This window comes from Rhamphochromis longiceps, linkage group LG22 (genome assembly GCF_057381845.1).
Source record: "Rhamphochromis longiceps isolate RC_006_pf linkage group LG22, R_longiceps_female_GT1.1, whole genome shotgun sequence".
Lineage (NCBI taxonomy): Eukaryota > Metazoa > Chordata > Actinopteri > Cichliformes > Cichlidae > Rhamphochromis > Rhamphochromis longiceps.
The window spans coordinates 36,364,257-36,425,204 of NC_140577.1; the positions used below are offsets into that span (position 1 = coordinate 36,364,257).

General features: G+C 42.2%; 1 protein-coding gene across 1 annotated transcript; it reads right to left on the reverse strand.

The window, feature by feature from the left end:
• Nucleotides 1–37,782: 37,782 nt before the first annotated feature.
• Nucleotides 37,783–60,731, reverse strand: LOC146644449 (uncharacterized). The gene is made up of 2 exons (XM_085395354.1): nt 60,562–60,731; nt 37,783–40,790 (listed from the first exon to the last, which is right to left on the reverse strand). Exons 1-2 carry the CDS (start codon nt 60,623–60,625, stop codon nt 39,163–39,165), a joined length of 1,692 nt encoding a protein of 563 aa, XP_085251480.1. The 5' UTR covers nt 60,626–60,731; the 3' UTR covers nt 37,783–39,162.
• Between the last annotated feature and the right edge of the window lie 217 nt (nt 60,732–60,948).

Sequence of the window (60,948 nt, forward strand, 5' to 3'; positions counted from 1 at the left end):
TTGCTGCATTAACTTAACTCCGTCTACGATGTTGGGTTTTGTTTAGTCACTTAAGCGCCTTGAGGCGACTTTTGTTGTGATTTGGCGCTATATAAATAAAATTGAATTGAATTGAATTGAATTATCGTTTTATTTTGAAATCTTTTTCATGTACTTTGCATTTCCTGACTTTGTTCTGTTGGTGTCTTACACTCGTCCTCCTCAGTCAAAGAATCTCAAACTCACAGTCAGAGAATTTCTTTTTAGAGTAAGTAAATATTTCTGTAATACACACTGTACTCTACACTACAGTAAAAGCCAAAGAAAGAGGTTGTTGCCCTGATTTGGATTTACTTTATTGTGTGTTTTTTAACTTTTCTAAATATGAAACCTGTTCAGAATATAAACCAGTGATTGCCTCTTGTCCCTTTGTTTTAACAGTCATTCAGATTTTGGACACGAAGACTGAAGAGCTCTTTGCAGTTTAATGAGAAAAGTGGAAGAAGTACTTCACATGCTATGAAGAGGAGATTTGTAAGATTTAAAATGCAAAACATAATTTATGAGATTTTCTATGAAATCCTAACCACATAATTTATCAAAATTAGGAAATCCATAAAGTTCAAAAACAATGTTCCCTGTAATGTTTCACGTGTCTGAGCGAACACACTAACTCCCTGAGCGTCCCTTGGACCACTGTGAGCAACAGCAGACGTGTGCACTGTGGTCACGCCAGCATCGCATCCATCCAAGTTACATGTTTATTAAAGTAATCAAATTACAGCATTTATGTTAGACTACTTTTAATTAACTGCTTTAGCCCACTTACAATGAAAATGTAAAAAAATCTTGTTCCTGTCCTGTGCAGCATGTTAACACTATTGGAAGGAAAAATAACTTCAACTCCAATTTTGAAAACACAACTTTCTTTCTTTTTTTTTTATTAAATAAAGCTCTGACTTGTATTATGAGTCTGTGGTCTGGGAGAGAGTCTGTAACTCTGTCTGCAAAATACAGTAAATAATGACCAATGTTGGGCAGTTAATTATATAGTTACTACTTCAAAAAAGTAACTGAGTTATGCAAACAACTGTCAGGAAGCACTGTGTGGCAGGTAGGAGTAGGACCCAAAATGCAGGCGCTCAGACTCAAGCGATCAACTCAAAATCACAGCTTTACTGGCTGGCAGGGAAAAAGCATACAAACGCAAACTAAACTAGAAAATCACAAACTAAAACACACAGGGAGACCCACACAGCAAGAGGGACGACACGACACTGACTCAGAGAAACACAGGGTTTAAATACACTGGGAAGTAACGAGGGGAATGAGACACAGGAGGGCACAGCTGGGAGAAATCAGGACTGACGAGACAAGGAAGCAAAGCAGGACACATTCACATTAGACATGGACCTTCAAAGTAAAACAGGAAGTATAACACAGAGACGCAAACTTGACACGGTGGAGACAGCAACTAAGAAACACAGAGACATAAACCATAAGGCAGAGGACTCTAAGAACCAAAATACACAGAGGGAAATACTCAGCTTGGAACACAAGAAACTAGACTCGAGGGAGAAACAAAAGACCAACCATGAGAACATAATTCACAATACAGAGTGACAGAAAACACAAGAAACTCAAAACATGCGAAGACACAGACCAAGAAACACGGACTTTACACAGAACAGAGGGGACACAGAGAAACATGAGGGGCAAGGGATCCAAACTAGAAAGCATAGAATAAATCACACGAGTACTCGATAAAACACATATCACACAGAACTAAAAATGCTGGGTCAGGAGACCCAGGATCCTGACAACAACAACGTTTTTTGCAGATGTTTATGTCACAATCTGGTAGTAGGAACTCAAGCGCAGAGAAGTTGGACGTAAACAGTTTATTTACAGCACCAGTGCACGATATATACAGTGAAGGGAAATCCAAACTCCAGGGAATCACAGGGAAGCTCTCTCACACTCACTCACGTCTTCTTGCCCAAACATTGTTTTAAACAAACATTTCAAACTATTCACAGAACAATCAGCTGTTCTGCATCAAATCTGATGCCACACAAATTATTTGTGCCGCTCCAAAAAATAATCTCTGTCCACTATGAGATGAAGGAGAACAACAGCCTGATACCTGCAGGCCTGACAGCAGCAGATGTGTCACTGCTGTAACACCTGTAACACTCAGCAGGCGCCTCATTGTTCTGACACACAACACTACTGACTACACTACACACTGACTACACACTAACTACACACTGACTACACACTAACTACACACTGACTACACACTGACTACACACTGACTACACACTAACTACACACTAACTACACACTGACTACACACTAACTACACACTAACTACACACTAACTACGCACTGACTACACACTAACTACACACTGACTACACACTGACTACACACTGACTACACACTGACTACACACTGACTACACACTAACTACACACTAACTACACACTGACTACACACTGACTACACACTGACTACACACTAACTACACACTAACTACACACTAACTATACACTAACTACACACTAACTACACACTAAATACACACTAACTACACACTAACTACACACTAACTACACACTAACTAAACACTAACTACACACTGACTACACACTAACTACACACTGACTACACACTGACTACACACTGACTACACACTAACTACACACTAACTACACACTGACTACACACTGACTACACACTGACTACACACTAACTACACACTAACTACACACTACCTACACACTAACTACACACTGACTACACACTAACTACACACTGACTACACACTAACTACACACTAACTACACACTAAATACACACTAACTATACACTGACTACACACTGACTACACACTACCTACACACTAACTACACACTGACTACACACTAACTACACACTGACTACACACTAACTACACACTAACTACACACTAACTAAACACTAACTACACACTGACTACACACTAACTACACACTGACTACACACTGACTACACACTGACTACACACTAACTACACACTAACTACACACTGACTACACACTGACTACACACTGACTACACACTAACTACACACTAACTACACACTAACTACACACTAACTACACACTAACTACACACTAACTACACACTGACTACACACTAACTACACACTAACTACACACTAAATACACACTAACTATACACTGACTACACACTGACTACACACTACCTACACACTAACTACACACTGACTACACACTAACTACACACTGACTACACACTAACTACACACTAACTACACACTAACTACACACTGACTACACACTAACTATACACTGACTACACACTACCTACACACTAACTACACACTGACTACACACTAACTACACACTGACTACACACTAACTACACACTAACTACACACTGACTACACACTAACTACACACTGACTACACACTACCTACACACTAACTACACACTGACTACACACTAACTACACACTGACTACACACTAACTACACACTGACTACACACTAACTACACACTAACTACACACTGACTACACACTACCTACACACTAACTACACACTGACTACACACTACCTACACACTAACTACACACTGACTACACACTAACTACACACTAACTACACACTAACTACACACTAACTACACACTGACTACACACTAACTACACACTGACTACACACTGACTACACACTAACTACACACTGACTACACACTGACTACACACTAACTACACACTGACTACACACTGACTACACACTGACTATACACTAACTACACACTAACTACACACTGACTACACACTAACTACACACTAACTACACACTGACTACACACTGACTACACACTAACTACACACTAACTACACACTAACTATACACTAACTACACACTAACTACACACTGACTACACACTGACTACACACTAACTACACACTAACTACACACTAACTATACACTAACTACACACTAACTACACACTGACTACACACTGACTACACACTAACTACACACTAACTACACACTAACTACACACTAACTATACACTAACTATACACTAACTACACACTAACTACACACTAACTACACACTAACTACACACTGACTACACACTAACTACACACTAACTACACACTAACTACACACTAACTATACACTAACTACACACTAACTATACACTAACTACACACTAACTACACACTAACTACACACTGACTACACACTAACTACACACTGACTACACACTGACTACACACTAACTACACACTAACTACACACTAACTACACACTAACTACACACTGACTACACACTAACTACACACTAACTACACACTGACTACACACTAACTACACACTGACTACACACTAACTACACACTGACTACACACTGACTACACACTGACTACACACTAACTATACACTAACTACACACTAACTACACACTGACTACACACTGACTACACACTAACTACACACTGACTACACACTGACTACACACTAACTACACACTGACTACACACTAACTATACACTAACTACACACTGACTACACACTAACTACACACTAACTACACACTGACTACACACTGACTACACACTAACTACACACTAACTACACACTGACTACACACTAACTACACACTGACTACACACTGACTACACACTAACTACACACTAACTACACACTGACTACACACTAACTACACACTAACTACACACTGACTACACACTAACTACACACTAACTACACACTGACTACACACTAACTACACACTGACTACACACTAACTACACACTGACTACACACTGACTACACACTAACTACACACTAACTACACACTGACTACACACTAACTACACACTGACTACACACTGACTACACACTGACTACACACTAACTACACACTGACTACACACTGACTACACACTGACTACACACTAACTACACACTGACTACACACTAACTACACACTGACTACACACTGACTACACACTGACTACACACTAACTACACACTGACTACACACTAACTACACACTAACTACACACTGACTACACACTAACTACACACTAACTACACACTAACTACACACTAACTACACACTAACTACACACTAACTACACAAGATTTGTGCTAAACGTCTCAAATCTCTCACATCTCAAACACGCCGTCACTCCTAAAACTTCCCCCGTCCTAAACAACTAAAGGCCATGTTGCCATATCATTCTTTGATTGGTCCACATGGTACATTTTTCCACCAATAGGAAAGGCTGGGAGTTTTGTTTTTGCTCACAGGCTTTCGAGCGTTTTCCTTATAAAACGCAGTTTTTACCGTTTCTTCCTGCAGTAAATATAAACAACGACAGTATTCAGGAAGAAAACCAAACATTGCAGATATTTTATCATAACTCTGGTTTTACGTGGCCGATCAACACAATTTAAAAACTGGTATAAAGTCCACACTTTGTCCGTCAGTTGTTCTGTCTGTCCTGCTCACGTCTCCAATGGTTGTACACGTTGTCATTAACGTGGCTTCACTCCACATCAGCCGCTTTGCTAAAACACCGGCACATAAGGACGCTGTCATAGCCTGTCAGCGACGTTGATTAGCTGCGTATATACGAATGTGAATCACATCATTGGCTGGACTTTGGGATAAGGTGGCATCGTTCTGATCCCATACGGGAGCAGCCAGTCACTGACTCACACTGCAAACAGAATTGTTAAAGTATTAATTTTAATTTTAATTCAAGTTAGATTTTTTTGTGCACAACACATATTTTCTGTACATAATTGTGCACACGCGCAGCTTAGAGGGAACATTGTTCAAAAAGTATTTTCTGAAAGAAATGGTCTTGGGCTGTAGCTTTGTGTGTTTTTTGTTAAACTCTCTGTGACGGGTAAAAGTCCAGGTTTTAAAAAGATGCTTCAGTTTCTAAAACCGGCTTTCCACAAACCCAAGGATATCCGAGGATCCTGAGACCAAACTGGAACATAGTGGACATCATTCTGCTAGGCTTCCAGTACCATTGCTGACACTGTGATAGTATCTTTGGTAAGGTTTAATACCTTACCTCAAGCATGGCAGTGATGGAGAGCATTCTAACCGGTGGTTATTTGATCCCTAAAAGCTATATTTCTAATTATTTAAAAAAAACGTTTTTGCACTTAAATCTAACTAAGCTATCCCCCCAATATAGTTTAAAGTCTGTATATTTTATATATTTTATTATTATTATTATTATTATTATTATTATTTTATTTTATTTTTTTACTATTTAATTTGTAAAAATGTGTATACACACACACACACACACACACACACACACACGTAGGAAAATATTTAGTATACACATCCAGAAATGCATACACTATTATATATTGTACATATATTTATTAGTTTCAGGTTGGCCATTCTTGTATTTTGCTCGTTTGTGTTGTTGTGTTTGCACATCTCTGTTGCTTGTGGGGCTCGCACACAAGAATTTCACTCGCATGTGCTGTGCCAGTGTGCCTGCACATGTGATGTGACAATAAAAAGTGATTTGATTTGATTTGATTTGATTTGATTTAAAGTGTTTAAAAATAACTTTATGATACAGCTAACAAAATCCTAGAGGAAGTCATTATTACAGAGAAGAAAACAACACTTTCTACCATGTCATTCGACAGGAGTTTCACTTGTTTGGGGTTTAAATTTTCAGAATGGTATGAACACAACACATTAATATAGTAAGTAAGAAAGTGCACATAAAAGTAAACTGTTGTGGGTTTGACTGGGCACCAGTAATTATGGATTTATTTACTGGTTCAAATGTATGAGGTTAAATCTTCCTGTTATTAAAGGACGTTGAACAGGACCTGCTGTAGAATCAGGCCAGAGATCAGTAGTTGTTGTTATGGCAGCACAGTGGTGGTCAGGACCGTTGCCTCGCAGCAGAAAGTCTCCACTGGGGCCTTCCTGTGTGGAGTTTGCATGCGTGGGTCCTCTCCAGCTTCCTCCCACAGTCCACAGACATGCAGTTAGAATTGCCTATAAGTGTGAATGGTGGTCTGTATTTATGCCTTATCCCTCTCATGCTGTGGCAGCTGTAGAAGCTCTTGGCCCCCCGTGACCCTGAGTTGGATCCTTCTCGTCTCCTGTGCACCGTCCAGTGCTTCTAATATTTGACTCCATGTATCTAAACCCATTCACCTTCACTATCTCTGCTCGGTGCATGTTCACCTCTCCCTTATTCTATTTTGTTTCTACTGACTTTCATTGTTCTTGCCTCCAGGGTAAATCTTGACCTTTCCAGGTTTATTCCAGCTGCTTCACCTCCTCTCACTATGGATCACCTTGTTGTCTATAGACCTGAAAAATGACATATTTTAATTTACATAGAATACATTTGTTACATTTTATTTTCCTGTTCCTCGCTAATATTTAGTCACAGTGATTTAGTTCTCGAACACATATTTGCCGTTGTAGACTGGTCTCACTGTATTGTAAGCTGTTTTTAATTGTTTCTCTGATATTCTGGCTGATTAAGGTTTGCTATTCTGCTTTTGGCTAAGAGTCCTACATGATAACATTTTTTTCTGGCAAGTTTTAATATCCTTTCTTTCTTTTCAGTCTCTCATTTAAAGAGTTAGCCTGAGGTATCATATGTGCATTAACATCTCCAACCATTCCCCTGAGCCACTCCAAAGAGCAGGGATTAATATCAATTATGGACGGGTGGGAAGGTTCTCCACCATGTGCCAGTTCATTAATAGGGACATGTGTAACTCATTACCTCAACACTTTGGCCTCCCAGCACAGTTTAAGTATGTAAAGTGTAAGAAAGGGATGATTGATGATAAAGAGAATCAGAGTAAAAGGGGATTGTTGGGTTTCTTTCGAGTTCGATAAAGCTCCAAACATGCACTCAGAAAGTAGGTTTATATTCTCAGAAGTGTCAGCTCGCCTTTGAAAAGTGATGAGAGGTTCTATAGTGACAAACCTTCTATCACATCTTTAAAAAACAAAAACAAAAAAACACATGCCTTTACTTCCATTGCTTTCTCATGAGAACACACACACACACACACTGTGTCAACAGCGGCAGTCGGCCTGGTTCTATCACAGAGCCGTGTTGCTGACAGTCTTAAAGGCCTCAGTGCCGACCGCTCTGACAGGGCTCCTCTCTTTTCCTCTCTCCCTTGCATTCCCAATCCTGCATCTGGCGTTTTTGTGCATCGCAGATCACAGTCCTCCCAGACTCTCAAGCTGCTTCACAGGCTCAGCTGCAGAAAATGCATGCATCTGATGAAAAGATGCCATAACAGGGGTTAGAATATATGGGTTAGTCAATACAGGCCCCGATCTCATTAAAATATGGATGAACCTGCCAGTCGCTGCTGACTGGGGTTGAATATAAAATACAGACTGAGATATTATGTTATTGACAGTGGCATTTTCATAGGCTTTACCTACCTGAATACTTTTACTCGTGTCCACCTCAGTGTATTTTGAGCCATCCCTATAAGAATTTCCATTAAGTGCATGATGGCCTTTTTATGCTCTGGCATTTAAAAAAAACAAACCCACCAGTTGTGAATTCAAAGTTTTCAGGATCCAAGTTTGCAGGAACAGCTTTGAAGTGCAGCTGTATGGAGCAGGTACAGTATTAAAAGGGTTTGTTTTACTGCATTTTAAAGATGATGAAAATGCTGGAACAATGCATGTAAATGACAAAAGTTCCCAGCCAAACACTGTAAAGCAATGATCAGTGTTTTTTTACTTCACCGTCACTTTCAGGTTTTATTAATTGTATTTGAGAATTAGCAACAATAACTAATGAATCAACAATGAAGAAAATGAGTTTAACGTCTATAGTTGTGTTATTAGTTGAGCAGTTCAAGCAGTCATTGGTAACTGATGTGCTAACAAACAGCATAAAGGTTTCCCAAATCCAAAGATGGTGAGAAAACAAGTGTAGAATAAGACAAACGTTTATTCATCCTTATGTTAAATAGAAAACTTAACTTGTTCCAGTTTCTGGGTGTCAGTCAGTAACAGTTCCAAACCACATATTTGGATTAGTGTTTTACAGTTAGAGCATTTTTGCTCGGTGCCAGTGTGGCGTCTGTGGAGAAGCTACTGAAGATAATCAGCAAAAAAAAAAAAAATCCAAATAATTTATTAGTCCAAGGGACTCTAATGATGCAAAAAACTGACAAATCAAGGGGAAGTTAAAGAAGTTTTTACAGGGAAACCTTGCCCAGTCCTAATTGTCCTCTATTTTCCCATAATTAGCTCCCTGCATCCCTCTCCCTTTCCCTCCCTGGAAACTCGCAGTGCCTCGGACAGATGACCTCGCTCACAGCCAGCACTCTGCAGTGAGCCAGACTCCAAGTCACTCCCACTGCTCTCCACTGATTATAGAGGGTGGAGAAGAAAGCTGTGGAGGTGCTGAGGCTCTGACACAGCAAGACAGACACTGCAGTGGTGCTCTGTAGAGCCCAGACAATATACTTTTATAACAGGGATGGATCGGCACGCCACATAGTAGCCAATAAATCTCCACCGCAATGGAAAGCAAGACAGCGCAGGGCCATTGTGTTGCTGTTGGTCTTTGTGTTACGTTTCCACGATTCTGCGTCTGCATACATGTATCTGTGTGTCTGAGTGTGGATCTCACCTCAAAGGAGCGGCCCTCATAACACAGCTATTATTGTTGCTATCCCCTCTGCATTCCCTCCCTCCCTGCACTTCACAAAGGCTCACTGGTAGAGCAGGAGAATGAAGAGGGAGGCGAGAGGGAGTGCACTGTTGAGTCGAGCCGGCAGGGGAGGGGGTGAGGAGGAGTAAGAGGGGAGGATGAGATGTGAGCCTGGGCAGACTCCTCGGAGCCGGACATGGAGCTCCGATTATAGTGGCGGGGGACCGCAGTAAGACGTCGCCCAGCAACACCAGCAGCTCTGCCTGTAAATCATGTCACCGGGTCTCCTCGGCGGCGCCCCCGAGCCTCTTATCCAGCCTGTCAGCATCCCAGCTGGGGACAGAAACCAAGGGACAGTCTAGGCCTGAAGGTCTGACTAAAGAGAGCTGGAGCCGAGATTATGTGGGGCAGAGCCACCTAAAGAAATGCTTCACCTGCCCCCAAGGTCATGTCGTTCTTAACTCTTTGTCTTTGCTAAATTTGGTGTTTTCTGTGGTGGAAGGATTTTAAATCCTTTGTGCATTTTAAAACATTACAAAGGTAAAATCATTTTGTCTCCTACAATTAAAGGCCTTCTACTATATAACACAGTATATGTTTCTTGACACAGTGGAGGAACTGACAAGTGAAGTATTTAAAAAAGCTCTTCCTTAAAATAGTTAAACAGAACAATTTTATCAAAACGAGTTATTTTATTTGTTTTATCAAATGAAAGTTTGTGATGAATGTATCCTCAGCAGCAGAGGGACTCTTGGCCTTTCTTTACTGGGGTGGTCCTCATGTGAGACAGTTTCATCGTAGTCTTGATGGTTTTGGGACTGACTGACCTTCAGTTCTTAAAGTAATGATGGACTGTTGTTTCTCTTTATTTAGCTGACTGGTTCTTGCCATAATATGAATTCTACCCACATAGCAAATTGGTATGGTCCGGATCTGGCCCACACAATGTGCTTACACATGGCCCACATACCGCAAAGAATGACGACCCTTTGGTGGCCCAGACCTGGTTTGCCAGAGGTGGCCCATACATGGGCCAGCACAAGCCTGTTGCAGACACAATGGTGGCCCTGTGCTGGCCCAGAACAGTTTCAGCTCTGGCCCCAGATGTTGCCAAATTCTTCACTGAAAAAATCCAAAAAATTAGACAAGCAATTGGTACATCAACAGCAGATCCAGGATATGTACTGTGTCCACCAAAAAACTGTTTAAACACCATGAAACAGTTTCAACCTATTAACAGCAAAGACCTGGAGGACATCTTAGGTCAACTGAACTCCTCCTCCTGCTGTTTAGATGTCCTGCCAACAAGTTTTTTCAAAAAGGTCTCAAAGACTTTAGAGTCAGACCTGTTACAGATCGTCAACTTTTCTTTATTATCAGGTGTGTTTCCAGAATCACTAAAAGCTGCTGTAATCAAACCTATACTGAAAAAGGACAATCTTGACAAGACACAAATGAACAACTACAGGCCGATCTCAAATCTCCCGTTTTTAAGTAAGATCATTGAAAAAGCAGTTTCTCAACAGCTCAGTTACTTCTTAAAACAGAATAATTGCTACGATGCCTTCCAGTCAGGTTTTAGACAGAACCACAGCACTGAAACCGCTCTGACCAAAGTGTTTAATGACATATGTCTGAATACAGACAGTGGAAAAATGTCGGTCCTAGTTTTACTGGATCTCAGTGCAGCATTTGATACAGTTGACCACAACATATTACTCAAACGACTGGAGAACTGGACAGGTCTTTCAGGAACTGTACTAAACTGGTTCAAAACATACGTAGAAAACAGGAAATACTTTGTATCAATAGGTAACTTCACATCTGAGCAGACAAGTATCACATGTGGAGTTCCCCAAGGTTCCATCTTGGGACCCCTTCTGTTTAACATCTACATCCTTATATCTGGAACAAACTCCCAGAAAGCCTCAGATCAGCTGAAACACTCAGTTTATTTAAATCCAGGTTGAAGACTCACCTGTTCTCAGCTGCATTTGAATAAAGCACCAAATCCACACTTTAAGCTTAAATTTCAAAACTTACATTTAACTACTGATTTTATCTACTGTTCTGATTTTATCTGTTTTGATTTTATATACTGTTGTTTGTTTGTTTGTTTGTTAATTAGTTAGTTAGTTTATTTGCTTGTTTTAATCAATTTTAAATCATGCTTTTTATTTGTTCTTGTTTCTAATGTCTCTGTAAAGCACTTTGAATCACCTTGTTGTTGAATTGTGCTATACAAATAAACTTGCCTTGCCTTGCCTTGCCTTGCCTAATGTGTCCCTTAATCAAGCCATGTAATAACAACATGTGCTGGAACACAATAGTACAAAAGTAACATGACAAATCTCTGTTCACACAGTGAATGGACTGATTCTTATATAGTGTTTTTCTGCTCTCCCGGATTACTAAAAGTGCTCTATACAGCACACCACATTCACACACTTTCTCTAAACTGAGTGCTTCCTAACTACATTGACACTCTTGACATGCAGACTGGAGGAGCCAGGGATCGAACCACTAACCTTCCGATCAGTAGGTGACCTGCTCTACCTCCTGAGCTTCAGCCACCTGGTGGTAAACATGAATAAACTGTCACTAGGTTTTGGATAACGTGTACACTCACAAACCTGTAAAACCTGCATTTGAAACGTTGGCCACCATAGCAGTATAGTACTGCAACATGGCATTTGGGTCTTCTAACTAAAATAGGAAAATAGGAACATAAATAGTGCCATCATTGCCAGACCTGGCCCACATCTGGTTGACAGACACCCTGCCATGACACCGGTCAGTCAGAAGTGCCAGCTTGATGCCGGATCTGGGCCAGACCTGTTTTCTATGAACCTGGGCCACATACCAAACCATTATCGGGCCAGATGTGGCATGCCATCACATAAACAGTGCCATCTACATCTGGCCCATAACTGGATGACATACAGCTTACCATGCCAGAAGTCAGCCATCAGTGCCGGCTTGACACCAGATCCGTACATAATTCCATGTATTTGATGTCTTCTGTTTGTGTCCATAATGTGGAAAATAGTAAAAATAAAGAAAAAACATTAAAAAAGGTGTGTGCAAACCTTTGACTGGTAGCATATTTTTATTATATATGTATATATATGTGTGTGTGTGTGTTTGATGATATATTCAAACAAATGTCACTTACAGTAAAGAGTTACTGATCCACCTCACAGAATGTACTGTAGATATTAGGATGTATGGCTGCTTGCAAAGAGACTGAAGTTGATCCAGACTGAAGTAGTGGAGGTACCAGAGGGCATAACAGCAGATATACAGGCCAGCTACGATTACCTGGGTATCCCACAGGCCAACCACGATAAAGATGCATGAAGGTCAGCCACAGCCAAATACTTCCAGAGAGTAAGACAGAGGCTAGAACACCCAATGAATTGTAAGAATAACATCCGAACCTTCATACCATATATATGCCGTACCAGTTACCAGATAACCAGCCAAAATAATAAGCTGGCTGCAGGAGAAGACTGAGTCCACTTATGTCAAAACTCCTCACAATGCTTCGAGGTCTCCATCCAAAGTCCAACAGCTGGAGGGTTTATGAGCAATGGAAAGAAGGAAGGTGAGGTTTAGAGCTGCAATCCAGGATGAAACATGAAGCATCAGTGAATACATGAGGAAGATGGAAGTGAGCTTCTCCAAGAATGCCTCAGGCACCTGACGACAGATGGTGATGTGGAACAGGAAGAAAAATCATCATGGATGACCAACACCCTGAATGGGATGTACCACTGACAGAGAAGCAACTGACAAACAATTCCTACCATCGACTAGAAAATGCTGGCTTACAGGATGTTGAGTGAAGGTGTTGAATACACGAGCAGCTGACCTGAAAGAGAGGATCGTAGCTAAGCTGACAACCTCTGTGGCCAACTTCTAGATACTGGACCAAACGGCCATATTTGTAGGGTACAGGCAGAGGGCGTCACTTTGAATGTAAAACCACTCCTCTGGCATGCTGCCTAGCAACACAATTGTTTACACACATTTGCAACGGTAGTTAGCTGTAATTGATGAATAAATACATAGAGACTGTAGTTGGATAAAAGATGAATAGTTTCTGCTGGGATGGGATTTTTAGCCGGAGCTGGGAATGTGTGAACACATGCCTGGAGGCGGGTTGCTGGCTGTTTGAGCAGTGAACTAATGTGAGTAAATAAAGAGTGAAATCCAGAGAACAAATGGGTTTAAGGCCTGCACAGGACGGCTGGGGAGGTGGAGGGTGTAGACTGAAGTGGAGAAGTGTGGCTGAGCATCCTGCAGGTTTGATTTGGACAGACGTGGACGATAAACTCTGACTCTTGTAGCTGTAAGGTCAGTGCTAATATTCAGACACAGTAATTGTTTTTATCTCTTCAGGATTTTAACCCAACTAATACCAAACAGTATCCAAAATAAATGTTTCACTTTTCATAACATTCATCTTCTGTAATAATTATATTGTTTATTTATTTATTTTCCTGTAGCCTTGTTTATTACTTTATATGCATTTGAAGTTTACAGTCTGTGCTGAAATCATCAAAATCTTTAATAAAACCAAAATTAATCTTAAACAATTGTTTTTGTCAGATAATGCTCTAAATAACTGGTGTATTTGCCTGGTGGTCTTACTCATTGTTAAGTTCTGTTAAGGCTCGTCTGGGGACTCAAACACAAGTTTGTGGTTTAACGACTGTATTGCAGGCACAGAAGATAAACAGGTCAGACGGAAAGTTCACCTTCACACTCTTAGAGCTGTAACTGTTTGGTTTTATTTGATCTTCACAGTGAGATGGATACATTAGGGTTACAGTTTCTATACACTCACAGTCACAAAACACTCGCACTATATAGTATAGCATGTAGCTGTCTTATAATTCTCTACATTGTTTGTATCATTATCTACAAAAGCAATGATCATTATTATTTGAGCCACTTTTGGAACTTGTATTCAAGTCCAGCGCCCCTCATTAACATGCTTCTTGTTAAAGTTTTTCTCCCTAATATAATCTGATGGACCTCTGTGGCCTGAGTGAGTGGCACCCTGCCCATCTCTGTCCAGGCTCCGAGCATGCTAACATGTCATTTGGATGCCCCTACTTGCCCTTTTGGTGCCCCGTAGCGTCTGGCAACCCTGCAAAGCCTGTAGCCGCCGCCTCATTAGCATGCACAGTGGCTGCTCCATCTCGCCATCGAGCAAGGTCACCGGAGACTGAAGGTGGTCTGAGTGTGCTGGAGCGAGTTGGTGGGGTGGGGGAATGCTCTATTAGCATTCACTGGCTCCCCGCTCTTTGCTAAATTTTTCAGTAACCTCCAGCTGCTTGATGTTGTAGCGAATCACCAGAGAAGCTCACAGCCTATCTGCCTTACCAGCCCCCCCAGCTCACCCACTCCTATCCTCCGTCTTCTTCCCCTCCAGAGTGCTGTCTCATCCCGGCCTCTTCACTTATTCATGTGTTTATTTATTATTTCATCGGCTGCGGCTAGGAGGCATCTAGTTGTAAGAACAGTCATTAATTCATTAAAGCCTCTCGCCTCTTCTCTCCGATCCATCTTTACCTTTATCCCTCCATCGCTGTCTGAGTGGACCCACGAGTGCACGTTGCTGCCCTCCTGTCCCTTTTACTCTTGCTCATTGTCCTTACATTTGCCCTAAACTAGGCACCTCCCATTTTACCATCCCAACATGACTTCTGAGTGTAAAATAAAACAAAGCTACAAAAAAAAGCTGTGATGACTGAGACAAGAGTCTGTTTTGTTCGATCAGTAGGTATTGCGGCACGATGAAGAAGCTCTGTGCACCTTCCTCTGGATGTCCATCTCATTCAACAAGGATGCCCACACTCAGCGTCGATGTGTACGATGGGATCTAACTGTCAAGACACTCAGAAATGACACACCATGTTGCAGTGAATTGTGATTTTTAAAAGTCCCTCTCACCACAGAGGTGTGCCCACACTGAACGAAGCATTACTTTATGACACTGAAATATCTTCATTTTTTCCTTCTTTCGTCCGTCTCGCGTGAATGGGCTCAGTGATGGGAAGGAAAACTTTGTAAAAATGTCATTTCTGAGACCATAACCTCTTGAATTGCTGTTGAGACATGTTTTAAACCAGGTGTCCAACTCTTCCTCTCTGTCGTGTTAACGTCAGCAGTCAGAGGAGTTTGTCGACGTGCGTATACTTGCCTCCTTGGAGGCCATTGTGGGGCTCTACTGGCTGCTCTGAGGGTTAAGTATGGGAGTGGGGCTCCAAGGTGCTGGCAGGCCTATCTAGGTTATTAATGGCAGCAATAGACTGGACCTCACACACTCTATCAGCTTGCTCCTTACACACCACAACCCATCTACCACACTGACACCTGGCAGCTTCACCGGCCTGGGTCACCTTACTACTAACCCAGGACGGGGCCGATGCTTTCTGCAGGCTCAGACAACACTGTCAGCCGCCTCTTACTCAGCTCCCAGTCTGTCCATCCTGTTTATATATGCACCATTATCAGGGCCAACCACTAAAACCTGTATTATTATGTCTCTAACATTAGAGAGCCGTGGTGATTGAACAGTCTATGTAAAAAACTGAATAGTTGTATATATAATATACAATATATATAATAGTTGTATAGTGAATGTTTTGGACCCATACAATTTCCAAAGAGTGCAGATGTAAAAATGCTGAATAAATATTTGGTTTTATAATTTAAATATACCCCAACTGTCTATTACTCACTTGTTCCCTCAGACATGCGACTCATAGCACTGCAGGTTTATCCAGGATGTCTTGTAGCTAGACACCACGTCCTCTGCTCCCCTCAACAAATAGTTATGAACCAGCTGTCTCTCCGGTGATGGATCACCATCCTCACCAAGTCTTAGCCCGGTGAAATCAAAGCAGCAGAGTAACGTCCACCCACAGTGAGTCACGTTACTGCTATTTACAGCTCAACATGAGAGGAAACTAGAAGGGAGATTAGGTTTGGATTTAGTCAGGATATAATTCAGCTGATATTTAGAGGGGAAAACAAAATACAACCTCAATTTGTGATGGTTTGAATACTGTGTGAAATGCACAAGAAGAACAGGACGATTTGAAGATCATAAAACGATAATAAGATAATTCTCAGAATATGATACATTATTCATAAAACACAGGAAAACATCAAATGTTTAAAGTGACACGCTTTTACTATTTCATAAAAACATTATTTTGAAATGAACGACAGCAACATAACACACTTTGCTAACTCTCAGTGTAGTTGTGCTCACGGTTTGTCATCAACACAAATTTGTTGCACTCTGTATTTCTCCACTTAAATCTTGAAGTTTGGTATAAAACATTTTGTAGATCACCGCTGTGTCTCACAGGCTGTAATGTAAAGCTTCACCCAATAATATTTCCTTCTTCTTGTTCTCCTTCACATATTCCTGTAACAGTGTAACTAACAGTCCGTCATTTAGGAGGAGCAAATGAACAGGAAGGAGAGGAGGAACGGGGTGAGATTGGCAGGTGTGGGGAAGGCCACAAAAGGTGACGAAACACGAGTGAAAGAGCCGACATAGAGCTTTGTGGGTTTGTGTGAGAAGGAGGGAGATGGAGTGTGAAAGAGAGGTGGGAAAAGAAAAAGGGGGAGCGAGGAAAAATGAATGAAAGAGGGAAAGAAAACAAAATAAAAAGAGAGGCTGAGCGGGATCCTCATTTTTCATTTCAGCCAGCGGACTCGATGCCTCAAGATCAGACAATCAGACCTGATGGCTTTGGGAGGCTCAGTCAGCTTAGGGCTTGGAAAATGATGGGAGGATGATGAGGTGGAATTGGAGGAGGAAAGAGAAATAGTATTGGAGTAAATAACAGCAGCACAAAAAGACAAAGAATTCAGAGATGGCAGAACCACAGCTGAAGTGGGTGATTTGTTCGCCTGCTGAGGGCTTTGTGTGGGTTTGGACTGGATTGGGGGTTGTTTACTGTCACCACACAGACCCCGAAGTACGGACCCTCCCTGGGCGTAAACAGCCAAGTCGAAGGTGAAGGACGACGAAGACTGACGGACAGAAGGCCCGATGGAACGACAGAATTCCTCTTTTTAAGAAAGCCGTCAGCGCTGGGTTTTTGTGTCCTTCACCCCAATCCCACAGGACTAGCATTAAAACACCGACTCCCCCTCCCTCCCTCACTTCCTTCTCCCCTTTCTCTCCTTCTCTGTCTATCTTTCTCTCCACCCCCTCTCTCATTAAAACTGTGCGCCTCGGCTTCTAATTAAATCCCACTTGAAAGTCTTAAAAGTCAGACTCAGATTGATTCAATTTGCATTTCTGAACAGGGAACATTGCCTAAAAGGATTAATAAATTGGTTGAAAATGCCTCTTTCTGCAATGTGCTGTTGTTGCTTGTAAGACAACACCCATCCAATACCTCTGTTTCTCTGTTTTTCTTCATTCACTCTTTTCAACACATTCACTCCTGCTTGTTCACACATGGGCACACAAACAAGGCCCTAAAAGCAGTGAACCCAGCTGTCCATTCATGCATTTGTCCAGACACACAGATATATACAAAGGCACACTTCTCAGTGATTCCAGCCTTAAGCCATCAATTGAATTCACATGTGTGAGAAAAGAAAAATGCTGCGAACACACACGCGCACACCTTTGAATCTGCGCGCACAAACATTTTCAGTGGGCGCCCACGTGCACTTGCCACATTTGCACACGACGGCAGAGTAACGCTGCTGGCAGACCTCCAAATATTTCACCAGAACGTGATGGAAGCACACACGGGAGGATGTAACGCAAGAGAGTAAGAAGAAGGGGGGAGGCGACAGCTCAAACAAGGCTCACCGGGGGATTAAAAATAAGAAGACTGGCATGAAGAACCTCGGCCGTGCTGAAGTGCCACTGATGACTCACTCGGATGATAATATGTGGGGTTCACTGATGCTGGAGGAGAACTGGCTACGGGTCAGTGATTCCTCTGTCCACGGGGCACAGCCAGTCAGCTACCTCACCAAGCTGAAGAGCTCTCAGTCTTCTCAGGACAGTGAAGTGATTATGGACTGTCCATAGCTATAGGCTGCCATTGCATGTAAGACACAGGCATGAAATAAACAATCGATTTACAGCATTTTGAAAGTTATTCTTTATTTTGAAGCAGTGACCTGATAATTGCCGGTGAAGCAGTTTCCTAATCTTGCTACAACGCTTTAAAGCACTTTAGGTGCTCGGTCTACACACACGCCCCCTTCAATGGATCTGCTTTGTTATGCTGATTGTAGGATTTGACCTGCTTTGAGCTACAGTTGCCGAATATTTGGTAACAGTACCACAAATTCTGTGGTGCAGTGCCACAAAAACATCCCAAAATATTACACAAGTCTCTGAGCACCACAGGAATTTACAGCCGGACATACTTCACCACAACCACAAACCTGTTGCACTCAACCTCTGTTGTAAATAATGCAGCACAGTTATGGTTACATACAGTCACCATGGTCATGTTGTGCCTTTGATCCTCTCTTTGACCTGTTTTGAATTTGGATTTTGGATTTTAACAATCAAAAATATGCACACAGGCTCAGATATAAACACGCATGCCTGCTAATATTTGATTCAATGTCCCGTAGCAAGGCGCAGAACGCAAGTTTTCAGTGCCGTTGAAGTCTGGATGTGTGATGTGTGTTTTGGACACTTGTCGTGTTGGATCAACCAGCTGTGTCCGTTATGACGACTGGAAGAAAGTTTTCTGTGAACTGGCTCAGTGTTTGTCTCCTCCACGGGGCGTTTGGCATGTCGGTGTGGGCAGCTACAAGTTTTAGTTGAGCTTGAGGTGCCAATGTTGGAGTAGGTGCTTCGTGTTTCAGTGTAAACTTGCTCCACTGTAGTGTTTGATGCTGATAGTGCAGACAGAGATGTGCACTGCTCTGAGTATTGGTCAGTGTAATGAGAGCGGCCAGACAAAGAGAAGCTACCAGCTGCACTCAATCATGATCATCACCAAGAAGTTAATATTGTAGAACCTTCAGCATCACTTATTAAAGATTTAAGTGAGTATATGTACATATTTGAGCCTATGTGAATGAGAGAAACTCCAAAATAAATCCAAACTCATGCATTCAGTGAGGAAAAGAAAAGGATGCAAAGCATTTTAAATTTTGTTGGTTCAAGTCTCTGAAGTTCTCGGCCTTACATCCTGTAGATGCGTCATTCTGGACAAAAAAACAAACAGCTGTCTAACTTAAAATGAGACGATTCTACCAGCCTCGATGAAGCAGAGAGTAGGATCATCAAATAGAAATGAAATTACATTTCAACAAAGAAATTAATGAAACTTTGTGAGGTGCTTTGGATATAAACAACAAACCAACGCGACATACCTGTAATCAGGTGCCAGAGTCGTTCTCATCATACTCAGAGTTATGCAAACAAAGAGTCAAAGATTTGACTGGAAATCTTCTTTCTAACATCAACCATTTGGTGTTTTGGCCCAGCAGCTTTCTGGATTCTTCTTTTATGTTAAAGTTTCTTATTACTCTGTTTCCTTACAGAGAAACACTGATGTTGCTCCAGGCTGCAGGGAGACATCCCTCCTTCATGAGCGTCACTGCTTTGGATCATGTTGTAATCTTGCTCCAGGCTCCTGTGAAGCTGAAGCAGCATATGGCACCTCTTCACTGAGGTCACCGAGGACTGGCACGCGTTGACCTCAGTTTCAGGACACAACCACATGAGAGAAAACTTGGACTTAACTTAGAACAACACTGACCTCAAGTGGCTGTTTTACAACATCTCATTAAACTGAGTAAAGCTCTGCTGCAGCACTTAGATGCTGTTGTTGTTATTATGGGCTGATTATAGTAGTTGTTTGGCACTTTAAATTTAAATCTTAAATGGTGAGCAGGCACTGATCATAATGTTGCTACCATAGATTATTTGTGCTCTGTGTCATTGAAATGGGCTCATATGCTTTCCACTATTTAGTCAGTAAATGGCACAGAAAATGAAATAGAATAGCCCTTTATTGTCATTCTCATTGTACATGCACAGTGACATTATAGGTGCTCCACACCAACTGTGCAGAGTAAAATATATATAAATACTAAAGACATCAGGAATAAATAGCACGCAGAAGAGTGCAGTTTATACAAAACAGGAAACAGTGGAAAAGGACTGAGAGTAGTCTGAGTGCAGTCCCATAGGACACTGCAGGACAATGAGCTTATTAACGTAAACGTGGAACTAAGACTGTCCAGAGATGAGAAGCCCTAGTTTACCTCCAGACATCCTGTCCTGCTGTGGGAATAGATGGTGTTAGTGTGCTGTTGTCATGCTGTTGTATCTGAATTATAGATTATTATCTATTATTATCAAAATGAGTCTTTTTATTGTTCCTTTTCACATTTCTGCAATTTAAATTCCTTACAATGCTGTGATTGCAGCCATTCCCCGACTCTCTGTGAATGGGACTCATGGTTGTTGATCAATGGTCGTGACAATTTGCACATTAATGATCATAAACTGACCTCACAGCCCATTGTTAGTCAGTGGTGCTGGTTTCAGTCATTGTGTAAATGTCCTGTTTATTTAATTGGAAACCTGCAGTCAGCTGAAGAAGCCACCTGATGATGACAATGAAATGTTTCTCCCACTGAAGACGTCCAGATGAACAGAATCAACCTCTGGGATTTACTTACCTGGATGAGTGAGCATGCATCAGGACTTGTTAGGTGGGTTTTGTTAGTTAACAACATGCTCCCTCACCAGGTCATCTGCTGTGTGACCCTCTAATTTAATGATTTTGGGATTGCACTCAGATGCCAACACCACACAGAGCTCCTTGTTCTGGCTCTTTGAAGCACCGAATGAGTAAAGAAACTGTGTTTACTAATTAGCACCTTGTCAGCACTTACCTGTCGATCAGTATACTTTTGTGATTTCAGCTTCAGCTTCTTGCTTTCTAAAGCTGTCCCTCAGTGAGGCAGGATTACTTACCCTGATAAATCTTCAGTTTCAGTCCAAAGTGTTTCCTGTTACTTTAGTTTTGACATTTACCTTATTAATTCAATTTTCAATTCAATTTTATTTATATAGCGCCAAATCACAACAAAAGTCGCCTCAAGGCGCTTCATAGGTACAGAGAAAAACCCAACAATCATATGACCACCTATGAGCAGCACTTTGGCGACAGTGGGAAGGAAAAACTCCCTTTTAACAGGAAGAAACCTCCAGCAGAACCAGGCTCAGGGAGGGGCGGGGCCATCTGCTGTGATTGGTTGGGGTGAGAGAAGGAAGACAGGATAAAGACATGCTGTGGAAGAGAGACAGAGATTAATAACAGATATGATTCAATGCAGAGAGGTCTGTTAACACATAGTGAGTGAGGTAGAAACACCCAGTGCATCATGGGAATCCCCGGCAGCCTACGTCTATTGCAGCATAACTAAGGGAGGATTCAGGGTCACCTGGTCCAGCCCTAACTATATGCTTTAGCAAAAGGGAAAGTTTGAAGCCTAATCTTGAAAGTAGAGATAGTGTCTGTCTCCTGAATCCAAACTGGAAGCTGGTTCCACAGAAGAGGGGCCTGAAAACTGAAGGCTCTGCCTCCCATTCTACTTTTAAATACTCTAGGAACAACAAGTAGGCCTGCAGAGCGAGAGCGAAGTGCTCTAATAGGGTGATATGGTACTACAAGGTCATTAAGATAAGATGGGGCCTGATTATTTAAGACCTTGTATGTGAGGAGCAGGATTTTGAATCCTGGATTTAACAGGAAGCCAAAACAGGAGAAATCTGCTCTCTCTTTCTAGTCCCTGTCAGGACTCTTGCTGCAGCATTTTGGATCAGCTGAAGGCTTTTCAGGGAGTTTTTAGGACTTCCTGATAATAATGAATTACAGTCGTCCAGCCTGGAAGTAATAAATGCATGAACTAGTTTTTCAGCGTCACTCTGAGACAGGATATTTCTAACTTTAGAGATGTTGCACAAATGGAAGAAAGCAGTCTTACATATTTGTTTAATATGTGCATTGAAGGGCATGTCCTGGTCAAAAATGACTCCAAGGTTCCTCACAGTGTTACTGGAGGCCAAGGTAATGCCATCCAGAGTAAGAATCTGCTTAGATACCATATTTCTAAGCTTTTCAGGGCCGAGTACAATAACCTCAGTTTTATCTGAATTAAGAAGCAGAAAGTTAGACATTCCTGCAGTTTAACTAATTGGTGTGTGTTATCTGGCTTCATGGACAGATTATTAGAGGCTCAAAAAGCAGCACAGATGTTTGAGGAGCAGGTCAGAGGGCAGAGATGCACAGAGACATGAGAGAAGTCTGGAAGTTCAGACCTGTGGACTCAGTGGGGCGCCTCCTGTGAGCAGCCTGTGTGGCAAGGCTTCAGCTTTATCTTTGACAGGAGCACGAACTCGTCTGTTACCTGCTGCTCCTCAAGCTTTGATATCAGATCCAACAGCTTCCTCTGGAGCTCCATCACCTTGTCATATCTGGATATGGACCTGAACGCACATGCAGCTCTTCACTGGTGGAAGGGATAAGCTGCTGAAATGTGGACATCTTCCTTGGAGCAGCCATAGGTGACACGTTGTCAGCCAGTTCTAGCTGGAAAAAGGGAGCGTGGGCCGTGGGTGGAATGGCCACTGAGGTAGAGGAAGATGATGACAGGGAATTGGATGATTGGACTCAAGTTGTTGATGGGGGAGGTTGAGAAAGAAGCAGTAACAGGTAAGAAGATGAACGTTTGTTTGGGATACAGAAGAGTAAATGAACTCAACAGTTCACATGAAGGGATCACTGTAGTCCAAACAGGTATAGCAATCATCTCACCCCCGTTCTCTGTTCGGGGCAGGAGGTTGAGAGGAGGAGCTGGCCATCTGGTCGGGGTCTGGGATGCTGCTGCAGGACCGGGGACGGTCTTCTTGTCTCCACCCCTTGGAAAGGGGTAATATCTCCTGGGTCTAGGGGCGGATGCCCCTCGGGGCACGATGGTACCTGGACCTGGGGGGAGTGTGAGTGTTCATCGGGTGAGTGCTGAGTATTTGTATATGTATGCATGAGGGTGGGAATGCACGTTTGTGTCTATGTGTCAGGTTGGGTCTTAGACTCTCTGGGAACATCCCAGGCCCTCCCAGGTGTGGGGCCCATCTCCCCTCACCACACTCCACACGTCTTCACAAATAAAATTTTTATCATTAGAGAAAAAATTACCAGTAATCATCCCACAGATGTAATATTATCTACAGCTACTCTTAGTACCATTGATGTTAAGTTAGACTTTTTTTCTCCAATTGATCTTTCTGAGTTAACTTCAATAATTACTTCCTCCAAACCATCAACGTGTCTTTTAGACCCCATTCCTACAAAACTGCTCAAAGAAGTCCTGCCATTAATTAATGCTTCAATCTTAAATATGATCAACCTATCTCTAATAATCAGCTATGTACCACAGGCCTTCAAGCTAGCTGTAGTTAAACCTTTACTCAAAAAGCATCTCTAGACCCAGCAGTCTTAGCTAATTATAGGCCAATCTCCAACCTTCCTTTATATCAAACATCCTTGAAAGAGTAGTTGTCAAACAGCTAACAGATCATCTGCAGAGGTTTATTTGAAGAGTTTCAGTCAGGTTTCAGAGCTCATCACAGCACAGAAACAGCTTTAGTGAAGGTTACAAATGATCTTCTTATGGCCTCTGACAGTGGACTCATCTCTGTGCTTGTCCTGCTAGACCTCAGTGCAGCGTTCGATACTGTCGACCATAATATCCTATTAGAGCGATTAGAACATGCTGTAGGTATTACAGGTACTGTGCTGCAGTGGTTTGTATCATATCTATCTAATAGACTCCAATTTGTGCATGTAAATGGAGAGTCCTCTTCACACACTGAGGTTAATTATGGAGTTCCACAGGGTTCAGTGCTAGGACCAATTCTGTTTACATTATACATGCTTCCCTTAGGCAGCATCATTAGAAGACATAGCATACATTTACACTGCTATGCAGATGACACCCAGCTCTATCTGTCCATGAAGCCAGATAACACACACCAATGAGTTAAACTGCAGGAATGTCTTAAAGACATAAAGACCTGGATGGCCGCTAACTTTCTGCTTCTTAATTCAGATCAAACTGAGGTTATTGTACTCGGCCCTGAAAATCTTAGAAATATGGTGTCTAACCAGATTCTTACTCTGGATGGCATTACCTTGGCCTCCAGTAACGCTGTGAGGAACCTTGGAGTCATTTTTGACCAGGACATGTCCTTCAACGCACATATTAAACAAATATGTAAGACTGCTTTCTTCCATTTGCGCAACATCTCTAAAGTTAGAAATATCCTGTCTCAGAGTGACGCTGAAAAACTAGTTCATGCATTTATTACTTCCAGGCTGGACGACTGTAATTCATTATTATCAGGAAGTCCTAAAAACTCCCTGAAAAGCCTTCAGCTGATCCAAAATGCTGCAGCAAGAGTCCTGACAGGGACTAGAAAGAGAGAGCAGATTTCTCCTGTTTTGGCTTCCTGTTAAATCCAGGATTCAAAATCCTGCTCCTCACATACAAGGTCTTAAATAATCAGGCCCCATCTTATCTTAATGACCTTGTAGTACCATATCACCCTATTAGAGCACTTCGCTCTCGCTCTGCAGGCCTACTTGTTGTTCCTAGAGTATTTAAAAGTAGAATGGGAGGCAGAGCCTTCAGTTTTCAGGCCCCTCTTCTGTGGAACCAGCTTCCAGTTTGGATTCAGGAGACAGACACTATCTCTACTTTCAAGATTAGGCTTCAAACTTTCCTTTTTGCTAAAGCATATAGTTAGGGCTGGACCAGGTGACCCTGAATCCTCCCTTAGTTATGCTGCAATAGACGTAGGCTGCCGGGGATTCCCATGATGCATTGAGTTTTTCCTTTCCAGTCACCTTTCTCACTCACTATGTGTTAACAGACCTCTCTGCATTGAATCATATCTGTTATTAACCTCTGTCTCTCTTCCACAGCATGTCTTTATCCTGTCTTCCTTCTCTCACCCCAACCGGTCGCAGCAGATGGCCCCGCCCCTCCCTGAGCCTGGTTCTGCCGGAGGTTTCTTCCTGTTAAAAGGGCGTTTTTCCTTCCCACTGTCGCCAAAGTGCTGCTCATAGGGGGTCATATGATTGTTGGGTTTTTCTCTGTATCTATGAAGCGCCTTGAGGCGACTTCAGTTGTGATTTGGCGCTATATAAATAAAATTGAATTGAATTGAACGTCACCGCAGCCTCCTGTGGCTTCTGCACTGTGGCTGCTGGGGGCTCTCCTCAGCTCTTTCAAGGAGGGTGGCACAGCTGCCCCTCTGTTGACCCTCTTTGGGCTCTTGTGGCCTGGGGGCCTCTGGAGAAAAAAGAGGTATATACTGTAATATCAAACGGGTTTAGCAGAGGTAGAAACTCTATAGATGCAGTTTTGGAATTTGAAATTAGAAAACCCCAAATAAACAAAAAAGTGTTGCAGCAGTGTTGTTCAAAAAAGCAACATGATACTATGTAGAGAGAAGGCTTATTAATTAAAATGAGGACGATGAGTATCACAGGCCGAATGTACAGGTGGATGAAGGATTTCCTCTTCAGAAGGCAAATAGTAAGGATAGAAAATGGAACATCACAAGGGAGTTGATGATAAATGTTGTGTTTCATAATATAGACAGTGGAATGGGAGTTTCTCTTTATGCAGATGACGGCATCATGTGGAGGAGAGGAAGGAACCTAGAGTTTATTACTGGAAAGGTGCAGGAAGCAATTTTTAAAGTCATGAGTGGGTCTTTACATTTTCAGTGGATAAGACCAAGGTAATGTTTTTCACAAGAAAAAGAACCGGTAAGGTCATTAAGCTAAAGTCATACAAACCATATTATTTGGTTTGATGAGAGGGTTACACGGACAAATTCAGAAAAAGTGTGAGAAAGTGTTCAACATCATGAGGGGTTTAACTGGAAGTGACTACATGATATCACATTGCTTTTTTGAATAACACTGCTGCAACACTTTTTTGTTTACTTGGAGTTTTCAGTCAGGACTATAGTTCAGCAGCAGACACTTTACAGAGGTTTGATCATATTCAGTACCGAGTGTCGAGACTTTGTACAGGTGCAGCTAGAACAGCATCAACAGACAGCATCATTACATTGAAAAATGGCACTTAACAACTAACCTCTGCCCCTCTGCAGCCAAACAGAGAGCCTGATGAGCCCAGCTGTGAGTAAGCTATTAAGACTCGACTGTAGGCTGTGTTCGTGTTTCCTCTGAAACAATAAGCTCCGTTGCAGCAGCCTTTCAACGCCTCTCTCTGTCTCTGCTAGCAAAGTCGACCCAGACAACAAATTAAAGCTAGTTTTCAGCTGCGAGCCCGACAAGAACCCGACGTATCAGCCAGAGGTCCCTTTACTACGGTTCGGAGCCGCGGACCTGTTTTATATACGCGCGAAATAGTTTTCTATACGAGATCGCTGCAAAAAGTGCAGCCTTACCTAATGTCCACCTACTGTTACTCATTTTATATCAAGATTTAAACATCTAGCTGGTGTTGGTATGGAGAGTAACCTTCAGTAATAGTAATAAATCACACAGCAATAGCACATTCATGTAGCTGTAAAAAGCATGATCCAAAGTAATCCAAAGTATTCAGAATACGTTACTCTCATTGAGTAACGTAACAGAATACATTACAAAATACATTTTGGGGCATGTAATCTGTAATCTGTAGTGGAATACATTTTAAAAGTAACCTTCCCAACACTGCATATAAACAGCTAATAATTTCCTTGGGGGTTATTAAAGTATTCTGATTCTGACACAGATTCATGACTGAAATGCACTTTAAAACTAAAAGATTTTAAACTGATAACAAAAATAATGGCAGTTCTACCCCTCAGCCTCTTAGATGCACCGTTGGTATCAGTTTGAAAATCCTACGTTGCCTCATTCTTGAATGTCCACGCCACCTGCTGGGGAGACAACAATACCTCATCAGCTTTTTACGGCTGAGAGCTAAAAAACATTATGTCATATGGTGGGCAGCTAAGTTTAGACTACCAGGTTTTTGCCTGTGAAACAAGATCAACTGAAAGCGTGACTCCACAGCAGGATGTCTCGCTTGCTTCAAGCACAATGGCCACGAGTGTCAGACAAAAGCTGACGGCCAAACAATCACATGCTGCAGAAGGCGGACCAGTTGAGACTGAAATCAGAACTGCAAACTGAGATATAATTAATCACCCAGATCCTGGCTTTTGAACATTTTGAACTCATGGAAACCAGTGCCATGCAGAGAACGCAAGCGAGATGAGCTGTGTTTTCTTGATATACACCAATCAGACACAACTTTATGACCACCTGCCTAATAATCTCTAAGAAGGCAGCATGAATCAGGCACATAAAGCATGAGCCACCAAAAAGCTTTATGTTTCTGGAAAGGAGTCTCAGTGATGAACACCTTTTGCTGCACCATCAGGCACCATCAGCCTGCACTCAGTACAGCCCTCTGCTGGCTCCACCTCCCCTCCTCTCCGTCTGCCCCCGACACTGATTAGCAGTCAGGGAGCTCCCAGCTTCTCCATCTCCTCCTCCTGCAGCGTGCGGATGGTGCGGTCCACGCGCCACAGGATGTCGTCCACTGCGGCGCTGAGCCGCTGGCTGATCAGCAGCTTCAGAGCCTCGAGCCTCCACATCCTCACCTGCACAGGACGTGTCTATTGTGTGATGTTGAACGTCTAACAACCATACACCTACACTTTCGGGTCAGAGTTCAAGTTAAAGGTCTCACCAGGGTGATCATTACAGACATACACGCACATGCCTCGAAGTGCTGGAAAGCTGAGCTGCTAAACTTCATCTGCGCCTCTTCACTGAGCTTTGCTGCTATTTGTAGTTCAAATTAAGTTTTTGTTTTTTCTTGTTTTTTTAATAGTTCTCTGCTTTTATTGTGAAGGGCAGCAGAGTTCCAGCTCACTGGAGCTGAGACTGCCGCAGTTTGCTCCGGATGCTCTTCTTCTTCTTCTTCTTCTTGGTGTTTATTGGCAGTTCACAAACAATGAATTGGTGTGTTACCGCCACCAGGTGGTATGGAGTGTGGACAGGACTGTCATTAAGGATTAGCTCCTACCATACAGATGTGTTTGTCTAAGATAATATGATAATCAATTAAATCTAGTTTTAGTTTTATTCTGTTTAGGTTTTAAATCATCGTCATGTTTCTTCCTCACACTTCTGGCACTGTAATATAACAAGCTCTATTGTCTCATCATCTCCACAGTGCTCACATTTTGTATTGCAGTGTTTCCCTACAGTAAATACTGTGCTCTTTAGCCCAGTGCGCCCAAATCTGAGACATGAAAGGATTGTTTTTCTCTCTCCTCCATTCTGCACTTCTCATTTCTACAGTTTTCCTTTGGATTATATAAAACTGCCGCCCTTTCGTTTCTTTCTCCCGTCGTTTTTGACATCTCTCTTTCTCTTTTAATAAACTTTTTATTTCTGTTTGACTAAAGCTGATACTCCACCCTTTTCTCAGCCGGAAAAGGGTGGAGTGCCCACTCCGGGTCGGGGATGAGTTCCTGCCCCAAATGGAGGAGTTCAAGTATCTCGGGGTCTTGTTTGCGAGTGACAGGAGAAGGGAGGCGGCTCCATCGACAGACGGATTGGGGCTGCAGTGATGCGGACGCTGCACCGGTCCGTCGTGGTGAAGAGGGAGCTGAGTGTAAAAGCGAAGCTCTCAATTTACCGGTCGATCTACGTCCCTACCCTCACCTATGGCCACGAGCTGTGGGTAGTGACCGAAAGAACGAGATCGCGGATACAAGCGGCGGAAATGAGCTTCCTCCGAAGGGTGGCTGGCCTCTCCCTTAGAGATAGGGTGAGAAGTTCAGCCATCCGGGAGGGGCTCAGAGTAGAGCCGCTGCTGCTCCACATCGAAAGGAGCCAGCTGAGGTGATTCGGGCATCTGACAAGGATGCCTCCTGGGCGCCTCCTGGGTGAGGTGTTCTGGGCATGTCCCACCGGGAGGAGGCCCTGGGGCAGACCCAGGACACGCTGGAGAGATTATATCTCTCGGCTGGCCTGGGAACGCCTTGGTATTCCCCCGGATAAGCTGGAGGAGGTGGATGGGGAGAGAGAGGTCTGGGCCTCTCTGCTTAGGCTGCTGCCCCGATGGATGGATGGATAAAGCTGATAATGAATTCCACTGATCTTTTTCCAGAGTCCTGCTCTGCAGCCTTATCTGCCATTTCATTTCCTTGAGACCATAATGTGCTGGTACCCATAAAAAGTTCACCATTAGTCCCGTTGTGTTTACTCTCTATGGTGTTGAGTTTCTGATGTCTTGTCTACTTTCTGAGTGGTTGCATTGTAAACGTACTAATAATGAACTGGAATCTGAAGACTGGTCTTAATGGTCTTGTGTCTTCAACTGTCTGGACAGCTGATAATGTCATAACCATTTCTCCTGTGTGTCCTAAATCTATAATTGATCCTTTTGCTTACTTTGATACTAACCTCTGGTAGCTACTCCAACTCTATTTAAATATGTTCTTAGATGTATGTGTATACATTTGTAAATATATGTAATATTTACTAATGTGTTTCTGTACTGTATGTGAATTTAAAGTAAACTCCTCATCCACATTTCTCCTTTTCTAACAAAGTGAAGTCTACTGTAACATCTGGAGGTATCCACAGCTGTATCACTGTAATGGTACTGTCTGACTTATATTGACCTGATCTATTCTCAGTTTTCTGAGTCACAATCCAACCAAAACTCCTCACCAGAGATGGGCAGTAACGCGTTACTTGTAATCCGATTACTTTTTTCAAGTAACGAGTAAAGTAAGGGATTACTATTGCAAAAACGGTAATTAGATTACAGTTACTTTCCCGTAGGAACGCTGCGTTACTGCGTTACTAAAACCGTGATTTTTTTGCATGACAGTGACGTAAGCGAGTGCGACGTTAGTGACAACAGCTGTGTGCAGATCAACAATGGATCATATATCGAGTGCAGAGAGAGTATGAGCGTGCAGCGTTTAAAGCGTGGAAGTACTGACCTTACTTTGAGTTTGATCCCATAAAAAGTGACAAAAACATTAGTGTCCGCTGTGCGTGGGAAGAAAACTTCTTTTTACAGCGAAAAAAACCCCTAAACTTCCAAGCAAGCACCGAGAAACTCGCGGATTCTTCCACTGACCGCTGCACACCTGCACCAGGTTAACCCTCCGTCTGCTCCACTCCTGCTTTACAGGTGAAAATAGAGCAACAGGACCGCTGAGTCTTTGACTTTATTTATTTTCTGCTGTGTTTTACTTGCATCTATTTGAAAGACTGAGTGTAAACACACAAAATATTTTGCTTTATGTGCTGGAATGTGCAGAAAATAGGTTTAAATGTTAAACTAATTTCTTCCAGTCAGAGAATGTTGCAGATAATTAAATCTTTGCTTGATGCATAAAGTTAAAAGATTAAAACTAATAAAACAAGTTTTAAAAAGAGACTTTTCCATTTGATTACATTTTGTATGATGGATTATGTAGAAAAGTAGAATTGGGCTGAAAGATCTATCACTTTATCACCTGTTCAGGTTGTAAATTGTGTTTTTAAAAGTAACTAAGTAAGTAATTACTTTTGAAAATAAGTAATCAGTAAAGTAACGGGATTACTTATTTTTGGGGAAGTAATCAGTAATTAGTTACTGATTACTTTTTTCAAGTAAGTTGACCAACACTGCTCCTCACATCTTTTGCTTCCTTCTGCCAGCTCGGTCGAACTGTTTCCTGAGATGATCCGTCACTGATGTAAATTTGCCCAGTAAGTTAGTTGTTAAGTGCCATTTTTCAATGTAATGATGCTGTCTGTTGATGCTGTTCTAACTGCACCTGTACAAAGTCTCGACACTCGGTACTGAATATGATCAAATGATCAATGATATATATATATATACATGTATACATATATATACATGTATACATATGTATATATGTATATATTAGGGGTGCAACGATATTCGTATCGATATTGAACCGTTCGATACAGTGCTTTCGGTTCGGTACGCATATGTATCGAACAATACAACATTTGTAATTTATTTTATCAACTTTCCTTCTGACGATGCTGTCTGTGTTGAGCGCTCAGTGAATCTGCGTTCGACTACTCCACCTAGGCTGCACTGTCGAGCGCAGATCCACTGAGCGCTCAACACAGACAGCATAGTCAGGAGGAAGAGCGCAGGGCAAGCTAGCGAGACAGAAGTTAAGCTCTCCTTGCAAGATGGACCTCCCCCACCCTCATTCAGATCTGGCGTTTGGAATTATTTTGGTTTTCATGTGACGTATGACCCTGAAGGTAAGCGAGTCATGGACTAAGGTAAAACAGTATGTTGGATGTGCCATGCAATGCTCAATTACATTGGTGTGAACTAGTGTGTTAGCGCAGTTAGCTCGTTAACGTGTTGGCCGTCTAGCCCCATGCACGGGGCGATCGGCGGTAGCTCGTTAACGGAGATTTGCCGTGTTGTGGCGTTAAGGTCATTTCAACGAGATTAACCTGAAAGCACTAGTGGGAACACAACGAATATGACTGCACATTTACACCGACATCATCCTAGTGCAAAGACAAAAACAACAAGCATGCTACTAACTTTAGCCGAGTCATTTAGACAGCTGTTAGCACATGATTCTCCTTATGCTGCTGAGAATATAGCCCAGAAGAAGCGGATAGTATAGCTTTTATTTTGGAAAGAGACATTTCTCTGTAATAAACTCTCTTTTCCAAAGATGAGTGATTCCTCAATCAGATACAGGGCTTGCAAAATCGCTAGCCCGACGTCCCGGAGCTAGCGATCTTTCCAGTCGGGCTACAAAAATCTCTCTGCCCTGCCCGTCGGGCTATTGTAGGAAAAATATATGTCAATGCTTTTGCATTCTTTCAGAAATGTAGCTGGGTAATTATGTCATTGGCATCGGTGAGCCACTGTCAATATGTGACATATTGAAATCGCGTTTGAATTTGCGCTTGTTTTTTTGCTTTCACTTTGCAATGACAGCACTGATCTGTGAGTGATGATAATTTGTGCACCAATTCCTCTGACATCGTCTTATTAATCGTTAGCTTACTATGCAAACATGACAAGTGAAATCTCCCGCAGCAAGCTTAAACATGTGAGAGGTTGATCGCGCAGAGAATCGCTGAGCTTATGTGAGTCCGTGTGTAAAAGTAGCAGTATATATATTTTAGTTCTGCTGAGCCAAATAAGACAGGTCAGGGTGAAGAAGTGACAGCCAAATAAAAGCTTACCACAAAACGGAGAAGTTATGACAAATCAGACTATAAGGCAAAAAGAAAGTGCAGCTTTATGGTTTCATGGACAAAAGAATTTCTGTGGCTGCAATATGACGAGCTAAATAACCAGGGCTGCACATAAGTGGTCCGCAGGTGCGCATTCGCTGTCAAAATAAAAAACGCGCACAAGGGTTAGGGTTAAATTTAAAAACTGTACTTTTGAGTTAAAATATATATTTATAATTTTAATAAATGACAAATTAAAAAGGCATGAACATTTTTTTGTATCGAAAAAATATCGAACCGTGACACCAAAGTATCGAACCGAACCGAACCGTGAATTTTGTGTATCGTTGCACCCCTAGTATATATATACATGTATACATATGTATACATGTATATATATATGTATATATATATATATACACATGTATATACATATATATACATATATATGTATATATGTATATATATATGTATATATATATATGTATATATACATATATATATATATATATATATATATACATATATATATATGTATATATATATATATGTATATATATATATATATACATATATATTAGGGGTGCAACGATATTCGTATCGATATTGAACCGTTCGATACAGTGCTTTCGGTTCGGTACGCATATGTATCGAACAATACAACATTTGTAATTTATTTTATCAACTTTTCTTCTGACGATGCTGTCTGTGTTGAGCGCTCAGTGGATCTGCGTTCGACTACTCCGCCTAGGCTGCACTGTCGAGCGCAGATCCACTGAGCGCTCAACACAGACAGCATAGTCAGAAGGAAGAGCGCAGGGCAAGCTAGCGAGACAGAAGTTAAGCTCTCCTTGCAACATGGGAAATTGACCCTCATTCAGATCTGGCGTTTGGAATTATTTTGGTTTTCATGTGACGTATGACCCTGAAGGTAAGCGCGTCATGGACTAAAGTAAAACAGTATGTTGGATGTGCCACGCAATGCTCAATTACATTGGTGTGAACTAGTGTGTTAGCGCAGTTAGCTCGTTAACGTGTTGGCCGTCTAGCCCCATGCACGGAGCGATCGGCGGTAGCTCGTTAACGGAGATTTGCCGTGTTGTGGCGTTAAGGTCATTTCAACGAGATCAACCTGAAAGCACTAGTGGGAACACAACGAATATGACTGCACATTTACACCGACATCATCCTAGTGCAAAGACAAAAACAACAAGCATGCTACTAACTTTAGCCGAGTCATTTAGACAGCCGTTAGCACAGGATTCTCCTTATGCTGCTGAGAATATAGCCCAGAAGAAGCGGATAGTATAGCTTTTATTTTGGAAAGAGACATTTCTCTGTAACAAACTCTCTTTTCCAAAGATGAGTGATTCCTCAATCAGATACAGGGCTTGCAATATCGTTAGCCCGACGTCCTGGGGCTAGCGATTTTTTTCAGTCGGGCTACCAAAATCTATCTCTGCCCTGCCCGTCGGGCTATTGTAGGAATGAAAAATATATGTCAATGCTTTTGCATTCTTTTGGAAATGTAGCTGGGTAATTATGTCATTGGCATCGGTGAGCCACTGTCAATATGTGACATATTGAAATCACGTTTGAATTTGCGCTTGTTTTTTTGCTTTCACTTTGCAATCGTGCGAACTGTGTATAGAGAGCGACAGCACTGATCTGTGAGTGATGATAATTTGTGCACCAATTCCTCTGACATCGTCTTATTAATCGTTAGCTTACTATGCAAACATGACAAGTGAAATCTCCCGCAGCTTAAACATGTGAGAGGTTGATCGCGCAGAGAATCGCTGAGCTTATGTGAGTGCGTGTGTAAAAGCATTTCAGTTCTGCTGAGCCAAATAAGACAGGTCAGGGTGAAGAAGTGACAGCCAAAGAAAAGCTTACCACAAAACGGAGAAGTTATGACAAATCAGACTATAAGGCAAAAAGAAAGTGCAGCTTTATGGTTTCATGGACAAAAGAATTTCTGTGGCTGCAATATGACGAGCTAAATAACCAGGGCTGCACATAAGTGGTCCGCAGGTGCGCATTCGCTGTCAAAATAAAAAACACGCACAAGGGTTAGGGTTAAATTTAAAAACTGTACTTTTGAGTTAAAATATATATTTATAATTTTAATAAATGACAAATTAAAAATGCATGAACATTTTTTTTGTATCGAAAAAATATCGAACCGTGACACCAAAGTATCGAACCGAACCGTGAATTTTGTGTATCGTTGCACCCCTAATATATATATATGTATATATATGTATACATGTATATATATTTATGTATATATATATATCATTGATCATTTGATCAGATTCAGTACCGAGTGTCGAGACATATATATATATATGTATATATATATACATATATATACATATATATATATACACATATATACACATACATATATATCTATATATAGTAGAAGTGCAAAGAGTTGGCCGTCCGACTGCGGTCTGGAGTGTGGAGCCTTCCTGCTGCTGCGGAGTCGGGGCGGTCTGCCTCCCCCCACCGCAGGGAAAAGGGTAACACCACCTGGGTCTGGGTGCAGTTCCCCCCTCCAGGGGCAAGGGTACCTAGACCCAGTTTGTAGAGTACGCTTGGGGAGTGTGATCGTGTGTACAACGTCTCTTTATGTCTGTCTCCACGTTGGTTGAGTGTGGAGTAAGTGCATATGAGAGCATGAGGGTGGGAATGGATGTTTGTATCTGTGTGTGCCTGTATGTCTGTGTCTATATGTCAGGTTGGGTATCAGGCGCCACCTCTCTGGGGACACCTCAGGCCCTCCAAGGTTTGGAGGCCTATCTCCCCCCACCACCACTTCCCCTGCCAGTGGCGGACTCCCTCAGACATCGGTGCGTTGGTGGTTCTTTGTGTCCGGGGATGGGCGTCCAGGTACACACCGGCTCACTCCTTGGCGGCCGCTTATCGGGGCCTGGAGCCTGGGGCTCGCTCGGGCCACTTCGGAGGTGGGGTGCCCTCGGCCTCTCGGCCTGGGGCTCGGTCACTCAGGCACGGCTGGCTGCCGGCGGAGCTCACGGGCGCGTCACTGCAACTCCCCCTGGCTTCTGCTCCGCGGCTGCTGAGTGAGCCCTCATCTGGGACTCTCCTCAGCTCTTTCTGGGACAGTGGCGCGGCTGCCCCTCTGTTGGTCTTCCTTGGTCTCTTGTGTTCTGGGGGCCTCTGGATGTCTGGAGTTTTGATCTCCTCCATACCTGCTTCATGCCCTGCCCCACACCCTCTAGCAGATCATTACATGAAGGAACCTTTAAAAAAAAAAAAAACAAGCGCGTCCATGCTCACAGGTGTACACACGGGTGATCACACCCACAAACTACACCCTTTTTGGCTCCTACCTCAAAGCACACTGTGTTCTGTTGATCTTATGTGCTGCACAATAATGTTTAATATTTAGTATTTACTGTCATATTCCCATATATCATTGTGATGTTGTTTATTCTATTACTCTTGTTCTCTTCTGCTTGTTTTCTTTTTTCTTTCTCAGCAGGTGATCCAGGTGATCGATATATGCTTTTTTTTCTTCTTTTTTTTTCTGCTCATTCTGTTGGTTTTTGTTTTTTGCCCTTCTCCCCCGTCCCTCTTCTCAGCTGTTTCTCTTTCCCTCTTTCTTTCTCCCCTTCTTTCCCCCAGTCAAGTCTGTCCCGTATTCAGTAAGTGAAAATAAAATGAACAATAAAAGGTGAATCAAATGGACCATTACGGCAAGGCTGGGATGGTCAATTTGGTAAAGTAAATCCGTTGGGCATCTTTCTTTGCCTTTAGACAACAATTCTGATGCAAAAGAGCCAAACGGGACAGGCAAAAAAAAAAAAAAAAAAAGATTCACAAAATTCACGGTTCGATATTTTTTCGATACAAAAAAATGTTCATGCCTTTTTAATTTGTCATTTATTAAAATTATAAATATATATTTTAACTCAAAAGTACAGTTTTTAAATTTAATGTTGCTGAAACAACAAAGTAATAAAATAATAAATATATCTGATGGAGAAATCACTCATCTTTGGAAAAGAGAGTTTATTACAGAGAAATGGCTCTTTCCAAAATAAAAGCTATACTATACGCTTCTTCTGGGCTATACTTTCAGCAGCACATTAAACATATCAGGTCCCCATAAGGAGAATCATGTGCTAACGCCTGTCTAAATGACTCGGGTAAAGTTTGTAGCATGCCTGCTTGTTGTTTTTGTCTGCTTCCACTTGCCTTTGCACCAGGATGATGTCGGAGTAAATGTGCAGTCATATTTGTTGTGTTCACACTAGTGCTGTCAGCGTTAATCTGAAATGACCTTAACGCCACAACACGGCAAATCTCCGTTAACGAGCTACCCTATACAGAGGGGCTGGACGGCCAACACGTTAACGAGCTAACTGCGCTAACGCACTAGTTCCCACCCATGTAATTGAGCATTGCATGGCACATCCAACATACTGTTTTACTTTTGTCCATGACGCGCTTACCTTCAGGGTCATACGTCACATGAAAACCAAAATAGTTCCAAACGCCAGATCTGAATGAGGGTGGGGGAGGTTCAATTTGCCATGTTGCAAGGAGAGCTTAACTTCTGTCTTGCTAGCTTGCCCTGCGCTCTTCCTTCTGACGATGCTGTCTGTGTTGAGCGCTCAGTGGATCTGCGCTCGACAGTGCAGCCTAGGCGGAGCAGTCGAACGCAGATCCACTGAGCGCTCAACACAGACAGCAACGTCAGAAGAAACGTTGATAAAATAAATTTAAAATTTTGTATTGTTTGATACATATGCATACCGAACCGAAAGCACTGTATCGAACGGTTCAATATCGATACGAATATCGTTGCACCCCTAATATATATATATATATATCAGCCATTAAAGGGATGTTGTCAAAGTTCGGCTTCATGTGAGCCTCACAATCAAGAAGTGTGCAGACAGTAAAGCTTTTAGACTCGGAATTCTAAATTTATAAATACACATATTCACAAACGGAAAATGTTTCTGCAAGGAAGGAAATTCAGGAGTCAGGAGGTTTCAAGAGTAAATATTTCAACAGCAGCATCATTCCATGAAAAATCTGTCAGTGGCCAACTTCCTTTAGCACCAGCAGACTTTCTTCTACATGGATGGATCAACATGAACGAGCAGCAGCCCCCCTCTAAACTGATGAGAAGCTCAACATTAAGCCCGAGTTCTCTGGGATCCAGAACCTTCAAACAGTCATAAAACCTTATTCAGGACGTAATGCTGTTAGGCTGATGTGGTCTGTCCAATCTGTTACACAGAACGTGATTTCACAGGCACGAGTCAGCTTCATAGGGTTAAAAACTTCCTATATCAGAAAATTATTTTGACACAGAAGGAACTAAGATCACCCTGGTATGAAAAGAGGACTGATTCATCACACTGATGCTGAACTGTGTGATGGCTCATGCTGACAAACAGAAACAGATTTGGTCTATAGTCGGTGTTTCCTGCAGTGTCACAGAGTGAAGACCAAATACTTTGAGTTTCTGTAAGTGAAAATACTCATAGTATGAAAGTAACGTAATTTAACATAGTGTGATTAAATATGCTAAACTCCTGCAGAAGAAGATGAGCTGATTCTGAGGGGGTCAGGTGTAACTCATTCAAATTGCAGCATTTTAAACAGGTTTGTTTTTCTTGTATTCAGACAATGATATAATTTTGATGCAATATTTGATAAAACAAATTTAAAAAGTGAGGCGGATTGTTTTCATGTATGCTCAGCCACAAACATTTAAATCAACATACTCGCTTCTTTGGACAAATCTATTCTACAGGTTCATTATGAAAATACAGTAGAACCCCGACTTACGAAATTAATTCGTTCCCGAGGGTCTTTCGTAAGTCGAAAATGTTTGTAAGTCGAAGCACCCATCGCGCCTTTTGAGTGAAAGATAGGCTATAGGCTAATTGCTAACTACAACAACAATACATAAACCTTATGCAGGAAGATTTAGGCTCAATGCTCTATATTTTCAATATAAATGACAAAAATGTATGCAACACTCAGAAACATACTATGAATCACTACAGCTTTAATATTAAGTGACTTATGAATATAAATCTGTGGATGTGATCAGAGCTGATAAAGCGTCCAAGCTTAAACACAGGTGTGGTTTTTAATAAGTAACTTCTTATTGAATCCTTTACCGCAGATGCTGCACTTATAGAGTTTCTCCCCTGTGTGAATTGTCATGTGTTCAGTCAGATGCACGTTTTGTTTAAAACTCTTTCCACAAACTGAACAACCAAATGGTTTCTCTCCTGTGTGAATTCTCATGTGTGTCTTCAAATTGCCCTTGAGGCTGAACATTTTACCGCACTCAGTGCAGCTGAAGGACTCCTTCAGAGGAACTGTCTTCTCACTTTGGTTCTGGCGGAGCTGTGATGGCTCGCCGACACACCTGTGCGTTTTGAGCTGCGTATACCAGGTGAACCTTTTGTCACAAGCGCTGCAGCTGAACCGTTTCTCCTCTGTGTGGACAGACATGTGCAGCGTCATGCGTCTTTTGTGCGCAAATCTTTTATCACAAAAAGGGCAGGTGAAGGGTTTCTCTCCCGTGTGAATTCTTACGTGAAGCTGCAGTGTTCCTTTCTGGCTAAAACTCTTCCCGCAGAACGAACATTCAAATGGTTTCTCTCCTGTGTGGATTCTCATGTGTGCCAAGATGTTCCCGCTACAGCTGAAACGTTTCTCACAGACTGAGCAGCTGAATGGTTTCTCTCCAGTGTGCGTTCTCATGTGGCTGATCAGGTGGTCTCTACGGCAGAATGTCCGTCCACACTCAGAGCAGCTAAATGCCTCCTTATCAGTATTTCTTATCTCACTCAGAGAGACAGCGTCACTCCTCAGAGAGTTTAAATGGGGCAGAGATTCTCCAGGTTCCTTCAAAGTTTCGTGGTTTGCTTCAGTCTCAGGTTCTGGGGCTTTAACATCACTTCCTGGTTGTAAGGAAGTGTCTGGATGTAAGCTCCCGCCAGGTCTTGACCTCACATGAATGCCACTGCTGACCATGTCGCTAACCTTGCTGCGGCCTTTTTTCAGTCCTGTGTGGATTTTCATGTGCCTGCTCACGTCACCACTGTACCTGAAACTTTTCTTACAGATGGAGCAGCTGAAAGGTTTCTCTCCTGTGTGAAGTCTCATGTGGCTGATGGAGTTTCCTTTCTGAGAAAATGTTTTGCCACAAAAAGAGCAACTAAAAGGTTTCTCTCCAGTGTGAATTCTCATGTGTGCTTTGAGGTGTGGCTTTCTGCCGAACCTCTGACCACATTCGGAACAGCTGAACGATCGCTCAATGTTACAGTTAATGTCGATAATAGTGAAGTTGTGGTTTTTCCGGCATTTTTGACCTGACTGAGGTTCCTTGTTCTGCTCCCAGTCACCGTCACTCACCTCGGTCTCAGAAGAGTCTGAAGCTTTGTCAGTTCCTGGCTCTGAATGGCTTTCTGAGTCTGAGTTCCTGGCTTCTTTTTTCATTCCAGTCTGATGGCGATGAAGCTGCAAGGACTCTGGTTTCTCCTCAGCATCTTCTTCATTTTTCACGGGACTGAATGTTAATATGGTGACACAGGCCTCCTGCGGACGTCGAAGCTGATCTGCGTCCTGGCTGCTCCAGGCTTCCTCCTGCTCCTCTTTGATGTGTGTGTGCTCTGAGTCCAGGAGGGGGCTCCACTGTTGCTGCTCTTCTTCACCAACAATCACTTTGCGGACATCTGACGGTAAAACTGAAACACAGATAGGACAGATGCTAACAGCTTGTTAACTGAGTTCTAACATGATGCTTTAAGTTAATCTTTACAGGCCTATAGCAGCGAGGATCTGTGCAACAACCTGCTAAACTGTTCCTGTATAACAGAAAGAAGAGGCGTCCTGGAAATGTCAGGTATATGATATTAAACTATTAAACTATACTTTGGTGTGGTTACAAACTCCGATTAATTAATTTTTTTCTATATAGTGCCAAATTACAACAACAGTTGCCTCAAGGTGCTTAATACTGTAAGGTACAATACAATAATACTCAGTAGACAAAGCAGATAAATAAGGAGTCAAACTGTTTCTTGGATACTACAGGCTTTTCTCAAGAACAGATTTTAAATCTGCTGATTATTGATGTTTTTGTTCTTTTAAGAACAGTTGTCATATACACATATTTGTTTTTAAAAAGAAGATATCTGCAAAAAAGACAGCGCTATTTTATAGGTTATTAGTCAGACGTTATGTGAAAGTAGGCAAAATGCTTAGAGGGATCTGAAGGCATCCGCGCAGGAAGTGACCAGCAGGACGAAGCAACCAGAGAAATGAAATGAAAGCCAGCGGTTTCTGGCAACAAAATAATGGTCAGTGACTGAAAGTGAGGCGGCCTCAGGCTGAGATCATGTCAGTTCTGGTGTGAGTGATTAAAGAAGCTACCAATAATACTGACTGACAGTCCAAATCTTACTCTTTCCCTTAGAATGTTCCAGCCCAGTTGTTCTCTGAGGTTTGAAGACTCTGAGAACATCTGGAGCCTGAGCAGGAGGGGCACAGGAGGTAGTGCGCGGCTCTGAGTAGTGATGGATGAAGCGAGGCTTCGTGAAACACTGAAACACTTGGGCTGGAATTCAATCGAGCCACAGAGTGACATCTGCTGGCCAATTTGGCCATCGCTACATCTTAACAATACTTTCCTGTGAAACAGTGATGCACTGGATAACTGTGTCCATCAGTACAAACAAGGACAGAAAAATAAAGACAGCAATCTGTGACTGAGGATGAGTGTGCTTCAGCAAAATTCTCTATCAAAACATTTGTGTTTCTCACCATCGATGTCTTTATAAAGTAAAACACACACAGAAGAGACAACTATGTTTACTGTAATAATCACAGGGTTACAGTTGCTTTTGGGCTCAGTTGGCTCAGAGACTCTGGATGTATTTGCTTGACTTTCAAGATTTCTGGGAGTTAACATCTAACTTAACATCTCATATTCTGACCAATCATAAAAGACTATTTAACACACATCTTTAAATCAGCAACTTCAACCTCTAACCATGAAGAAACTTTCCTGAACTTTAAACTGCTCTGGATTTTCCAACATGTAACACTTGCATGGTGTTTTAGTCAGTGTGAGTGTGGCGCTTCGGTCATTGTGAACCTGCACAATGGGATCAGAACGATGCCACCTTGAAATGAATATGAAAAAAATATTGAAACTGAAATAAATGTACTGAAAAATTGATAGTGAAAAACAATTGATTGAAACCGTCATTTTTTTTCAGTTTCACTCTGCTGGCACTGTTTTGGCGTCCGGGGGCGCGCTGGGGGGCGGGGATTCCGACCCGCATATATTTGCATATATTATGATGCTGACCAATGACTGGAGAAAACACTGACGTCGCAGCTGCGGTCACGGACAAACTTGCACGTGTCTGTTCGGGAATGGCAGCGTTTACATTACCGACTATTTCAAAGTGACAGCCTGAGGTGTTCTTCAGTAAATTGGACTACCAGACAGGAGGACCTGAGGCTCCACCGCATTATTTTTGGTAAGCTAAATGTGTTTCAGAATCAGAATCAGAATCAGAATACTTTATTGATCCCTGGGGGAAATTATTTTTTGTTACAGTGCTCCATTTTAAACCAACATTAAGACAAGACAGACAATACACTAACTAAGAATAGTACAATATATACATATATATACATACATACATACATAAGTCACTTATAAATAAATAGTTGGAAAAGAAACATGTGTAGCTGTAGCAGCAAACAGTGTGTTAAGTGGATGCGTTGTACAGGGAGATGGCCACAGGCAGGAATGATTTCCTGTGTCGTTCAGTGGTGCTTTTCGGTAATCTCAGTCTCTCACTGAACGTGCTCCTGTGACTGACCAACATGTCATGGAGTGGGTGGGAGGTGTTATCCAACATTGTCTTTATCTTGGACAGCATCCGCCTCTCCGACACCACCTTGAGGGAGTCCAGCTCCATCCCCACAACATTGCTGGCCTTACGGATCAGTTTATTAAGTCTGTTGGCATCTGCGACCCTCAGCCTGCTCCCCCAGCATGCAACAGCATAGAGGATCGCACTGGCCACAACAGACTCATAGAAAATCCTCAGCATTTTCTGGCAGATGTTGAAGGACCTCAGTCGCCTCAAAAAATAGAGACGACTCTGGCCCTTCCTGTAAAGTGCTGTGGTGTTTTTAGCCCAGTCCAGTTTATTGTCAATGTGTACTCCAAGGTATTTATAGTCCTCCACAATGTCCACACTGACCCCCTGGATTGAAACAGGGGTCAAGTGTTTCCTGGTCTTCCTGAAGTCCACGATCAGTTCCTTGGTCTTTGCCACGTTGAGCTGCAGATGATTCTGCTCACACCACGTGACAAAGGAGTCGACCACAGCCCGGTACTCTGTCTCATCATCCCTGCTGATGCATCCAACCACCGCAGAGTCATCAGAAAACTTCTGAAGATGGCAGGTCTCTGTGCAGTGGCTGAAGTCTGTGGTGTAGAGGGTGAAGAGGAAGGGGGAGAGGACAGTCCCCTGTGGTGCCCCTGTGTTGCTGATCACCTTGTCAGACACACACTGTGGGAGACGTACATATTGTGGTCTTCCTGTCAGGTAATCAACAATCCAGGACACCAGAGAAGCATCCACCTGCATCGCTGCTAACTTATCACCCAGGAGGGTCGGCCTGATGGTGTTGAAAGCACTGGAAAAGTCAAAAAACATGACCCTCACAGTGCTCGCCGGCTGGTCCAGATGGGTGTAGACACGATTGAGCAGGTAGATGATGGCGTCCTCTGTTCCGAGACGAGGCTGATAAGCGAACTGAAGGGGATCCAGATGTGGTCTTACTATGGGTCGCAGCTGGTCCAGGATGAGCCTTTCCAGGGTCTTCATGATGTGGGAGGTCAATGCCACGGGCCTGTAATCCTGGGGGCCACTGGGACGTGGCGTCTTTGGTACAGGGACGAGGCATGATGTCTTCCACATCACCGGGACCCTCTGCAGACTCAGACTCAGCATAAACAGTTTATGAAAGACTCCACACAGCTGGGGGGCACAGGTCTTGAGGACAAGGGGACTCACTCCGTCTGGTCCAGCAGACTTGCCTGAGTGAAGTCTCCTCATTTGCATCTCAACCTGGTATTGAGTGAAGGTGATGGGTGGGGGAGGGGTGTCAGGAATCTCACAGGAGGCAACATGTGAAGAGAGAGGCTGGCACAGTGGTGTGGCTCTGGATTCCAGGCTGACTGCAGGTGAGGTTGTGGGGGTGGGAGCAGACACTGTGGTGTCGAATCTATTGAAAAACAGATTCAACTCGTCGGCTCTATTCTCACCTCCCTCAGCTCCCCTGCTGTTGGTTGGCCTGAATCCAGTGATGGTCTTCATGCCCCTCCACACCTCTCTCATGCTGTTCTGCTGGAGTTTCCACTCCAGCTTCCTCCTGTAATTGTCCTTAGCCTCTCTGATCTTGTCCTTTAGTAACACCTGGATCTTCCTCACCTCCTCTTTGTTGCCCCCTCTGAAAGCCCTCTTCTTGTTGTTGAGGAGGGCTTTGATGTCCTTAGTCACCCACGGCTTGTTATTTGGGTAACAATGAACAGTCTGAGCTGGAACAATGGAGTCGGTGCAGAAAGTTATGTAGCCTGTGATACACTCAGTAAGCCCATTGATGTCCTCGGCGTGAGGCTCACAGAGTGTTTCCCAGTCGGTCACCTCGAAACAGCCCTGTAGTTCCGCTATTGCCTCCTCTGACCACCTCCTAACAGTCCTGGTGGTCACAGGTTCCCTCCTCACAATTGGCACATAGCGGGGGGTGAGGTGAATCAGGTTATGATCTGACCTACCAAGTGGGGGGAGGGAGGAGGAGCTGTATGCATCCTTGACGTTAGCATACAGTAAGTCTAAAGTTTTCTCTCCCCTGGTGGGACAGTCCACATATTGTTTGAATGTTGGTAGTGTATTGTCCAGTGATACATGGTTGAAGTCACCCGAGATCACAATAAAGGCACTCGGGTGCTGAGTCTGTAGCCGAGCTATGGCAGAGTGGATAGTGTCACATGCAGCTGTGGGGTTAGCAGAGGGGGGAACATAGACAGCCACCAAGATGACGTGAGAGAATTCCCTGGGTAAATAATACGGCCTGAGTCCAACAGCACACAGTTCAGTGTCCGGGCAACAAGTCCTTTCTTTTATTGTTATGTTGGCAGGGTTACACCACCGGTTGTTAACTAAAACAGCAAGCCCACCTCCTTTACGCTTACCGCTAGCGATGCTGTCCCTGTCCGCCCGAACAGTGTGGAAGCCTTCCACGGAAGCATTCTCATCGGGAATGTCCTGGTGCAGCCATGATTCGGTGAAACACATCAGGCTACACTCTCGGTATTCCCTCTGACTCCGTACCAGTGCTGAGAGCTCGTCGATTTTAATTGCCAATGATCGCACATTTCCCATCACGATAGACGGCAGACACGGTTTAAACCTCCTCCTCGCTTCGAGCCTCCGCTGTCTCACCGTCACCTTTTTTCTTCTCTTCTGTCCTTGACCTCTGCATCCCCGATGTGTTTTCCTCCAAATTTCAGCTGGTACTTCTGCCGGCCTGGCCAGCGAGCCGGCCGGCATCAGGGCGATCAGCTGATCTCTGGAGTAAACAGTCCGTGCGTGTAGGAGACGTTCCGCGGTCCCGTTCCATGATAAAAGTAACAGTTCCACAGCCACCAGAAGAACAAAAACTCTCTCAATCCACATGATTGAGTAAGAGATAGAAAACGGAGGAAAATACAAGTCAGAAAAAAAAAAAGAATACGTAAGAAAAAAGAGCTAAACTAAGAGAAAAGCAGGAGCGACTGTAACAGGCTGCACGCTGGTAAGCTAATCCGTAACTAAGGTCCTTAGCTAGATACCTAGATAGCTAAGGACCTAGCTAGCTGAGATGACCACTCGGCTGTCGGGGAAACTAGTTTTGTAAAGTTCGTTTAGCAAACCCGTGCAGGTGAATGAATTTACCCTGACTAAAGAAATCAAGAGAAACGCACCGGGCTGCTCAGTGACTAACCACGCTTACTGTACTCTTATTATGAGTATTATACTGTAAGAGCAACAGGCTGGACTCTGCTTCTGCTCCTGTGCAGAGCTGATTATTAAATATGTGCAAACAGCAGCATGTTTTCTGTCGCTTTCCACATGTGGAAGGACATTAACGCCAACTTTTAAATTCCCCTCATTAGTCAATAGCTATGGATTAAATAGCAAAGCCCGATACTTATGTACTGAAACCAACTACTTCCGCTTGGCAGCTTAAGTTAAAATTTTTAATTTTTCCTCTGATTATTTTTTAGCACTGACTGTATATTTTTAAACTGAGTTTGTTGCAAATATTCAGGTTAAAAAACTGTCCGAATTATTTTTAATGAGTTATGTTCACAAAGTCACATGTGCAGTACTCTGTACAGCTTGCATCCTTTAGGACAAATAATTTGAAACATTAATATTTCTTGTTCAATACTGAGCTGATAACACCTCCGTATGTTGTGACCAGGATGCAGCAGCAGACTGAACCTCGACTGAAACCTGCTCCATCATCTCATCTTTGCAGATGTCCATTTATAAAGCATCAACAACTCAAAGGTAAACATGATATTAGAAAATGTGTTAGTAAAGCCTTTAAAACAAATAAAAAATAAACAGCTGTCGGCAGAACTGTAGACTGAACAACTTCAGATCCCGAGTGTGTGAGGACGGAGAAGGATCAGCTGTATTTCAGATTTGAGATAAACTTTATATTTCAGTTTGTGATGATTACAGGAGCTGTCCTCAGATTCAGACCTCAGCACCACCCAGTGACAGCAGACAGATCATCCTATATCTTCAGTCTTTGTAGTAACTCCAAAATTAACTGAAGAAAACAGTACAAAGGTTAAAGTACCACATGTGCTGTCAGTGAAAGCTGCAGCTGTTTTATTGATAAATTTAAAGACAAAAAGTCAAAAGGATTAATCACCCCTGTAACTGTGTCACTATACATCAGCATTAACAGGACCTCAGTTTGGTGTTTCAGGAAACTGCTGATCTCAGACCTGCACAACTATGGCGTTATTTTTGTGCCACTCTTCTGAGCGCACGTAAAAAAATTTGCAGGTGCAAGTGTTGCATTTTGAGGAGAAATTTATTTTGAGCGAAGAAAAGCTGAATTTGAGTGAACAAAATTCATTACTGCGTGCAAAACATGTATTTCAGTGTTTGCTATTATCCACACACACACACACACACACACACACACACACACACACACACACACACACTCTCACTCAGTTTTTGCATTTGCGCTCGCTCGCAATGTGTTGCTCGCGCTCTCAACATTTCTGCCAGTGCGTGCTCAACTCTTTCTCTACACCATTATATTTGTGCCACAAAACCAGCCAATCACAGACTTGGATGCAAAAAAATCTGATTGGCTGTTCTGGTCTCCAATCAGCTCGAAATGATGAAATGCAATATCCCAGAATGCATTTCGTCCAAAACTCAAACGAGGCAGTGGCGGAGGAACGCAGAGTGGCAGAGTTTGAAATATTACTCTGTCTGGGTCACAAAATAAACTTTTAAGATTTTTCATGCGAGAATGTTTCTGTGTAAACTTCTAATATCTGCTCGATTCATCAAGACATCACATATTTGCATAAGTGCTCTAATGTTTTCGGAGATGCCTGTTACCCACCAGCTGACCGCACAGCTGGACTGGCCATTGGGCATCCTGGACATTTGCCCGGTGGGCCGATGATGATTCTTCATTTTTATGTTTGCTTGTTTTTGTAATGGTATAAACAATGAAAGGTGGTGGATTAACCAATTGGTCATGATCAGCTCTGGGCTGGACCAATTACAACTCATCTGTATGGAGGGGAAAAGGAACACGATTCGTCCTGGACTTCAGCTACAATGAAAAAGACACAAAGCTGGAGTTATTCTGTCTTTACGTTGCACAGCTGCCTCTTCTTCTCTCATTCTCTCCCCCTCCCTCTCCTGTTGCTACTTCAATCATGAAATTGATCAATGATCAGCTGTCATTAGAATTTATTTAATATTACTTTCTAGTATCAGCTGATGTTTGCTGGAGCCACAGCTGTAAAGCTGCTGCTCATGGTATCGGTTTGGAAACATGAAGGTGATACAAATCATACATATATACCAACAAGACAGTGTACGTCACTGTCACAACAGCGTTTGTTTTATTCAAAGGATTTATGGTTTTTCCTGTAACACCTGGTGGTGTAGTCGGTGATCTTTTGTCAGTTCAGCCTTTTATATTATGTTTAACCCGAGTGACCACCCGGTCGGCTGGTGGGTAACAGGCATCTCCGAAAACGTTAGAGCACTTATGCAAATATGTGATGTCTTGATGAATCGAGCAGATATTAGAAGTTTACACAGAAACATTCTCGCATGAAAATATCTTAAAAGTTTATTTTGTGACCCAGAAAGAGTAATATTTCAAACTCGCAGCAATGAAGTTTGTTCACTCAAATTTTGCTTTTCTTCGCTCAAAATAAATTTCTCCTCAAAATGCAACACTTGCACCTGCAAACCTTTTTTACGTGCGCTCAGAAGAGTGGCACAAAAATAACGCCATTCACAACTTCTGTTTTAAACACTGAATGTACTCAGCTACATGAAGAGCACGTGATGTTTTCTCTGACACAATAAAGGTTGTTAGTTGTATTTGAACTAAAAACTTGTGATCTGGAATTTCACTGTTTTTTGACACTAGTGTGTTATTTATCATAAAGTAATTCAGAGTCATTCATACCAGAGTAACCAGAGAGCACAACATATATTTAACTTTCTACAGGACTTAAAGCTATGACATTATATAAAAGTCCAGACCCTCTGAGGATTATCTGAGTACTTCTAACATTACACAAAGCAAAGGTCTCCATCAGTGTTCATGAAATGCTGGGTTCATCCTTCTTGTGAGGGAGCTGCTGGTGAAGATCACGAGCCCTGCTGGATCCCGGCGATGAGTTTCAGTCTTCCTGGTGTTTCTGAAATGATGCCTCTCACTGTGGGTCAACAGAACTTCTGGCACAGGACAGCTGTAATGAAAGAAATTGAAGTTTTGAAAACAAATCTTGGAAATGCCCTATATGTGAGAAGCAGATTTTGTATTTACTTTTCTTTTGCCAATCAAGATAACTAAAAGTATAATTTTCACCATTCAATTACTAACCTTGTCATCTCCTGCACTGTCTGTTCTGGGCTCGTCCTTCCCAGCGCTCATGAGACTGCTTTGCTGCACTGTGGTATGAGGTGCTAACCTGTTGAGTGTTGGGAAGGTTAATGTATTTCACTACACATTACAGAAGTAACATATTCTGAATACTTTACAACTACATGAATGTGCTATTGCTGTGTGATTTATTACTGAAGGTTACTCTCCATACCAACACCAACTAGATGTTTAAATCTTAATATAAATGAGTAACAGTAGGTGGACATTAGGTAAGGCTGCACTTTTTGCAGTCATCTCGTATAGAAAACGAATCCTAGCGTATATAAAACAGGTCCGCGGCTCCGAACCGTAGTAAAGGGACCTCTGGCTGATACGAAAACTAGCTTTACTTTGTTGTCTGGGTCAACTTTGCTAGCGAGAGACAGAGGGAGGCGTTGAAAGGCTGCTCCAACGGAGCTTATTGTTTCAGAGGAAAACAGGAACACGGTGTACAGTCGAGTCTTAACAGCTTACTTACAGCTGGGCTCGTCAGGCTCTCTGTTTGGCTACTTTTCCTTGTTCTCCCTCCCTCGCTCACAGACACATCACGGGTACAGCAGTGCATTCTCCCTGCAGCACGGACTACACTGCCCAACAGGGTACATTGTTTAGGGCGATGCCTGTAACACTCTGCTATTGCCTTCATATTAAATCATTTTTGTGAATAATTTTTAAAAATATTTCTTCACTTATGTAGGGGTGACATGGACCGCGAGATAGAGAGAGCATGTTTTGTTTGGGTTTACCAGAATTACCAGAAACAGAGAGGACATAGCCGAACATATGAAACAGGAAAATACCGCCATGTAATCCATTTATTTCAGCAAAGTAACTGTATTCTGAATACCACGGTTAAACAGTAACTGTAACTGATACATTTACTCATATTTTGTATTTTAAATACGTAACGCCGGTGCATGTATTACGTTACTGCCCAACACTGCCTGTTGAGATCCTGAGATCCGCTCCTAGAACACCGGCCTCCAACTCCTACAGAGACACGGGTGTCCCTAAATTTAGCAAATATTAGCTTCAGGCTAGCTTGCTACGACGAATAGGCTAATACCAGCATTTTACCACAACTTCACCAGATGTAGCTAAAAAAACTAAACTAATGTCCAGTCCAGTGGGACAGCAAGGAAAGATGACAAAAATATTTACTTACCTGCGGTTTAGAGGGTCAAGCTGAAATTGAAGCAGCCATTGAAAGACGGGAAGAGAGAACGATGGCAGCTTGGTCAGCACTAGTGGCCTCTATAATGTATGCAAATACACGCAGGTCAGAATCCCCGCCCCCCCAGCGCGCCCCCGGACGCCACAACAGTGCCAGCAGATTGAAGCTGAAAAAAAAATTTGTTTCAATTAATTGTTTTTCACTATCAATTTTATTTTCACTTTCAATACAAGATTTTTCAGTACATTTATTTCAGGTTTTTTCAGTTTCATTTCAAGGTGGCGTCATTCTGATCCCACAGTTTTTGCGTTATTCCCAATAAAAGCATCAGTGGGAATAAAGAAGAAGGAAAAACATACTGAGGATGAAGTCACTGCTGCAAATTACATTTTCTGTTGAAAGTAGAAAAAATTTGGGAACAGACGAAGGCAAAGCTGTTGTATTTTCTCACTGAAAGCAGAGGCGGTTTTTAGTAAGTTTCCAGTGCAGCGTGCCTCTCTCTCTGTCTGCTGGAGTGTTGGAGCGCACCCACCAGTCTGTCTGTCTCTAACCTATAAGCTAGTAATCATTCAAATAAGACATTTATATATTATGATATATAAATTACATATCGATATAATGTTCTAGATAGTCTAGTCTTCTGGCTACTATTCACAATCCACAGGAAAAATAATAAGAGAGAGAGGGGATTATTTTGTTTTGCACATGCACGTATAATTAATTGAAGTTGTAGTATAAAAAAATATGAATTCATTAATTCAGAAGTCCAAACGATTCTGAATGTTTGCTCCCGGCAATATAACACTGAATATTTCATCAGTGACATGTGAGGTTACCTTAAACACAGCCCGGCAGTCTTTTTTCTCTTGAACAATAAAATATTAAAAACTGTCGTGAGTTCACCTGGTGATATTCTCACGCACGAGGCAACTGCGAAAACGGCAAATAAACGAATGTTGTTCACAGCACAGAAAGAGTCAACCATCGTTATCGTTCCCCTCGTGCAGCCTCACAGCTAAAGTGTGCAGGTTACTTTGTGTGCACTCAAATGGAGTCGAGTCAACCAGCGCTACCTGTGTCACAGCCTCCTATGGAACGCCAGCACTGACATGATGAATTAATTAAATACACCATTAAATAATTAATAAAAATTGGAAATAATTCATTAAATAAACACACTTAATTAATTAATAACACATTTAAATCATTATTGACAATTTTAATTATTTAATGATGCATTTAATTCATTTTGGCACTTTTGTCCCCTTCATGTCTCACCTTGAAATCATTTCATCTGTCAGCCTCACCCATCAAACTCAGGGGGCGGGGTTAATGCTGCCACTGCAGCTTCTCTAACATTTGATTGGTTGTCGTGCAAAGCAAGTCAAGACAGGTCGATCCTAGATAATAGATTGCTTGTGTGGACTTGGGGCAGCCAGGTATCCCAGAATGCATTTCAAATCACAGGCAGCAATGGTTTTAAAATAACCTGTTTTTCTGTCACCAGCTACACTTTTAACAGTGTTTTCGCCGCGAATGTCACACGTCATTGGTCAGGTTGTCAACATAGAACGTGTTTGCAAAAGTGCTCAGGTGTTTTCAGAGACGTCACTCGCTCTGCGAACAGTCAGCTGACAGAGAGCACCGAGCTCACAGCCCCGGTGTTCCAGCTTCACTGTTTGTTTGTTTTTGTCTGTTTGTTTGGGGTTTTTTGTTTTTTGGGGGGGGGGGTACATTAACCGGTTTGTTTACATATTCCACTCCCCGTGTTCCACATGTTGCATTCGCAGATTCTCATTTTCACCGAACGATCGTCTCTTTCCGCCTGGTCTTGTGTCTCTGTGCTTCTGTAACATAAAGAACGAGCTGACATTTTTCTCACGAAACCAGCGATCAGCTCAGCAGACCCTCAGTTTACCTGCATGCATCCTCCTCCTCATCTGTCAGCTGTTTAACACCTGCTGCTAATTCAAGAAACACGCCTAGTTACCTGGTGATAGTCACAGTTTAACTGGGCAGCCGGTGCTCGATATAACGCAATGTCAGCGCATTTTTCTGCACAAGATAAGTAAATATAGTGTTTTCCCCGAGCGCAGAGCTGCTGGAGCTCGTTTCCTTACAGAGCACTTTATAGGCGAACAGCTTTATCAGCGGCTGATGTCCAATCACAGCTTTGAAACCTCAGCTGAGTTTTAGCTCTCAGTGGTTAAACGCTGGACTTCATTCACTCAGGTTCTGTCTGTCGGGTCACGTTTACTTCGCTGTTTTATTTACAACTGAGCAAATCGGTTTGGCTGAGGTTAAAGTTACGTTTCATAACTGCATAGTTTCACAGACGTTTAATGGTTCACTGGCACATGTGTTAGACTGAACTATTCTGGTGTGTTTTGGATTTAACAGTGAATTTTGAGATTAAACTGACATTTAAAACGTTTTTATTGAAAGAGGAAAGAGAAGAGAAGGCGCATTTCCACCGAGAGGAGCAGAGTTTGCAATAGAGATGGCACGATACCACTTTTTTATGTCCGATACCGATATCACAAATTTGGATATCTGCCGATACCGATATGAAGCTGATATAGTGTTTTTTTAATCAATAAAACTGTTTTTTTAATATCTTGCTGCATTTTGTATAAGTTTATACTCAAGTTTAACTAAACAACAACACTAAAGCTATTCTGTTATACCTGTATGTAAAAAACACACTGCACCCAAAATATTTCATAGTTCAGCAAAACTGATCAATCTAATAAACTTAAACCTGCTCCATCCTCCCTACTCTGGTATTTTAAAGAGTACTTACCAGAAATATTAAACAACCTAACTAACAGGGCTGCAAACTCCCAGCAAAAAGAAAAAATAGGGAACCACCCCCCGCCCTCCACCTCATGATGCTTAATCGACATAATCAACTTTAATTTGATGCAGTGTGAAAAAATGCACAGAAATCAATTATTTTTCAAGAATAATTAAACAGATTCAACATCTTTCTTCAACAGAACTGCAGACTGCACAGATGGTTCCCAAAGGAAAAAGTACTATAGCTTACTAGGGTATATTAGACTTAACAGTTACTATATACAGTAATGGACTTCTATATATTTTACATCAGATTAAAACTTTGGGTGTAAGATTCAGATAATTATTTATTAAAAGCTCCACATTTTAAATGAGTGTCAGTTTTGGCCGGCGGTCATAGGTTCTGTCCAATAATATGACGCGAGACTGGAGTAAAAGACATCCATGGATTGGCCCTTTATTAAAGAAGGAGCATGATAAGAGCACAAACACTAACTACAACTAGTGATGGGACGTTCTGTATCGAGGCTTCGGAGCGTGTGTCGAGTACTGGAGGGGGCGTTTCCGCGAAGCGCGTATCGAGGCTTGCTTCATTTATGGGAGGAGCTGAAAATGATGACGTCCGAAGCCTCGCTGCCCGGCTGTACCACGTGACTGGTTCATGAAGTGGTTCGAACTTTGCCGCGAGATATGACAGCGATACAAACCCCTCAGACTTCATTCAAAAATGTGGGTGTTTGATGGAGAGTTGTTAGTGAGAGTTTGGAGACAGTTTGGAGGTTTATGAGAGTGAGGAAAGTCAGGAGAGAATGGAGCCAGCTAAGAAGAGGAGGATGTCCTCCCCTGTGTGGGAACATTTTGATCTTATTCCTCCCAACAAGATATGTAAATTTCCACAGAAGATGCATTTCCATGATACTGATGGTGCAATACAATTTATGTTAAGCTGTCTTGACTTTTGTACAAGGTGAAGTGTTTGCTATGTGCCAGGGAGCTGGGCTATAACAACAACACCTCATCCATGCTTAGGCACTACAGAGCTTTGCATGAGAATAAGGGGAACACCGATTGTGGAGCAAGACCAGGTGAGCCATCAAATGCAATGATAATATAGCATGCAGTAATGTTACTAAATGATATAACAATATTATACAACTGTTATAAGTTACGTGTGTGATATTTATATTTGTGCTTTATCTTTATTGTCTTTCCTCAGGAGAACAATCTCAAATAGATGAAGACCTGGTCAGCATGGTGATTGAGGACTCACAGCCATTTAGCATTGTGGAGGACAAAGGATTCAAAAGATTTGTTAAATCATTAAATCCTAGCTATGTTCTCCCCACTAAAAAGGTCATAAAAGCAGTGAAAATTTAGTTTTTACAGAATAAAATGTGAACAGGCAGGACTGAGGCTCAAAGCCTCAGTGTGTAGCTGTCCATACCTCAACGTTACAAAAGCACAACTACTGTCCACACCCCAACCACACCTCACCTCACAGTAAATGATCATTTCCATTTTAAGCATTTCCAAATGATCATTTTCCATACTGCCACTATAAATATACACAGTATACTGCCATCACTACAATATAGATGTTTTACACACTCCTTTTGTTGTTGACATTTACAGGCTGTGTGCAAAAGGCCACACTCTTCAAATTCATGCCAGCTATTATTTTTACGTCCAGTAGGTGTCCTGCTAGAGCAAATGAAGCTTCAAGAAGCTTCGCGTTGGGGTGAACCAATTGGATGAAAAGCTTCAGTGCTTCATGGGGCTTCATCTGCCCATCACTAACTACAACTAAACAAAATGGCTTCCTTTTATACTCTACCTTTTCAGGTGAGCATCCGGAATAGCCCAAGTACGGGGGTTAACTAATCAAAATGAACACATAACCCTCCACACAAACAAACATACAATAACATTAAAGCACATCACAAACATATACATATTTCCAACACATACTATAAACAGACCAATAACATAAGCTTCACTCATTTCTATCTAAATTAAAACCCTCTTTAACCACACTCCCTAACCCGGCACACTGGTCTGCTCCAAGAGCTCTTAAACAGGTGATTGAGCCGCTTTCACTCTTTTGCCCCACATCCTGCAAGAAGCAACCAGGACAGGTGAGTACCTTTACAAGTTCTCATTTCACATACGTTTAGGTTATTGATAAATGATTAACTGCAAGCAGCTCTAACTTTGGCTCTTCTCCGACACAGGTAGGATGGCCAGGTCCACTGTCTCTTTTCCGTTACAAGCTGTCAATTTAATCGTATGTCAAATAACCTAATAAAAGACTCCATAAGAACTAATGTGTTTTCTTTATTACCCTATTTTAAATTCCCCATCCAACAATTTATTATTAACAATACCAACCAGGTAATGGGACCCCTGGTCTCCATTACAATGAGAATAAGAAAGAAAAGTATGTCTTTGTGCCTTTTCCCTGTTAATGCCCTATCGGCCCCCCTGGCTAAACTTTGCTAGATCCGCCCCTGCACAGTTACGTCAGCTGTGTAGAAAAAGATCCTGGTGTAGAAAGTAATATTAAATACATTCTAACAACAGTCAAGCTTAAACGTGCTGCTGTTGTTCAGCCGCTGGTTTCCTCTTTCTGGCGCAAAGTGGGCCAAAAACAAAGAAGAGAGACGATCAGCTGATCATTGATCAGTTTCATGACTGAAGTAGCAGCAGGAGAGAGAGAGAGGCAGTCGCTCCATATATCGGTTGTTAAGCTTAACGCTGGAATGCTTTACAAACATTCAGAGATGAACTTACACACTTGCTTTACTTCTCTCTGGGATAACTGGGATAAATGCCGGTTTGGTAGCGAGGCTACAAACACACAGCCGCTCTATCACGTGAGCACACTGCTGCGACGTGCTACGGTTATGAGCAGAGTTACGCCGTGTAGTTTAGTGAGGTGCTTTTTTTTTATATTTAATGGATCGGATTACATCTTTTATTTCTCTCTGATATCCGATCCAGTAATTTGGGTCAGTATCAGACCGATACGTAATATCGGATCGGTCCATCAACAGCGTGTTCATCATGCAGACTGCAACCTGCACAGAAATATTACATCTGTTTTTTAATAGTTATTCAACTGTATTCTAAGCACAGTTTAGAGTTTACTTAACTAAAAATAAATGAGGTTAACATATGATTTGTGTGTTTTTTGGGGTGTTTCGGTCATGTTACGTTTACCTGTCAAAGGCTTGTTAGAAACTATGAAACACATCGTGGCTCAAGAGTTGGGAGTTCGCCTTGTAATCACAAGGTTGCTGGTTCGAGCCCCGGCTTGGACAGTCTCGGTCGTTGTGTCCTTGGGCAAGACACTTCACCCGTTGCCTACTGGTGGTGGTCAGAGGGCCCGGTGGCGCCAGTGTCCGGCAGCCTCGCCTCTGTCAGTGCGCCCCAGGGTGGCTGTGGCTACAATGTAGCTGCCATCACCAGTGTGTGAATGACTGGATGTAGTGTAAAGCGCTATACAAATACAGGCCATTTACTATTTACATCGTGCAGACTTCTGGATGTTAGAAGAAAACTAATACTGCTCATGAAGGAGACTAAAGGCAGGAAGGTGTCCTTTAAAACTAAACCTGTTAATAGGACCTCCCTATTTATATCACAGTTAATGATATAGCACGTGTATTTCAGTAATAGCCTGCTGATTTCAGTGGTGAACAGTCACACAGCTCCGTGGGCGTTATCTGTGATACTCCTTAACTATAACTTATCCAAGTTAACTTCAGTTAACCATTCAGACAGTCAGACGGTTCTTTTGCAATGAAAAATCTAAACACCCATGTCACTGGTAGGTTTCCAGCTGTTTACATTACAGCTGCTTATGCAGTAACCATGGTAACCACAGACTGTGAGTGGCTGGATCTACGCAGGTCAGGCAACAATTTTACATGTATGATCTTAAAACAGGACACAGCCACTATACGTGCTGGCCTCATATCAAATGTGAAGGCAGACTGAGTCTATGTTTGACGTTTTTTATATCTAATCTTCCTCTCAAACATTTAAACAGCAGCGAGTCTGCAGCTGAGGGAACAAACTCAAACTGTTCGAACAGGTTTGTTAATTTGGTGATTTATTAAATGTGTAACTGTTATTCTAATCTGCTGCTGAGTCTCTTACACTGATGAAAATGCAGAAAACACAGATCACACCTGTTCAACCAATCACTTTCATTCCACTTTGATCTGGACAAACTGACGCTTCATCTCTGTTACAGTGTTGCTATATGTTTGTGTTCTTTATGCTGTAGATTTTCACGTCTCTGGAATAGTTGGCAGTAATAAGGATGATTTTCTGTAAAATCATATAGATATGAGCCGTGACATATTCATAGATGGCCGTTAGATTAGTCAGCTGGGAAACTTTGTGTTAACTCATGGAGCTGAGGATATCGTGGATATGCTGACCTCGCTCCGTGGTGTACAGGGCCGTTTACCCTCATGATTAATATTCACAATAAAAATATTAGCCGAACATCATGAAGTCTGTATGTGTTTCATAGTGTCGAACAACCTTTGTACAGTTAAAGCCAGCAGTTACTACATGACGGAAACACCAACGTTATCTCTTTTATGTGTTTATACACAGGTCACGCTGATTACTGAACAAAAACCTAAAGATCAGCTGTTAATCGAATTTATTTGCTCTCTCTCCTCCTTAAACATGTTTTTGATGTTAGTTATAATTCAGACTGAAACATATGGAAGCCCGTTTCCGCCACTAAAAAAAAAAAAAAAAGCTAGTATCCATAACTCGAAATTTCGAGTTATTTTCTCGAAATTTCGAGTTATTTTCTCGAAATTTCGAGTTATTATCTCGAAATTTCGAGAAATATAACTCGAAATTTCGAGTTAGCTCTGCCAATCAAAAATATACGTGAATGAGGTCGCTTTCTTGTTACCCGGAAGCATATGGCGCAGGACCGCGCACTCAAAAACGGATCCCAACAAATGTTTGCTGATAGTAACACCATGTGATTCAGCTAATAACACAGGGATTTCATCATTTGTGAAGCCAGGCTGAAAACACTCAGCAATCTGTGCATTCACGACTGGATGTAATACTGGTAGCTTAGCTGTAGCATTTGTAGCTGAGGGCTTCAGCTTCCGGGTAACATGGAAATGACGTCATTCACATAGATTACTGATTGGCAGCGCTAACTCGAAATTTCGAGTTGCTTTTCTCAAAATTTTGAGTTAATATGTCGAAATTTCGAGATAATAACTCGAAATTTCGAGAAAATAACTCGAAATTTTGAGTTATGGATCCTTTTTTTTTTTTTTTTAGTGGCGGAAACGGGCTTCCATAGAAACACGTAGGACACATAAGAACATCAGGAAATAAAACATCGATAAATATAACCTCAGTAAAAGAAGTCAGCGGGGGTTACTACAGCTGTGTACCGGGGCCTGCGCTTTGTCGGTGGGATTACTTGCGAGGCGAGCGGGTCTATCCCACGCTTTGCCGTGAGACTGGGCAGACATCTCCGAAATCATTGAAGCACTTTTGCAAAGAGGCTGTATCTTGACAAACCGACCAGACACATGAAGATTAAACCACTACATTCTCCTCTAAAAAAATATTAAAACTGTATTTGGTAACACACAAACAGGGTTTTTCAAAGCTCAGTTCTGTTAGCTTCCACATGCCGGTTGTTGTGTGCTAGAAACAATGGCCACCAGGCCAAAGCAATGGTTTTGACTCGATCAGCGTTAGCCCCGCCCCCTGAGTTTGATGGGTGAGGCTGACAGATAAAATTATTTCATGGTGAGACCCGAAGGAGTCAACTGTGCCAAAATGAATTAATTAAATGTGTCCAAAATATTTATTTAATTCATTATTTCCCATTTTAATTAATTATTTAATGGTGTATTTAAATAATTCATTATGGCATTCCTGGCGTTCCATAGCCTACAGCCACATTAACTTGTGACAAGCATCTGCACCACGTTTTATTCCTGTTTCATGGACAATACATTTGGAACTTTCAGTGTTTTCTGTTCTTGTGTCTTGCACATAAACCTTAAACCAATGAAATGGTATTGTGTACTTACTGTCAGCCTACCTACATCAGTAAGAAATGCCGAATTAGGTGATTTCTAGAACTTTGTGTATATAGTTTGGCAAATCGTTTTCAAACCGCTACTCAGGTTAAATATATATGAGTCACTTAGATAACTTAAAATGTTATTGTTTGGCTTTTTTCAGTGTTTTATTTGTTCCTGAGTAAATCGGTTTGGCTGAGATTAAAGTTTTTACACAGCTGAATAAACATCAAGCAGACAGCTGATCATCAGAAGTGTGAGATGCTCAGAGTTTACTCCGGTGTCCTGTTATATTTTAGATAGGAGTTTATTAAACTTCACCGAAACAATCTGCAGATTTCATTAAACTTTAATAAACTATCATCTTGTCTTTATTTTTAGTTAGCACCTTAAACACTTAAAGCTGTCAGCTAATGATAGTTATATAAGAGCAGATGCTGCTGGTGCAATAAGCTGTACCTGTACGTCCAATGGATGATGATCTGATTAGTCGACTATCAAAATAACCGTTTGTGGCAGCCCTAGTGCGCAGCAATCTGCAGTAACTTTAAGCATGTTCAGCTGCTTCATTCTACAACCTGACTTTGGATGAGTGACTGTGGCAAGATACAATTTCTCTACTCGACGTGGTGATAGAGGCAGGTGCAGATGTGTGTTCATCTGGCTGCAGGCTATGGCACTTGGCCACAGGTACGTGGAGTGCACTCCATCTGAGACTGCTCCAGCTACTGTATGATCCAGCGACAAAAAAAGGACCGTATGCAATTTTTGGAAATTAAATCACGAATACTGTTAACTTAGAAAGTTTACGTTTTAAAGCCAACTCGGGTCAAAAGTCAGAAACACACCAGCTGGCACACCTGAGTCACTCGCGCTACGGAGCAGTGTTTCGAAACATCTGAAGCTGCACAGCGTCTGTGTGCAGCTTCCATCCCCAGCTCTGAGGGGTTAGCCTGCTCCGTGGACTGTCACTTTTCCCCGCAGCGCCTCTTTGCTCCCTCACGGAGATCGTCAGTGTCTCACTGACTCACTAAACAGCCTCTCATCCAGTAACAAAAGCCTCTGACGGCGGACAGTCGGACAAAGACATGTTTTCTTGTCGGACTTTTTGACCACCGTTGTCTTAGCTGGGCAATAGCTTAGCACCGCGGTTCCGGTAGATAAAACCGAGCAAACCTTCGCCCTGCAGCTTCGGTTCAGGGTCCAGAACCACATCCGGGACTTCACGGTAGCGGTCCATGTCTGCTCCGCTCACAGAACCGCAGAACACCCAGCGGCTGTTTATCTGTTGTTTGAGAGACGTGGTTTGCTCTGCTGCAGCATCGATAAAACGGGCTGATGTTAGAAAACTACTTCCGGGCGCGATTTTCACAGTAAAATAATCTTTCAAGTTTTGTTTTTTTTTTTTTTTTTTCACTTTAGGTTCAAGTAAATGAGAGGATGTAAACGAAAGGAGTTTACATCCTCTCATTTACCACATTTCATTCTTTGTTTTTTATTATAAGTAATAGTAGTAGTGGGAGTAGTAGTATAATTATTAACAAGTAGCTGTCACATATATGT

Coding starts and splice junctions, on each gene's coding strand:
- LOC146644449 (XM_085395354.1), bottom strand. CDS start 60,625: ATGGACCGCTACCGTGAAGTCCCGGATGTGGTTCTGGACCCTGAACCG. Junction 40,791..60,561: donor ACCGAAGCTGCAGGGCGAAG/GTTTGCTCGGTT, acceptor TCTGTGTTTCAG/TTTTACCGTCAGATGTCCGC.